Raw genomic sequence first — 72089 nt, 5'->3', positions numbered from 1 at the left:
TAATATGTCCAGAGACGTCAAGGAACAAGTTTGGTCCTGTCAGATGTGCCAATACCGGAAATCGTCCACGCGAATAACCAAGCCACCGACGCAGGCTTTTTCGCCGCCGAGTTCACATTTCGAACTTGTTGGACTGGACCATTGGGGCCCACTCCCGAAGACGCCCGCCGGAAACAGGTATGTTCTGGTTGCAATCGACTACTTTTCCAAGTGGGTCTAAACACTGCCCGTTCCAGACACATCTTCCGCTAATGCCGTTTTGTTTGCGGAACAGCATCTCGTTCTTCGGCATGGTGTGCCCCGACGCCTCATCACGGACCGTGGGAGCTGCTTTATGTCCCATGAATTTAAGCGAGCCCTCCGCTCCTTCGGCATTGCGCATTCCACTACATCCGTCAATCATCCCCAGTGCGATGGCCTGGTGGAGCGCGTTAACCGCACCCTCACGGATATACTCGCCTCCTTGATGGCTCCGTCCCACAGAAACTGGGATCGTTTTGTTTCTGCGGCAGCTTTTGCGCTCAACACTTCGAGGCACGTCACGCCGTTCTCAATCGTCTATGGCAGAACACCCTCCATCCCTCTCGACGCGCAGTTGGGCCTTCCCCATCAGACTGCGTCACCAACTGACTCCCCCCAACGACTTCGTTACGCCCGCCTCGACGCTCAGCGCTACGTTCTCACGGCTCATGCGCGTGTGCAAGTGGCCAATGCGGCAGCACCACTTTATGGTCCGGTGACGGGGTCCTCGTTCGCCGCACCATCCGCGCGACTGGCCGTGCCACGACGCTCATGCCCCTATACCGCGGCCCTTACCGTGTCGTTGAACGGCTCGGCCCCGTGACATACCGCCTCGAAGACCTCCCCGAGCATCGACCATGCGGTGTACACCACATTTTCCCGGAGCATGTGTGAAACATGAAGCGATATGTCAGCGGCGCTAGCATTGACTCCGACTTAGATACCGGGTCATCACCACTACTGTCGTCGACTGCAACCTCATCGCCTTCCCCACGAAATGCCACCCCGTAAGTGGATCGGCTGTAGCAGCTCACCGACACTTTCTGTCTCTCCCCCCCCCTCTCTCCCGGTGGAAAGATGTTACGGCGCGCGCCGAGGAGCGCTGCGCCAGAAAAAGAAGAGGCGCGGGATGAGCGCGAGACGAGCGCGCGGCTCCAGCGCGAGGGTTAGAGAACAAAAGAAGAGCGCCGGGGCAAGTGGTGTGTGCCTGGTGTCCTCCGTCCTCCTGTGTCTATCTCTAGGCTGGCACAGCGCCCCACAACAATATACGCACCCACAAGTGTACACGTGAGATTGCGCTTCTTCACAGTCAGGCAAACGTACTGGTTATCGTTGCTGGGAGTACCCGGATGGAATACATATGTGAGTTCTCGCCGAATATAAATGATGACCTTGCTGTTTCCCTGGTCTATTAGAGATTCAAATGCCTCCTAACCTGACAGTCATAAGATCTATGGTACATTCGGCTCACAAATAAGAAGGATGGGGATGGATTTGCATGAACCTATTGTCGAATATCTGCAATTCGGGACAGAAGCCCATGGGCATTCCATTGAAAAATAGAGGCGTCCTTGAGTGTCTTTGAAGATGTTAATCTGGGGGAGCCATTGTGTCTGCTACTGTAGAGCCGCTAGAACTAATGTTAGCCCGTCCATAACCTGTAGCGCATTCTGTGTTGCTGGCGTGTGCAGACTAGATAGCACAGAGCGGATTGCATTTTTCATGGATGTGAGAATAGCAATTACCACTAGGTCTTGGCCATGTCCCACATACTGACTTTTCTCTAGTTCGGCAGTAGGTGCAGGACATTCGGTTCGCGGCTAGTTTCCTGGCCCAGCGGACGTTTAAGGTTTTGGTAGCGGTGGCCAGTTAACATCTGAAGCAGCACCTCCAAATTCACCGCCCGTCGAGGTAACTTGATTTATAGCTACAGGCATAGGAGTAGGACAAGATGCAGGAGTGCTCGAGGCCTTGCTATCAAAAAACTGCTTTCCCTAATGATCTTCGGCGACCCGAATGACACCGTCGCACCTTAGCAGCGGCTTCTCTGTGTGTAGATTGATCACGCACCATTTGCTTCAGCACTGCCCGTTCTTTCTTTAAGCGGGGGCAGTACTTTGAGGAGGAGTAATGAGGGCCATGGCAGTTGGCGCACTTCAGCGCAATAGCGCTGCAAATGTCGCCGCTATGCGACTCGGAGCATATAGGACACACGATAGAATTTATGCAGACCGCACTTACGTGCCCGATCTTCATACACTTTGCATTAAAGTGGCTTGGGCACGAAAGGCCAGACCGGGTGTCGGAAATGTCCAACCTTCACATGCGATGGTATGCAGTCTCCCTTGAAAGTGAGCTTGATGTATTTCGATCTCCCGAGGCGCTGCACTTGCAGTATAGAGATGCTATTTGATGCTGGTTTGATTAGGACTGGTAGATCGGTGTCAGCGATGGCCTCGTCAACATTGTAGATGATGCCGGCCATAGTGTCACTGTCCTGAATAATATGGTAGCGCACACTGATGTCGCCGAGTTTGTTGATGGCGATCAATCTCTCCAATGCGCTCCGCTCCATGACATCAATGGCAATTATGTTTTTTGTAAGGATTCACTCTAACGTTTTTAATCTTTCCGGGGACGAGGCTTTCAAGGAACATAGACGTGACCTGCCTGTTGAGTTGGTTCAGATTGTCTGTTGGCGCCTCTGGCACAAGCAAGACAGTGTATGTCAGAGGGCCTCGCGTAGTGATGACCGTGGACGTGCTTGATGAGGACGAATCTTGTCGTCGGTGTAGTCTTCGCTTTGCTATCTTGCTAACACCGGCACGAACCCATCGTCGTCGGCCGAAGAGTCATCATGAGCAGGCGAGTACAGCACGGTGGCCTGGCTGCTTGTGTAACTCGAGTTGTAGAGGCGCTTCCTCTGGGCGACCGCTGCCGACGCACCGTGTTCCACAGGAGGCCCATGAGTGTCCACTTGCATCGCCGTGCGAAAAAGGGAGCGGCACCTCCCGGTTATTTCACAAATTTCAAAAAACAATGGAGACGGGAACGCAGCGTTCTGGTAAAGAACAACTTCTTTCTCCTCCTGACAATAGGAAAAACATTCTGCATAAAGACCTCGAGAGGCCAACCTCCGGAAACAGTGGGTACAGCTCATCGGATAGCCAGCATCGGTGAAGAAAGCGTTTATCTACGTTTGTGGACGGCATTTCTCTCCCGATGTGTATAATGTTTACCTGTATGTGTTCCGCAATTTGGGGATACCAACAAGCTGCGTCTCCGTGTAGAAGCGGTACCAACGCTGTTTCTTCCAACACAGCCGGTTAGTGTAAAATGAAAAGATTATAATAATATTAGCTTTAGACGCGTTATCACAGTACAGTGTGGATTTTGTTTACTCAGGCAATCTTGTTCGGCGTTGTGGCGTGCATAAGCGAGATTTGTCATGATCACTGTGAATTAAACTGCTCCAAATAAACCAGTGGCGAGCTTACGATGGGATCTTGATATTTTTTTTAATGTTACGTTAGTCGACCCCACGCACCAATGCCCCCATATAAGCTTTATACTATCGTCGTTGGAGTTCAGCACCGGATTCTTCAACGGCGTATACTTATGAGGGTCGAGTCCCATCTGGGCACTCATTTGCGGAAGTCGCTTTTCGGGCTCGGGGTCCATAATATCCGTACCAAACGATTGTATGAGATGTTAGCGAAAGACTAGAAATTCAGAATCGAGATCGCAGAGAGCGGTCTTTCGGGCGTTGCGGAGGGAAACTCTCTCGTGCACCTTGCTCGAGCCTTGAAACCATCGTGTTGAAGCTCCTCTTGCGTTTGACTATACGATGCCCCTTCGTGAAAAGTAAAGATCGATTCTAAAGAAAAAGAAAAGCGGAAGGGGATGAGGAAAGGTACTGCGTAGTTGTGCTCTGTGGTGTAGTTTGCCGCGGTTCGGCGTCAGCTGACTGCGGGAAAACGGCGAACGCGCGCGCCGACAGGAAGTAAACTCTGTTCGATGCCCGATTATTACCGCAGCATGAGTCCCGCCCTGCAGCTTTTTTTTTACACCGTGTAATGTTTGTACAGTGCGCACTCTGAAATGTCACGCGGATGGAGGCGCGTCCAAGGCGCGTCCGAGGCGGCCAGGAAAGAAACGCGTGAAAACCGAGCGGGGCGGTTGATAAAAGAACGAAGAAGAAAAAAGCAGGGACACTGTCAGGAATGAAGAGATGGAAACAGAAAAAAAAAAGTGCCAAGAGGCTTTACCCTTCAGCAGGAGAGGGGGGGGGGGGAAGAATGAAGCGTTATCACTCGCGTGAACTGGCTTAGTCGCTCAAAGTTGTGCCTCTTTATTCCCTAAGCGATCAGCAGCCGATCGGAATTGGAAGTGTTGGTTGACAGGAGCATAGACAGGAATCATACACAAGTAGAGGTTTGCTGCGGAAAGGGGGAGGGGAGATAAACCGTAACAAGGGAAGAGGACCTCACCAAATGGCTCCCCGACAACAATAAGAGCAGTATCTTTCTCCGGTTCCTGACGGAAATAATTTGCACGGGTTTTTATATTATGCCTTATGGCAATCTTGTGTAATAAAACAAAACAGCGCGCGCATGCAGCAATGGAACGATCGAGTGACACAGTTTGGGGCAGTGTTGCAAGTGGCTCACAAATGCACATTTATTTGCGTCCCAGCTTCTTCCAGGAACAGCGGGTGCAGATCATCAGCCAGCTGGATGTAATGGAAGTGGACCTCGCAGGAGATAGACGTTGCGACTCCCCGGGCTACAGCGACAAGTACTGCACGTACAGAGTTGTTGTCATTCAGACTGACCATATCCTATATTGCGAATAGGTAAGAATAGGAAAGGTAAGGCAATGCTACGATACAAAAATTGGCAAGCTTGAATTCATTTTAACTGTGGGAAGTCAGCTGCAGTGCCCAATAGCGCGAGCATGGGGCCTGGCCTCAACGAGTCTCAGTGCAATCTTTAACAAAAGGTGGCAATTGCTGCATATAATTAAGAGAAATTATTTTAAACCTCACCAAGAGTGCCGTTGGCAATTTCTGCTTGCATGTTTATGCATAAAAAGAATCGAATTATTCATTATATAATACAAACAATTGAATTACAGAATGTTTCATCTATCTACACACCGCCACCCAGCTATCCAGACACATTGCAAGTGCAGGAAATCGCCCATAGAGCCCTACTTTGATGAATGGCACATTACGTAAGATGCGTGTAGTTGCTTGATTTAATAATTAGGGCGAACACATGTTCATAATATTATTCTGCACTAGATTTAAGAAGTTGAAAGCTGTGAGCAGGTCAAAGGACTGTGAAGCAATAGAGCCATGGATCCAGACAATCACAGGTAATTATTACTATGTTGCTGCCCTGGGCCAGGGTGATGGTGACCTGATCATCATCATGTGGTGCAGCCTGTTGAGCCACATATACGATAAGCATGATGGCTATGATGGACCATACAGCAAATGCCTGCATGAGCTCCTGGCAAACAGGCAATGGATGAGCAGAGGTAATCTGTTTTGTATAGGTGTTTTTTTGTAAAGTTTTCACTTTGATTTTGTTGGCAGGTGGACGGCTCACATTTATGACATTTGTCAACCAATGATAAATTTAAGGTATAGGTAATGTAAATAGAACTCCACGGAAAAAAACTTTCTACACATCCGCACATAACAGCAAGTTCGTATATGACATAGCCGAGAGAAAAACCCATAATGAAGTGAGGAAACAAAATAATGTAAATGTGAGTGCTGAGAATGCAAGATATTTAATACTTAGGCAGCTTGGTTATACATGCCAGTATGGAACACAAATACAATGGGATTTTCTATACTGCACTATACCGACAATTTTAAAGACAAAGTGCAGCATGTTTGCTCGACAACATCTCTTACATTTCGTTTCACGGTAATATAGTAGTACAAGACCTGGGGCCTCTTTATGAATATAATGCTAAAACTGTTTTCAGCTGCGATGCAGCAGCTGTAAGCAGGTTCAGCATCTACGATTGACTAGAATCCAAACCAACACTGCAACTCATCAGTCAAATATTATATATATATATTTTTAACAGATTCATGTACTTTCAAAAAGCTGAATACCATTATGAAGAACTGGCAGTTTTTGAAGGACATTCAACAACTATCTCTCAAAGCCCAAACATCGTCCCTTGAATCTTTTCAGAACATTGTCATCAGGTTTGCTCCCAAATTAATTGCATACTCGGATCGTGGGATGCAAGTAAGGTAAGTTGAATAAAAGAGAATACAAGACATTATTTTTCACTCCAGTGTGACTATGAATTCCAACTTTTCTGGATGGCATGTGCAAGCAATAAATTCTTGCATGAACCTTTTAATGTATATACATAATCTTGTCCTTATAAAATAATCAGAGGCCAAATGAAATAGAACACAGTGCGAAAAAGAAAAACAGAAGTTCATCTATGAAAGCTTGTTCTTCATTTGCTTCATTTCCTTTTGCTCCTTTTGATTCTTGAACTTGCTAAGCAGCCCAATGGAACTTGCAACTAAGCAGATCGCTTTTAGTTCATGCTATGGAATAGCCATGGAGGGCTGAACAATTGCTTTGTGACCAATTTCAAGAACCTAAAAGCAGTCTTTCTCATGGTGTAGGGCTGAGGTTTAGCGAAAAAGAGAAAACGAGTTCAAGTGTGTGTTTTTTTAATGTGAGGAGAGAGCAGCTGCTGTCTTACTGGATGCATTGGGCGCCTTCTTTTTATGGAAGTTGGGCTTGACTTCAGTCTCCTTGGTGCAGTGCTTGATCTGGAGCTCTTATGCTATCAGGCCAGGTAAAACGAGACCCTGCAATTGCGACCCACAGGAGTCGACCCTGACATCTGTCAAAAAAAAGTGCCCACCACGTAACTCAATCCCAACTTCTGCATAAAGTTGGCACACAATTAGCCAGTGGCCACAATCCTTCCATCGTGCTAGTAAATACACTGCTGTAAAATTAGCTGAACTAATCTTGTGTCTTTCTTTTCGAAACTTGGAACACTGCCATGTCAAAGGTGGTTATTATACATTTGGAGGAGACTGCGGTGCACACTTCTGACATTCAAGGATGCTTCGTATAATATGGTAAAAACATATTTGGTTGGATGGTAGAATTAGCCATTCTGTAATCCCCTTTCATAGAAAAAGTGAGACAGGAGGCTATAGACGTACTGCACAGGCCACCCAAGGTTCCTCATTGAAAGTCATTGCTGTTATATTACAATAGGCAGATGGGATGAGATAAAGAACAGCGCACCAGGAATACATACAGACAGAAAAGACAAGAACTGAGACACTGCAATGGCACAAAGTTGAGGGCAAGCATGGAGGGCTGACTGGAGAAACACCTCGTCTCTCTATTTCGCTCTTCATCTTAGTGCAGTCCCAAAACAAAGGTAGTTTTTAAAGAACTGGAAGTTATCAGCGCAGGTTTCTGAGCCCTCCAGAACCTTCTCAAATGTCCCAAACATACTGCATTGGAACTGAAAGAATGCTCAAGGTTCACTTGATCACATGGATTAATGATGATCGCTAGAATACAACAGCAGGGAGAACACGGGTGATTCACGATATGATGTTGTATAGCTCATGTCATACATACATTTTGCTGCTTGAAGATCATTGCATCACATTCTTAATTTGATATATAGACGCTGGATGTAGAAGCTAAAGCAGAAGCAATCTCTGCTGCAGTGATGTGAATATAATGCATAATAACTCCTTATGGTAGCCTCTACTTGGAATAATTTTTCTAGTAGGCAACAAGACACACATTTTTTTTACAGAGTATGAGAAATTCATTCATAATTACCTTCTTTTTAGGTCACATCTGGCTCTTATTCACTTCAATGAAAATTCGTCTTAGCTCCAGGCATAGAAAAAAAAAAGGAGAGGACCGCTGGAAGTGAAAATGGCGAAATCAAGAAAAGGACACTTCAGCGCCGCTCCAGTGATAATGGAGCCTACTTTTTGCAAATTAAAACTTTGTTGTACCTACAATATTACACACAAAACTAAGTGAACTGTTGTAATCACGATGACTATTTCACGCAGCGTACATCCAGAAGCTCCTCCAGGGTGCAGAGAAATGGTCTCAGGGCTCTTCACACAGAGAGACAGCTGCAAGCATAGCTTCAAAGCGCCACCTTATGACTGATGCCTATGAAAGACCGTCAAAAGAAGAACTAATTGCTGCACACAGCCACAGATTTGTGCTTCATCATGACTATTCAAATGCACAGTACAACTGTCTGTATACGTAACCCAAATGCTCAACAGACTGGCATCAGCGCCGCAAAGCATTGGTTGCTGGAGCCGAAACAATTGTTTCAATATGTTTGCTGCAACTACAAATAGAGGAGCGCAGTTTCATATGACTTTTTCTGTCGGCGTGAGTGCAATCTTGTTGTACCCATGTTTCTGTGTTTCGCTTCTGGCTGCGGCCAAGCAAAAGTGCACAGAAAATATGTTGCTGTTTGCTTATCGCGGCAACTCCACATTGTGTGCGGCCGCTCGCAAGCCTTTCAAGTATTGCATCAAAGCTGCCACTTTAAAAAAAAAAGTAGGAAACGCAGAGCTACTGTGTGTTCAGAGTGTGTGTAGAGCTAGATTGCGATTAATTATGCCGTTCAGAGTTATTCAGCTTCTTGAGGCCAAGCTGGAAGTAACTGGAAGTAATTAAAGTTAGCCGACTTCACAAGTTACCATGTCACATCTCTCTTTTCACGGGCTCGCTGTTCCCCATCCGTCAAGCTACACATTTTACACAACAACAGTGTAATTGCGCTCATAATTTTTATGTGTTGAAATAATACTGTGTTGTTAGCGGTAATTTATACTGCTGAGCGACTAAGAAAGCACAGCGCTTCGCCGCGGAGAAAAATTTTGTTTTATTAACGTTATTTGTTTGCTGCCTCGGACATAATGGAATATTCTCTACTTATCTAGAGAAATTCTGTATGCCTTCTCTCGAAATAAAGTTGTTTTCTTTGTTTCTTCTGTGCCTCCTCATCACTGCATGCCATGTGAAACCTTGCAAGTGGCAGATACAGCATGCGAATTCTAATATATGTTTACCGCGGCGGCGTCTTGTATCTCTCCGGCTCAACTGCTCAATCGTTAATGCTGAAGCTGCACACAGAGCTTTTATATTGCGGTAACTTTTATTTGCTCGTAGTAGGTCAGGTAATGGTGCTTAATTCGTTGCTGCTGCGTACAATGCGAACCCGCAACCTGCGCCAGTATCAGGGGCCGAAAGCTGCCAACGCCGGCACACGATACCATGGGTTCGCGCATCGCGCACGGCCGAGCCAGGTAGGTACAGTTGTTTTAGCTAATTTACTGTAACACAGAAATTTATACGCTATGAACCTACTACGTGACAAAACGAGTTTGACGCAATCAAGTCAACAGCTCAGACAGTAGGATTTTAAAAGCCGCCACAGTAATGATCACATCACAACAATGACCTTCTTATTGCACCGATGAAACCGTTGTTTGTGCGCTATATTCAGGCTAGTAAACACATCACTTACCAGCGTATTTTATCGCCTTGACTCAATCCGAGGTGCGTATTTTGGTTTGGTGGACACGGGAAAGGAGCGGTTGCCTCCGAAATTTTGGTGCACTACGTACGGCGCGGTGCACTGGGGCACGGTAAGGTAAGCTGATTTCGAAGTCCATTTCGCATGGGAGACACAAGAAATGAGAACATACACAGGCGGAAAGCGCCCCGCAGCGAATTGAAACGAGATCACCACGTACGACCGCGCCGTGGTTACTGTGGTTACCGCAGTGCCCGCTCGAGACCGGAAGTGCAAGAAAAAAACCTTTCAAAAATGTGTCTGTCTACAAAACATTCTAATTTTCTTTCCTGATAACTAACAGTTAAGCGTATTTAGATTATTTTGGCATAAGTGGTGGTTTAACGGATGCGTGACGTCGCAAAGAAGCAGACAAATAGTCCTTCAAAAACGACATACGTAGAAGCGCTGCACAGATAAGGGGGAGCGCAAACGTCGCAGGAAAGAGAGCACCAACTTTCGAATAGCATTGCGAGACCTGTGCTGCGCATAGACGTGTTTTATTTCGTTCAGATGTGTATCGCAGCATAATCTAGCGACAGAGATAGTTTGCGAGCAATGCTCGGGAGATGTTTGTGGGCCCCTTTAAATAAAGCCTCTCTTGCAAATCGAGTACACTGTCACAATTTTCGTTCGTCGTATAATTCAGATGTCCCTTGATTACGCGAATTCCAAAATAAAACTACACAAGATCTACTACACATTGTTTATGAAAATGATAATTAAGATCTCGCGCCCGATTGCGACATGTACAAGCACATGAATGTTTTCCTGGCTGCGTAAGGACTAAAGCTTGAGGACGAAAATTTCCAAAGGATGCGATACCAAAATTAGGGCATCTTGTTTCCAAGCGCCATGTTGTTGTGTGGATGCCGCCTGTTGTTTGCTTCAAGGCTTCATCAGTGTTACATAATGCTCTTTTCTCCTCCGGCCATACTGCAAATCAAATTATTATGTTTTAAAGAAGTACTGTAGCTTTTTGTGTTAAGCTATAGAGCAAACCTTCTTATGAAATAAGTTTCTATTTCGTAGACAAAATATGCACAGTGTTTTTTCGCTAAGCTCCGGATAGCATTACATCTCCATTACTCCACTTCATAGGTGTAAAGAGGAAGGACATTCGCTTTTCATTCAACAGTAAGGCCCTGTCGTCGTGATAATGGTTCACCTCTACAAACCATCGTAGTTTACTCAGTATAATCTTTGTCGTCACTGACATGTATATAGGTATTTCATTGATGTCTATAAATTTTAGGAGAATGAGGGTTTCTCTCTGAAATATAGATCTTCTCCCAACAAAAATTTTTGCTTTGAAATTACTGGAAGAATATATTAATACGGTTAGAGTATAATGGCCACCTCGAGCGGACCCGCGTCTCGATTGACGTTCGTTTAGTCGGCGCCATAAACAGAACGGCTGTATCCATGTGGCTAAACAACTGCAGGTAGCTGTGAAATGCGCGAGTTATGCTACTTTAGAATTACGTTGCCGTTTCAACAATTGTTACAGAAGAAGTCGCTTGTGTAACAGTTTTCTAGCAGTCGATGTACAGCTTGGAGTTCAGCAGAGAGTCATTTTTGTACCTTACCTCGCTGCTATATCGGGATGCAATGGTTTGAAATGGCGACGCTCATGTTTGCGCAAACGCGTTATACATAGATAGTGGCCGCACAGTAGCCTACGCATGTGATAAACGCCTTTGAGATTTGGTTGTCTCGATTAGTGTCACCACAACAGATATAAACGCTCTCGCGGACCGCTTCCGTGGATGTCAGAATCGGCAAATAGTTCTGGCGTTTCAGTGTTGTGGCAGATATCCTAGAGAACAACTCCATTAAATTCAAAGAACTGGGTCTCTAGAGAGAAATGATCTCGCAATTCTCCCAGTGGGCGATAGCATACTTGAAAGAGTGTATGTATTTTCGTAAGCTCATTAGTCACTTGTTTATCTGTGTTTCTTCAGTCGGCCTCAGGTATGTAATGAAATCATGTTTATTGATTTGCGCTTTGCGTTTCCGTGTCTGAACTTGCCCTTATAGGGTGCCGCGTGTCTCATGACAGCGTTTTCTTGTGTCCGTTGCTTCATGTAAACACGCAGCAAAAATTTAACATATCCATATACAAGCTGCTGCTTTTGTGCGTGCTCTTGGATAAAAGTATGTCTACTTGAATGACCTTGGTTCAATTGCCAATTCAGCGGCTCACCGCAGCATCGCTAGTGCCATCTGGAGTCTCGGTATGGTTGCTCTCAGGAATTTTATTCGGAGCAGCATTGCTGCCAACAGAAGTGTTCCAAGAACAGATAGCGTAAAGTATATTACCGTACTGACACGTCTGCTTTAGTCAGGAATCGCACAGAATTTCGCACCATGCCTCAAGTTCCAGCAGTACATCCGTTTAAATCTACGAGGTACTTATTTTGGTGGATGTATTGAACATATATAGGATCGGATATAAAACGAGATAGGAAACTATTAGCTCATAATTATGCTCGCTCGTAAATGCAGCAGTTCAAGTCGTTCTAGTGGGTGTTAGAAAGCACGAAGATTTAAACGGTCGCCTTCATACCGGTGATTGCCTGTGACACAAAACTGAAGGAGTGCGATCGCGTCGGTGTATATTCGAAAGGGTGATGTGTTTAAGAGCGGGTGTTTGCTTCAGTGAACTACACGGAAACTAATCTGCCTCAACACTAAGTGATCCTACCAGGAGAGTCTTACTAATTTTTTTGTATTCTTAGGCGTTGTTGAACAAGAGCTTCGTTACGTCTGCTCATTACTACAGTTAGCGCAAATATTCGCAGGCAATAGTCTCATAGAGCTGTTTCTTATTGCGCTTCATTTCTGTTATTTGTGAAATATAAAGTCATTCTTAAAACGACTACCTTCGCGATCCTTATATACAGAACAGTCTGGCAGTTTGTGTAACTGGCGTAATTATAGGCACAATGCATTCGCCAGCAGTCACCACCACCGGTTGGTGTGGAGCGCAGATGTATAGCTGCCTTAACAACATCAGGTGAACAGTGCAGTTGACGATGCATCGCTAAGTGGAAATCACAGTGATCCTGCTGTAGTTCCTGGGGACTTAGCGGACGTCAAAAAAGCTTACGTTTACTCGTTATTGTGTACACACTTATCACCGAATCAAGTTCTTGCTATTTTCGTGTTTTTGAAAGTGCTACTTTAGAATTGTTTTTACTGGAGTTATCTCTCCGGTATGTCCGTTTCATATTTAGCGGTAATGTTATTGAGGTCAAAGAAAGCCGGTGAAACAGTGTTCCTGCTAATTAAGAAACTTTTCGATGAAAAATGTGTCCACGAAAAAATACGCATGATTTCAACGCAGATCAAGCTAAAAAAGGCGGCTTGAAGACAGCCGTGCTTGATGAAACAGTGGTGTTTTCGCAGCGAGTGCCACGAGTGACGCCCGCCTTTCCAATTGTGTAGAAAACTCAGTCGTACTGTGGTTTTTGCCTTGCATTCAAGGCTACACGCGTAACTGACCCACATGAACAGTAAAAGTAAACCCGAATAAAATAAACTGCATTGTTGCTCCGCTGTTTAAACTTCTTGCCGTCGAACTTATAATCAGTAGGTTGCAACTTGCTGAAAGTAATTCGGACAAGATCGCGAGAAGACATTGGGCTTTTTGAATAACTTTTACTTCTATGGTACCACTCCCAAGTGTTGAGCTATTATTCTTGGCGCAAAGCCTAGTGAATCCAAAAGACGGCAGGCTGATTTGTGATAAAATAAAACATTTTTATAAATAACTATGCCTAACAACCAGTTTAGAGGGAAGCTGTTGTGATTGTTTTCTGTCATGAAGTATATATGTTATATTTAAGTGCTTGTGAAAGGCACAGACTTTGGTCACTGTTTACTGACTTTTGGACATCGGGTGTCCTTTCAATAACATACGCATAAAGAAATTAGTTGCCAAACGAGCTCGCCATGCTCCTACTTACTCTGAAGGAGCCATAGACATTTTTCACTGCGGACATATGATTATGTTGAGTGGCAATAGTTAACAAAATTGCAGAAGGTTAGTTTTTAGATGGCGCAATTCCATGTACACTTCCATGTAATTTCTCTGTAGCCGTACTGCGCATTATATCTCAATTAAAAATGGAGCTTTTTGTCAACAATTATTTTGTGTGATCCAAAATTAACTTTTGGCTAGCAGGGAGGGTCGTTTAAAAACATCAAACTCATGGAAGCGGGAAGGTTTTCGAAATAGATGTGATACTCGAGAATTACTTAGCGATCACGCGAAAGGATAGGAAAGGAGAGACGATAGATCAGAAGCGAAACTTCCAACTTGGGTAACAGAAAATGGATTGATACAGGCGGGCTTTTATATTCGCTTAGGCCGGGAATAAGGTTACATGTCAGTGCATGAACCACGCACTGACATAGTTTTCACGCGATATCGTTAAGGGCCCCGTGTCGCAGAAAAGTCGGTGTCGTCGTCGGTGCCCGCCGTCCCGCGTCGTCCGGCGTTGGCCGTGAGCGAAAAATTCCAGAAGCATTAATAAATAAAAACGAGTATGAAAAATCGCCTACATGAGGAATCAAACGTAGGCCCACGGGGTTCGAGACGAGCATGCTAACTATTCCCCCACGCCAGCTAGATGGTTTGAAATTGACAAAGGTGCGTCTATTGATTGCTGTGTTGTCTCAGAAATGTCCCTTAGATAAGTTTATTGTGGCGTAGAAAATAATAATTATGAGCATGTAAATTACAGATTTATAGAACACGCAGTTAAGCGAGTAGCAAATTACTTTTCCTCTGTATTTCCTCTTTGCTTGAAGTGCACGTAGCGCTATCATGCGTGTGGCGCACGGAAAAGACAGACAGAGCGTGGCCTCCGAGATCTTCATCGCGCCGGCTCGGATTGGCAACGATGTTGTCGACGAACTGCTACTGCACATAGAGGCCCATGCGTTTCAGCAAGGTGGCTGGCAGCGCTTCTACGTCCCGGAAGGATTATTAAATAAAAATAAGTATAGCAAAAAGCGCGACAGGCAAATGAGTAGACCGTGCGAGCGGGGCGCGATAACGCTATCGCGTTCCATTCTTAAAGGCGAAGCTTAAGCGTCCTCCATTTTTTTTAAACATGCACCTTAGCAAACTTTAAAACAGTTACAGCTTAAATTCCAGCGTAGGGGAGAAATTGATTAAAAAAGAGAAAACTTTTTCAAATGATGGTCCCCAGCGACACTTGTTTTCGAAGAAACATTTTCCATGCACTCATGGGCGCCTACACACCTGCTTGAGAGTGCGTTTATTCGTGCGTTTGCATATACGACATATGCAAAATGAAGAAGATGAGCCATTCGGCTGCCCTGCAAAAGACAAACACCCTTAAGAGATTTTTCGGTGTCTATAACACGAACCCTTGCACCCGGCCCACAAAAGAAGAAGAGAATGACACGAGCATTGACTTTCAACAATTTTACTTTGATGAGCACACATGCATATATATAGGTTTGTGGTGTTTAACTTTCCAAAGCGACTAAGACTATGAGAGACGCCGTAGTTGAGGACTCCGGAAATTTCGGCCACCTGGGGTCTTTAACGTGCACTGACATCGCACAGCACACGGGCGCGTTGCTTTTCGCCTCCATCGAAAAGCGGCCGCCGAGGCCAAGATTCGATCCCGCGTCCTTGGGAACAGTAGTCGAGCGCCGTAACCACTGCGCCACTCCGGCGGGTACATGCATATATATATAGCATCACGGGTGCCACAAACATGTCACTTCTGCCCTCCGCGATACATATGCTGCCGCGCACTCTAGATAATTGCTATAAGTTTAACAGATCAGAAATTTTTTTGATAGCTGCAAGGACGAAAAAGTTTGGAGGCAGGGCGGGTGTAAAAGTGCTCACTGTCTTGAAAAATCGAAAGAGCCTCTGCCGACACGAAATGCTTTAGAGATGGTAGAGCAGCAAATGTGCAATATAAACCACCAGATTCGGTTTCTAGAATACACAGAAGGCGTTGTGTATTTAATATCTCTTAACTGCGGCGGTGGTTAGTTCGAAACCCAACGCCGGACACCCCTACTGAAAAATCCTGTATAAAGTTCGTACAGGAAATCGTATACAGGTTTACTGTACAGGATCTGGGATACAGGATTGGGGGCTATTTCAGCAAATTCCTGTAGTGCCCTGGAAAGTCCGGAATGAAACCGCGCGGAGCTCTGATACGGGAATGGCCTGTATGGTTGATGGCCCTCGTTTCCGGAAAAAAACGCGTCGCCAGGGTGGAAAAAGCATGCAACAATATAAAATAAAACGACTACATTTAAAATAATATATAAAAAAAAAGAAAACAATTTTGCTACCGATTGTGGGATCGAACCTCGTCCTTACGGTTTCCAGACGGGCACCTTAAACACTACTCTACGGCGGCTTATGGTTACAGCGGTTATTATTCAGTGTATGTAGCTACTTTTGCTTTTTCGTACTTGTATATTTTCCTTGGCAGTAGAATTTGTGGCCGTAATTCACCGATCGCCTTTTAAACAAGCTGAATATCTTTGCAGGCTATCACGAGGGTTCACAAATGTGGCGTATCTTTATAATGCATCGCTTTATTGAAGGCAAACCTCGAGATATCATTCCAATACACTATAGCGCAGCAAAAGACGAGGACACAAGAGCGAGAGACGAACACCACGAGCGCTAACTTCCAACAAATTTTATTCTCCTGAAGCATCATATATACACGCCAGAAAAACATGAATCACATGTGCAAACAGTATCAATTCCTTAGAAAGACAAGCTCTTTATCTGAGAGGAGAATGGAAGGTGTGCTTACACACGCGCATCCTGAACTATTTATCTTTTCGGCTTCAATGATTTCGCGCGTTACTCTTTCTCTGCTTTTTCCTATTACAACACTTTTATCAAAGAAAGACTTACAGGTTTTTGAGTTGCATTCGAGAATGTGGTCAACTAGCGATCCGCCTTGCCGGCCGTTTCTAACGTTGCGAGCGTGTTCCATTAGGCGCTCGTTCAGACATCTCCCCGTCTGGCCGATATAGTGTTTCCCGCATGACAAGGGAATTTTATATACAACACCTTCATCGCACGAGACGTACGGCTTCTGGTGCTTAATTGTGCATCCGCCTGCTTTTTTGGTGTTGGTTTCTTTCAGCTTGCACAACGTAGAAAGTTTCTTCGGCGCCGAGAACACTACGGTCGCATTCGCTCGTTGACCAATTCTTTTCAAATTGTGAGATATCTTGTGCAGATATGGTAAAACAACAAGGTTTTTCCGATCCAGAGGAACCGGATTTGGGTGGCATTGATTTTCTGGTTTCATGTTCTTAAGAAGTTTTTCGGCAACAGAAACTTGAACATGGGCGGGATAACCAGCATTAGTCAGCCTCCTGGACTGCTCTTGAAAACTATCGCTCATCATGTGTGGACAAGATTTCCGGAGAGCATTTTGAAAACATAAATTGATAATACCTCTTTTCACAAGTTTAGAATGAGCGGAGTGATATGGCAGCATCGGCTTGTCGCTACGCGGCTGATAGGCCCAGCATATGTGATGAGCGTGAAAGGTGAAGTTAATATCTAAAAATCTAATGGAGTTATTAATGGGCAATTCGCATGTTAGAACAAGCGGTTTAAAATGCTCTTTCATGATAGTTACAATGCTTCGAGCCTTTGGCTCAAGAGAGCCATGGTCACACTTAACAAGAACAAAAAAATCATCAACAAATCTAAAGACCTTGATTACGTCCAAGCTTTCAAGGTGGCTGGAAACAGCCTTGTCAAGTTTGGATAAAAACAGATTACTCAGAATCGGCGCTATGCACGACCCGATGCATATCCCTTCTTTCTGAAGGTGGGGTTTTCCTTCCCAGTAAATAAACGTTGAATGCAAGTAAATAGCTAAAATTTCTAAAAAACTGCTCGCCGACACACCCGCCGAGTTCTGGAAAGCAACACACCCGAACTCATCTATGTACTCCTCTACACAGCACAGCACCTTGTCGTTCGGCAGCGAGTAATAAAGATCCTTAACATCCACAGAAAATGCAACAATGCTGTCATTAGAGCGCGACCGAACGAAGTCTAAAATTTCGTCAGATTTCTTAACCATAAAAGGATCGTCAAGCGGCAAAAGGTTAAGTTTGCTTTGTAAGTACATTGAAACAGTTTTTTGCCATGTGCCAGTTTCAGAAATGATCACTCTGAATGGTTTTTCCGGTTTATGGGTTTTTGCACTGAAAAACACGTCTAAGAAATCTTTCCGTGATTCGCCTATTTCTTTAGCCAGCTTGGTAAGGTTTAGCTTGTTGCATAGCTTCTTCGCTTTAGCTTTAACTTTTGACATCATTATTTCATTGCGGCAGTTAAATACAGAAGACACGGCTTCGCCCGCCTTGGACTTGTAAAGTTCACAGGATAGAATAGCAAAACCACCTTCTTTGTCAGCCGGCAGCACGACCAGGTCCTGTTCCTTGATGTAGGACTCGACGCGCTTGAGGGGTAGCTTGGAAGATCCTGGCTTTGAGCATTGCAAAATGTCGACTCCTTCTGAAATGCAGCGGTAGTGTTCCAGTTGCGTTGCACGCTGCGATACTTGGCGTACCATCGCAAGTAGTTGTGCAGCTGACGGCTTGGGCTCCACAGCAAACTTTGGTCCCAACGATAGAACTCTTGACACGTCATCTGGAAGATCCAGGGCCTCCAGGGTGTGGACTGTGCTTCGGGCTGCCTTCGTCTTGCTCGAAAGGTCGGCCCGTAGTTGTAGCAGGTGTTGAGCCCACAAGCATTCGGTAGCTTGAGCAGTGATATGCTGGTATTCACGAAGAGTTCGCCAGGCTGTCTGACTTCCGCCTATCGAGATAAGTTGAGCCTCGAGGCACTGCCTGTAAAGCCGGGCTTGCCTGTACCACTCTGACTTTGCAAGCTTGCACGCCCTCATGCCGTGACCAGCCGATGGGACGAATCCTCCAAACAACCGCCTCACGTCTTCAGGCAGCAACTTGTTGCGAATGCAGAACGTCATAGTGCGTGCACGACATGTCGCAAGCGCTATGAGGGAAACTGTAGCACAGGGATTCTGGCGAACATTAAAAAGCGGGCCCGTTGTACTAGAAATATAGTTCAGTAGCGTGGTTTTTTGGGCTTGTTGGTACATGATTCCAATACACTATAGCGCAGCAAAAGACGAGGACACAAGAGCGAGAGACGAACACCACGAGCGCTAACTTCCAACAAATTTTATTCTCCTGAAGCATCATATATACACGCCAGAAAAACATGAATCACATGTGCAAACAGTATCAATTCCTTAGAAAGACAAGCTCTTTATCTGAGAGGAGAATGGAAGGTGTGCTTACACACGCGCATCCTGAACTATTTATCTTTTCGGCTTCAATGATTTCGCGCGTTACTCTTTCTCTGCTTTTTCCTATTACAATACTTTTATCAAAGAAAGGCTTACAGGTTTTTGAGTTGCATTCGAGAATGTGGTCAACTAGCGATCCGCCTTGCCGGCCGTTTCTTTCTGCAAGCTGAAAGAAACCAACACCAAAAAAGCAGGCGGATGCACAATTAAGCACCAGAAGCCGTACGTCTCGTGCGATGAAGGTGTTGTATATAAAATTCCCTTGTCATGCGGGAAACACTATATCGGCCAGACGGGGAGATGTCTGAACGAGCGCCTAATGGAACACGCTCGCAACGTTAGAAACGGCCGGCAAGGCGGATCGCTAGTTGACCACATTCTCGAATGCAACTCAAAAACCTGTAAGCCTTTCTTTGATAAAAGTGTTGTAATAGGAAAAAGCAGAGAAAGAGTAACGCGCGAAATCATTGAAGCCGAAAAGATAAATAGTTCAGGATGCGCGTGTGTAAGCACACCTTCCATTCTCCTCTCAGATAAAGAGCTTGTCTTTCTAAGGAATTGATACTGTTTGCACATGTGATTCATGTTTTTCTGGCGTGTATATATGATGCTTCAGGAGAATAAAATTTGTTGGAAGTTAGCGCTCGTGGTGTTCGTCTCTCGCTCTTGTGTCCTCGTCTTTTGCTGCGCTATAGTGTATTGGAATCATGTACCAACAAGCCCAAAAAACCACGCTACCGATATATCATAATTTGCTAGTGCTGATGTGTTTTTCATCGTCTACGAACGCTTGTAGGTTTTCCTACATAGAGATATCCGCTGCACTAATACTTGTAATACTGGGCGTTTTAGCTTCACGTGCTACCAATGGAGCATCGATGCCAATGAATACACTTCCGACTGATCGGTTTCAATATGTAAACATTCGAGAACGCGTCGCGCGGTGTGCGGCTATCTGCGCATCTTTCGATGGTCAGCGATGTTTGTTTATTTTTTCGCGAACAGTTTTTTGTCATCGCTAGCGAAACGATACGTTCGTGCTTCTACTTTCGTGTTGTAGGCGGCAGATCTTCAGTCGCAGATATGAAGACGCACCGCAAGATCGTACGAGCTGCAGCGACTGCTGTACGCGCAAAAGCGACGCGACGCGCGTATAAGCTTGCTAGCGCGCACTTCGACGGCTTCGCATTTTCGAAGTATTTGGGAAACGAAGTGCGCCCTTTATATACAGAACAGTTGTATAACATGTTTGGTATCATGCTTATTTAGTGCGCTGGCGTGTCCGTCATGGTCATTCTGGTTGAGCTTCATCGATCGGCCCGGTTTCTGTTCGGAAGCGGAATACTCTGCCCGGTATCAGTTCCAGAAATGAGGCGTTCGTCCGGTTTCTGGTTAATTGATACAGGCTGAATAATACATAACACTACTACATTTGAAAAAGAAAAAAAAGAAAAGAAAAAAAGAAAAACAAACAAAAAGAAAATAGAAAAGGAAAAACAAATTGCATGTGATGCGAACTTCGGTCTTTTAGGCCGGCAAGCACGCACTTTAACCACTACACCAAAGCAGGACACGGTGATGGTGGTTATATATCTACTTATGTAGTCGAGATTGCTCTTTTGTAGTTTATTTTTGTAGGGTGTAGAATTTGTGGTCGTAATTGAACGATCGCCCTTTAAACACGCTGCATCTTTTTCCTGGCTATCACGAAGGGTTATCCGCGTCCCGCATCTTTACAATGTATCGCTTTCTTGCAGACAAACCTCCGAATGTCACAATTTACTAGTGCTTATGGGTTTTGTCATCGTCTTCGAACGCATGCAATTTTTGCTACATATAGATATATGCGGTGCACCAACACTTGTAATACTGCTTGTTTTAGCTTCACCTGCTGCCAGCGGAGCCGCGTCGTCAATGAATTTTCTTCTGACCAAGTGTTTTGCATGCGTAAACACTCGAGGAAGCGATTCCCGATATTCGGCTGACCTGTGCATGTTTCGATGGTCAGCGATGTTTCATTTATCCTCGAGCGTATTTTATCCGCGCTAACGAAACGCTACGTTCTTGCTTGCACTTTCGCGTTGAAGGTGGCAGATCTTCAGTCGCAGACTATGAAGATGCACCGCAAGATCGTACAAGCTGCAGCAACTGTTGCACACACAAAAACAAAACGCGATGCATGTATATACTTGCTAGCGCACACATCCACGCCTTCATATCTTCTAGGTATGTACGAAACAACGCGTACTCCACATATACAGAAAAGTTTTAACGTATATTATGTACGGTTTCATGCTTATTTAGCGTGAAGGCACATTCCGACGTGGTCATCCTGGCTGAGCTTCACGATCCGCCCGAGTTGTACTGAGAAGCGGAAATACTCTGTCCCGTATGTTTCATTCATATCGGATTTGTCCGGTTTCTGTTAAACCGGACATGACCTGTCCTGTATATGAGCTCAATACAGGACTGGTCCGCCCTATTTCATATCCATACCGGACTGGGATGTCGTGTATAAGATGCATACGAGAAATGGTCTGCCCTTTGTTAACTCGATACCGGACTGGATCGTCCGGATTGAGATTCGTACCGGACATGACCTGTCCGCTATAAACCCGTTTAAGCTTCATACAGGTCTGGTCCGCCCTGTTTCACATCAATACCGGATTGGGATGTCATGTATAAGCTGCATACCGGAAATGGTCTGCCCTGAATTAACTCTATACCGGACTGGACCGTCCGATTTGAGATTCATACCGGACATGACCTGTCCGAAATAAACCCGTTTAAGCTTCATACAGGACTGGTCACATTGGTATCAAATTTATACGGGATAATACAGGACCGGTTCACACCCGTTTGTCGCGATACGGGATTTTTCACTAGGGACCCACCGGTAAAAATGGGTACAAGAGTCCCCCGGCCTGGCGCTCGGCTTTTTCAGGGGTGTGCGTTTGGGAGAAGCTCCGTAAACCCCGCTGCGCGCCCCTCCTCCGCAGTGGGCCCAAACCCAGTTTCGAACCTCGCAGCCTGCAAAGGTGATTCTGTTTGTCTTGCAAAGGTACTTCCTTTGAGCCTCACCTGAAGTGCTCCCTTAGAGCCTCAGCTGCAGCAGTCCTGCAGCTGATGATAGACCGAACATTTCATCATCATTATCATCATCATCAGCCTGACTATACCCACTGCAGGGCGAAGGCCTCTCCCATATTTCTCCACTCAACCCGGTTCTGTGCTAGCTGCATCCACTTGACCCCTGCGAACTTCTTAACCTCATCCGCCCACCTAACTTTCTGCCGCCCCCTGCTACGCTTTCCTTCCCTTGGAATCCAGTTTGTTACCCTCAGCCACCATCGGTTATCCTCTCTTCGCACTACATGTCCTGCCCATGTCCATTTCTTCTTCTTAATTTCTACTAGAATGTCGGTAACTTGAGTTATTTCTCTGACCCACTCTGCACGCTTCATATCTCTTAATGTTACTCCTACCATTTTTCGTTCCATAGCCTTCTGGGTTGTTCTCAACTTAAGTAGAACTCTCTTGGTTAGCCTCCATGTTTCAGCCCCATAGGTGAGTACAGGTAAGATGCAGCTGTTATATACTTTCCTCTTTAGCGATACTGGCAAGCTGCTAGTCATAATCTGTGAGAAGTAGCTACAGCTGTGTGAGTGTCGATGAAATTGCATAAACAGGTTTGGGGCGCGACCTGATGCCGGTGAACACCTCCGGCAACGCACTCCCTCACCAGAACAGGAGTTGGCCACCCTGGTGCAGCAACTGGCCGCAACCTCCTATGATAAGACCGAACATTTGAGAGAGCTAAAAAATAACATAGGTTAAAAGTATAAGCACCCCGAAATTCGTGTCAGAGATTGCCCAACAAAACCTTCCAACGCAGGACACTGCAAAGTGCTTGAAAAACTATCAACAGCTAGTGTGGGAGATAATCAGCTAAGATAGCTAGAATACAGGGACAGTGCAGTAGCAAAACTTCCTGCCCGTTATCAAAAAAAGAATTTCACGTGTTAATTGTATAGCATAATTCTGAAGTGTGAAGAAGCGTGTGTATCGCGGGGAGCAGAGGTGACGTGTAACACGTCACCTCTGCAATATGCATTTGTGCTCGGTCAAAGTACATATTGTTGAAAGTCAGCACTTGTGTCTTTTCCTTTTTGGGTAAAAACGTCCTGGATTCGCCAGTACTCATTCGAAGCCGCAGTATAGCAGGTTTGCCACATTTATTGCCTCAAGAGTTTCTTTCGATGTCTAACACCCAAGAGAAGCAGGCTCAGGAACAGCGAGCTGAAGACGAGACAGCCTTGCTCCATTAGCAAAAGCCGCCTACATTTCACGGTGAACCCGAAGATAACGTTGCAGAATGGCTCCAACATTATGAAAGTTGAAGCAAGTTCAAAAGATGGAGCTCCACTTCTCGCCTGTACAACGTTCTTTTCTTCCTTGCGTGCATGACTTTGACTTAGTTTGAGAACCACGAGGAAACCCACAAGAACTGGAATCAGCATGTTGAAGAGATCACGAAGTTCTTTAAGGTAACCTTGCAAATAGGAACGTCCTGAGCATTAACTTTCGCAGAGAGCCCAGCTGCCCGGTGAGACATGCAGATAATACATCGAGGAAGTATTGAAACTGCCTCAATGTCAATCGACAGATGTTAGAAGAAGACAAGGTAGGGCACCTTCTCAAGCCGATTAGTGGTAACGTGAATAATTTTCTTATTACAAGAGATGACCTGGATAAGTTTGCAGATGTTATCAAGCAGTGCCGTGCTTTTGAGGCGCTCAAAGCACTCCTGATAGCGCCCAAATTCGGCCCGCCTTTCCAATGTTACAGCCGTTGCCAGCATTGATAACCTAGAGGCCGAAGGCATCGTGGCCATGATCAAGAGGATTGTACGTTGCATGCCATCATGGGAGCAGCGCACGCCATCGACCGCACCAAGAAGCAACGAACCGTTTTGGCGATTATTATACTGAGCGGACCCAGCAGTCGAAGTCGCACCTTATTTCCAGCAGCTTCCATCACATCCGAATGCAATGCCTCGTGATGCGCCTCGTCGCTGGTTTGTCGCCTACTCTCGATCTCCAAGGTTTCCTGTTGTCAGCCCTCAGAGCTGTCAGAACAGACATGTTAGGGCTGTGGGGGCAGCGGACACACCTCCCGCATTTGCCCGCGTCACCAAATTTATCGACCCCCTGTACGAACACCATGCTTCAGGAATGACTCCCAGTGGGAGCAGCCCCCCGCTACCCTTCTTCCCCCAACTCGATGCACGCAAATACTCTCCTGTGTCAGATCGCAACATCAGTCCTGCACCGCAGCGAAAAGGTCGTTTATCATAACGTCGCCGCTTTGTTTCTTCACCACTGGGAAACTAGGTGGTGGGACCGATGGAGGTACGGTTGCCGGACGGTCAATTTAACGAATATCTCTGCCTATTGTCATGCTAAAGAAACAAAAAAACAAAGTGTCTGCGTGTGTAGACAATGCCTAAACGGCTTTCGTTGACTCTGGTACCGCTTTTTCAGTTATGAGCCTTTCATTTAATTTCCGCCTTTGACAGAAACTTATGTTTGTGTGGAAATAAAACGGTGCGTTTTATAGAGGTGCGGGTGAAACTAGTTAAGGTTGGTTTGTGCTCGGCTTCAGTTATCCTTGGCGACCAGTGCTATAAAACAGAATAAGGATTATTGAGACGTTCCATGCATTTCGTGATTTTGAGTTTGATGTCTTGTGCGAGTGTGGTGAAACCCTTGATTTCAGCCGCGGTGAAATTTTTTTTCAGCCGAACATTACCCCCGCACTAGTAGAAAAAATCTCCCCGAGTCGTTGAGGGCTTCTCTCCCTGAAGAAGACGAGCTGCCGCCTGTGTTGACGGCAGCATTTCTGCCCGTAAACATATCTGAACATTTCGAGAGAAACACTCAATAGTCTACGTGCCAGATATCCCGAACGGAGTGAACTAAATATTTTCGTGCCACGCGCCGGCCTTGGACGCAGTGGTTGGTCGCGCACACATCTAAACTGTGAACGTGTCGCAAAAGCCTGCTCGTCTTCCTTATTCTTTAGCACTCGCGAGATTTGAGAACGATGTCACGCAAACCGTTCGAACTATTTCTGATGGCAGAGGAGCCGCGACAGGAATGTTGGTACGTTATGCTGAGCTTGAGCGCAAAATCAACAAATCGTTCCCGTCAGTGACCGCCGTACGCAGCAAGACATTTTGACTGTTCATTCCGAAGTGTTCGACTTTGCCTCTAACGGATCGCGTAGCCATTTTCCAGCCTCTCAACTGTAGCACAAATTTATACAGGAAACGTACCACATATTCACCAATAACATTACAGAGCAACCACGGCAGAGCGCAGATAAATCACGAACAGATCGACCGAATGCTGCTGAAAGGAGTCGTGCAAGAATCATCCAGTCCATGGGCCTCACCTAGTGCGAAAAAAGACAATTATGGTCGATTCTGCGTAGAATACAGTCGTTTAAATGCGGCCACAAAAAAGGCCTATAACCTTTACCTCGTATTGATGACGAAGTTGATTTTTCGGATTCGAAGTCATATTTTTCCTCCGTTGATTTGCGGTCTGGCTATTGCAAATTACTCTGCATCCATCCGACATTGAGAAGGTTGCTTTCGTAACACCAGATGGTTTGTACGAATTTAACGTGTTGCCGTTAGGAGTATGCAACGCTCCCGCGACGTTAGAATAATTTATGGACATTATTCTCCGATGTCTAAAATGGTAAATATGTATATGTTACTTGGAAGATGTCATCATTTTCGGCAACACATTCCAAGACCGCAATGAGCGGCTTCATAATGTTCTTGAGTGCATCGGCAAAACGGGAATCATTTTGGACAAAAGGTGCAATTTTGGAGACCGAAGAACTATAGTTCTTGGCTTCCTCGTCAACAGGGATGATATCAGGCCGGATCCGCAGAAGATTTCTGCTGTACTAGACTTAAAAACTCTACCTACCCTAAAAACACTTCGGAGGTTTTTCGGACTCACTGCATATTTTTGTCTATGTCGCTGGTTTTGGGCCAAATGCCCAATCCCTCACTTCTCTCCTGCATAAGGATTCGCAATTTGCTTGGAGCCGCGAGTGCAAATCAATTTACTCAAGTCTTCTTTATCTTGAGCACCACTCCGCTCCACATTGACCCTTCAGCTGTGACAAAGACAGAGACTAACGCCAGTAGCGTTGGTCTTTGGGAGGTGCTGGCCGGCTTCATGGTGGGGATGAGCACGATATTGCCTACGCAAGCCACAGGTTAACAAAATGTGAGCGTAAGTACACAGTCACTGAATTGAAGTATGTCGCAGTTGTGTTCGCCAAGCACAAATTCCGACCGAACTATATAGTCGCCACTTTACTATCGTGACCGACTATCATTCTCTATGCTGGTGTATTGGACATCGCCATCCGTTTGGTCTCTGGCGCGCTGGGAATTATCCCTACAAGAATATAGGTTTGGTGTCGAGCACATACGTGGATACATAAGTGATGGAAGCAACTTATCACGCACCCATTGCCAACTTTAGGCAATGAAGAAGACGGTTTTGGAGGGTGCTTGGCCTCGCTTGCGCCGTCGTTTTTCCGCACGGGGACATTTAGGCGAGAGCAACGCAGCGACCTCTCAATGCAGTTTCTGATAGAAGAGGCAGAAGGCAAGCCAGATTCAACGCCATTTTCTACGAAACATGGTGTATTGTTCAAGAAGACCTATTTAGTCGACGGCACTGCCCGGCTTCTTGTCGTCACGAAACACTCCGCGCGCACTTTTTGCACGCTATGCACAATTACATCTTATCCGGACATCTAGGCTTCTCGCATACCCAGTACTTTCAACAAATGTGGCGGATGGAATGGCTTTAATACAGTGAAGGCTTGGTGAATGAAATGCGGTCACAGCGGCCCAGGGTCAGACTCCGCGCATCTGACTCTTTTTCTTTCTCTTTCTTCTTAAATATGCTGCGACGCACCGCAAAAATATAAAGCATGAATTTTTCTTGCAGGTAATACCGTACTAAATGAAAATAACGCCAAAATTAGAAAGGCTTTGCATGACTGCTGTTTCCCGACTGCATGACTTCTGCAGAACGAGAGTAGTCTGCCTGTTCAACTTTAGCGGTGAGCCTTAAATTATTAAGGCATTGATTTTGCTTGCAGGAAATAAAATCAGGTACAGTAATACAATAGATTTGGTCGCAAATCCTTCTTGCGGGACAATGCGTTCAGAAATATTTGCTTCACACAGAATAAGCTCTTTACTAAGCTCCTTATACAGGTGAAAATATGTTACAAAGTAACAGAGCTGAATATGGCAGCACTGCATCAATTTTGCGGAAAAGCAGTTTCGCACTCTTCTTCACATTCTTCTAAATTCTCGAAGCTGTTGCATGACTCATCGTCGCCAACGTATTCTTGGCAAGCTTGGTTGGAGTGGTTGAAGAATGCAAGTCGTAATCTAATATGATTGGGTGGTCCAGGCTCAGGACATGCGCATCCTACAAAAAAAGTAACAGAAGTTAATTACATCCCAGAATTCATTACACAGAGTGTTCGTACTGTTATCATTGAACAATTTTGTCTGAAGTTTTGAACCTCATGATTACGTATTGAGTGTCATCCAAGATTGGTGATAATAAAAATAATGCACGAACATTTACCCTATTCATTTGGTTGACTAAGGAAGTCCGAGTCTGAGGGCTCTAATTATTGCGAACAATACGCATTTTTTGTTACAAAGGCAGGACTGCTACGTATCCTCCCCCCCACCCCCCCTAAATTGTGGCATTTGTAAGGTACCCTACGGGGAAACCAGGAACTGCAACCCTAAGCCAATTAAAGCGCTCCCCGAATAGCCGCCCCTAGAGTATTTGCTCCAATCTTAACTCCATTCACTGGGTTATTTTTTATTTCTAGTCTTTAAGTAGCTCCTGCCTGCGTATGAAATTTCATACTGTTACGTGGTGGCATGACAAGCGATGGAACACGGCGACACAACAGAAACAAAACGACGTGATGACATGATGAAATATGCTTTAATGGCCAGCGGGCCTGGCGCGAGCGCTCCGCCCCGCGCCACTGCCCGCTTCGTCATCTTCGTAGCACTACCCGGGGCCACCGAGCGATCGTCCCGATCGATTGCTAGCAATCCATTGCATGAAGTGACGATGAATACAGACACAGGTTTAGGACATGAAACGCTGGACATCACAATGAATGCGAAGATTTGATGAATGGTTGCACCGTGGAGCATCAGGTCCGATCTTCACCGTTTGCCGGAGGCCAAGGCTCATGGACACGTCGAAGGGCTTGGGCGGGGGTGCTGTTTTCGCTCGAGTGGTCGTGAAGTCGCTTCGTCATAGGGTCTGCCGGGTCGGCTTTGGGCTCTTAATCGCCGTCATGTGTTGTGGTCAAGGCTGGGGACGGGGCTGGAGTGAACGGCTGGTCGGGTCTGAGCACAAAGGGCTGGGGTAAAGCTGTGCGGCGACCTCCACGGGTTCTCGACCGATGACCCGGCATACGGTTGGCTTCGACGGGGCAAGGCGAGGACGGGGATGAACCGCACCTCCAACCATAGCGCACAAAAAGACCTCGCATCTCGTGCCCAGACTTCCACTGAATCATATTTGTCTTATATTCAAGATATTCTAGCCTTATGCCGAAAAGTGGACCGCGCCATGTCCGAGTCAGACAAAGTGGGCCACATATTAAAGGGGTTTTGCAAATGATGTTTACAATCTGCTGCTTTGCAAAGACTGTCCGACGGTCAACTCAGTCATCCAAGTTTGCCGGCAGTTTGAGCAAGCAAAACACCGTCGCATTACTCCCCGCTTCGATCGCTTGCCAAACACAGCTGCTACGTCTTCGTGCGAAGACAGTCCAACACTGCAGCAGCCATCTCATCCCTCCAACTTGACCAGGATTGTTCGCCGAGAGATAGAAGCTATGGCACCCGTTGCGTTCGCTCCTCAGCCGGCAGATGCTACTATAGCCTTAATACAATCTGTCGTTCGGCAGGAGCTCGCAAATGTGGGCCTCAACGAGAGCATGGGCTTCAACTCTGGCCAGTCTTCCGCACAACCCTCGTTCCAACCTAACGCACAGCTATCTGTCCAACCCACCGTTCCGGTGGTAATAGCTGAGGCTCCAACTGCGCCCTTGCCGACGCGATACCGCTACCGCTACCGCAACCCGGACGAATGGCGAACCTCGGATGACCGACCCATCTGCTTCAACTGTTCACGTGTCGGCCATATTTCTCGTCATTGCCGCAGCCGTTTTATTCCGCCACCTCGACCGCGCTACTTTCCTGATAGCAGCGCCGAATATCCACACCCGAACCATTTCCGGGATACGCGCTCTCGTGACTTTAACTCGCCAGCCCCGCGCATGTCCAGCCGCTCACCGTCGCCTCAGACCCGGAGATCCCGCTTGCCCCTACCTCACCGTCTATCATCTCCTCACTGCTCTGGCTCTCTTCCGGAAAACTAACCAATGCAGCTCCCGGAGATGATGCTGCATTGACGACCCGGCCCGAAAATCCTCTGCTGACCCTCGCTCATCGCCGCAACCTTCTAGACATCTGTGTGGATGGCGCCCCTGTTACTGCCCTCATTGACACTGGTGCCCTAATTTCAGTCCTCAGCTCATCCTTTCGCCACCGTCTCAAAAATGTTGTCACACCCGCCGCTTCATCCGTCCTTCGTGTCGCCGATGGAAGCGTCGTTGCCGTCGTGGGACTGTGCACTGCGCGCGTCAGTATTTCCGGTCGCACTACCCCTGTCCCCTTCATTGTTATCGACCGCTGCCCTCACGACGCGATCCTCGGCGTCGACTTTTTAACGGACCATTCTGCCTTGATTGATTGCTCAACTGGCCTTCTTCGCTTAGATCTGCCCTACTGCCCCGAAAACGCCGATGTCAAGCCCCGCCTCCGATCCACCAAATTTGTTCGTCTACCACCCGAAGCTGCTATTCATGTTCCACTGGCCCCGTTCCCCGCAGTTCCTGACGGCACATACGTCACTTGCCCAATTACCGATGTTGTTCTGCGTCGCAACATCATACTCCCTCATACCGTTGTCACTGTCACTGCTAACCGCACCTCCACCAAATGTTACGTGGTGGCATGACAAGCGATGGAACACGGCGACACAACAGAAACAAAACGACGTGATGACATGATGAAATAGGCTTTAATGGCCAGCGGGCCTGGCGCGAGCGCTCCGCCCCGCGCCACTGCTCGCTTCGTCATCTTCGTAACAATACCATTATGGAATGCCTCTAATTTCCCTAGTGCGGCCCGACAGGCCTCAATGAACGGAATTCCACGCAGGACTTAACCAATATAGTTACGGGAGGTTTAACATTTGAAGTCAAAATGTGAATAACTAACGATACGCTAGCGCGTTTGTTTCAGGTCTCACGCACATATTGACCATACTTTCACAATCTACAACATAATGTAAAAAAAATGCGATATAGACACAAAGCCTCACTTAAGCGTATTCTACCGAATGATGCAAGCCATACAAGTTGTAAAAAGCTTCGAGCAATGTGGAAAGCAAGTGACATGCTTGGCCTACGAATCCATCCTAGACAGAAAAAAAGGAGCAGTTATCATTCATGCGTTGTGCGCAGACATGTTTCTCATGATTTTCTTTCTCATTCAAATCATCTTGACACCAGGTAATGGCACTCCTCGCCACAAGTTTTTCTGGAGAAAAGTCGGAGTTGTGTTTCGACGGGCATCACGAGAGACCTGGTCGGGAATTAAAAGAAAATAAGCGCCTTCCAGATTAACGCTAACTTATACATCTATCCCTCAAAGCTCCAGACAGAAGGCAATCACAGTTCCCACTAGGGCAAAATTTTACACAGTGAGGACGAAACAGCGCGTAAGCAGTTGCACACAAAAACTGAATACAATTCCTAAACTTTGCCACATGCCGTCCATCAGTATGCAAAATACGCAGCATCCCAGGGCTAACTCTCTCCTATCATAAATGATAGACTCATCGTGGCACCAGTCACCAATCGCACATTACCTTTCCCCAGGGAGAGGCCCAACTTAAAAGCGCATGATTCGCAATGTTTTCCGTGAACTGCGCAGCAAATCGCCAGCTGCAGGCTGTTTCGTTACGCAAAGGCAATGAAGACAAAACGCAAAATAAAAATTCGTTGCAAGCACTTATATGTCTCCTAACAGCTGTGTGGAGAAATCTCCTCCCGTGATTCTGCATTCATTCTCTTTTTCACTAAAATGATCTTATATTGCTCTTTTTTCTCCCTTTTTCTTTACCTTTCTCTTTTTCCACAATTTTACCTATTCAGTGCAATAACTTTTTTCTTTCTTTTACTAACCTTTCCTTTTTTTACTGTTCATGGAGTATCTTCGATGTAATGCAACGAAGTTTGACATTCAAGCTCTACATTGTTTTTCACGTTTCCCAGACATTTTAGATGTTACTTGCACAATTTCAGTGTTCATAGCTATGCTCTATTTCCGTAACAGATTATTTCACGTCAACAAAATTTCGCAAAACACTTTTCACCCTATTGCTCATACAACCAATCGTGTACTCATAAATGACGTCATTCATGGACAGGGACGTCGTGATACCCTCTGCGAAAGGGCACTTTATTCGCACACCCATGAGCCTATAAAAGCTGTCGCCTTAGTATTGATTGAATAAAGATTATTCCTTCTAAGCTCCAATTTATGGAGTTGCTCGGCCATACATTGCCCTTCTTGACTCGTTGAAAACAATGTTCTATCGAGAGAAAATTTCTATCCGCTGCAATACAACTCTCTTAGAATCAAAATGGTTAGGTACAGTAAGAGTATAGGTTCAGGTATTTATGTATATGTTTGGCTGCATTATTAAAACTGCAAGCTGACACTGGTGGCGGTTTCGTAACCTATAATAAAGCCTTTAGAGTGCATGAGGAACATCGATAAAGCAGATTTACGTAGTGCAAAATACTGCAGCGTTCAGATGCGAAATAAATCGCCAACAGGCCCAACAAAAGTGTTACAAAAAATATTGTCTAATGATACGTTTGTAATTCATTATTGTTGCGTTTTATGTAAGAACTTGCTATTTTATGAGTGTCTACTCTTCATATTATTAGCATAAGAAGCTACAGATAACCTGTCGTGTCATATACATCCACATTCCCTTTAAAAATTAGATGTCTATAGCGTGAAACTCTGAGGGTGATGCTACGGGCACCACTGATTACGATTCGTTTTCGAGGACGCTACGATGTTGACATTCACGTCGACAAGAACAAAAGCCCCCTAGGACACCTTCGTCATGTTTGAAAACCTCGTCTTGATAGTTGTAGGTTATACAGTCTCTTTATTTTTAATTTTAAATGCTTCTTTGCGAGTGAGCCAAATGTTTCGGTTTCATGTGCAAACAAAAAAGAAAAAACAACGACCACCGTACGAGACATCATTTGTAGACACTGCCGACGTAGATGTCTGCATCCTTCAGCAAATTTCGCTTACTAATAGCGGCTCCGCCAGTTAGAGAGACCTAAATAAGACAAAAAAAAAAAACGAAAATCAACGGGAAAGAACCAGTGAAGAAAGACTGACGTGAACATAGCACGTTCTGAATCTAACTTTATTTTTATTTTATTTATAATTGAGTGTCTCCTTTTAAAATTGTCCTATCAACATCAAAAGCACTAACCCAATAATTTTTGAGGAGCCGAAAATGAGAGATATTTAAGCAATAAATGCCATTTGATTTCGACTTCGATATGCCTATTTTAAATTGCAGCCAATTGTGTCCATAAAACATTGGTTAAAATGTTTGCGTTGGTCCCCTTCTTTCTCAGTACTATACAAAGACGCTTGCTCCCACACACACCGAGCAAATAAATGCTTTTGTGTTCATCAGTATGAAAGAATAATGCCATCATAGAAGTGTAATAGAATACCTTTAACAGGGCGGTACGCCGTCAACAGTCAATGGAACATTCGACGATCAGTGATAGAACTGGTGTCAGCACACGCACGAGCGTCGGAGCGAGCTTCGTCGTCGTCGTTCTCTTCAGCAGCAGGTGCTGAACATATAGCCGAATACCTGTTTTACAACTTCCACCGGGCGAAAAGGCGCCATCCTTGCGGCTTATGGCGATGTGACCATGGCATTCTTCAGCGTAAGTTGCAGCTTGTGAAACAGTCGTGAATTTGGAAGAATCCGGTCGGTAAGGGATAATGGTGTCCATGGTACAAAAGGGCGCACGACCGTGCAGGAGCAAGTATGGCGAGAATCCGGTGGTTGCTTGAGTGGCAGAGTTATAAGCGAATGTGACAAATGGAAGAACGTCGTCCCAGTTGGAGTGGTCGAAAGCGACATACATTGCCAGCATGTCGCCCATGGTGCGGTTAAATCGCTCAATCATTCAATTTGTTTGCGGATGGTACGCGGAGGTGGCGCGATGAATGATTTTGCATTCTCTAAGAACAGCTTCGACAACTTCAGAAAGAAAGGCGGGACCTCTGTCACTCAGCAATTATTTGGGAGCCCCGTGGAGAAGGATGATGTGATGGAGGATGAAGCAGGCAATGTCTTGTGCTGTAGCAGACGGCAAAGGCGCCTTTTCGGCGTAGCGTGTGAGATGATCATTTGCAACGATGATACAGCGATTGCCTGTTGACGTGCTAGGACGCGGGCCGTACAGGTCGATTCCAACGCGCTCAAAGGGCTAAGCTGGGCAGGTCAGCGGCTGCAGAGAAGCGGCGTGCAGGCGAGGTGGGTGTTTTCGGCGCTGACACTCTTGGCAGGACTGGACGAGCCGACGAACATGACGGTACATCCCCCGCCAGTAGTACCGCTGTCGCAGGCGACTGAAGGTTTTCAATATGCCGGCGTGGGCACACTGGGGATCTTCGTGGTAATGGGAGCAAATCACACAGCGCAGATGGGTCGGAATTACAAGCAGCCACTTTCTGCCATCCGGAAGGTAATTCCTACTGTTGAGGAGCTCGTCTCTGATGCCGAAATGGTGAGATTGGCGACGGAGAGCGCGGCAAGGAGGTCGTGACGCGGTGCAAGATACAAAATCCAGGAGTGAAGCGATCCATGCGTATTTGCGTTGCTTGGAAGTCATATTGTTGGGCATGTCGGTAGGATGTAGAACGGATATAGCAGGCGCGGCTTCAGACGGCACGGGAGAACGGGAGGGAGCATCAGCATCGGCATGTTTACGGCCAGAGCGGCAGATGATGTTAATGGCGTATTCTTGGAGCCTCACAGCCCAACGGGCCAGTCGACCAGAAGGATCTTTCAAAGAAGACAGCCAGCAGAGAGAGTGATGATCGGTAACGGCATCAAAAGAATGGCCATACAAGTAGGGGCGAAATTTTGCTATTGCCCAGATGATAGCGAGACACTCTTTCTCAGAAGATACTCAGAAAAATGTCCCGTTTATTGTTTATGCACAACCTCTTTACACACAAATTAAACATACCTCGCCCTGAAATTCTTAAACAATTGTCGCGCAGGACACATCATTCAAGAAGTAACCTGCTCGAACCCATTTTTGCAAGGACTGACTCTTTCAAGCACAGCTTTTTTCTACGGACCATTTCCGACTGGAACTGTCTTCCTGAGGCCATTCTCCAGTCTTCCAATTTCATTAAAGCTCTAGAGTTACATTTTTTTTGAATGATACAGTGTTGTATTTTGTTGACTTGTTCATTTACTCTAATCCCGTGTTTTGATTTTTATTTTTATTTGTTGCTTTTTTGCCTTGTATATCCACTCCTGCCTGGGCCAAAATATTGGCCTGAAGTATTTTGAAATCAAATAAATAAATAAATAAATAGTTTGCTTTAGCTTTTGTTAGGGTCCGAATTGCGTAAGCGACAACATCAAAGCCAGACTTCTGCTGCGCGAGTACTGCGCCGAGGCCGACGCCGCTGGCATCAGTGTGGATTTCCGTGGGAGAAGAAGGGTCGAAATGACGCAGGATTGGCGGAGTCGTCAGAAGGTGGCGGAGTGTCGCGAAGGCATCATCACAGTGCGGAAACCAGGCTGAAAGATCGTGGCTGGACAGAAGCTTGGTGAGAGGGTCGATGATTGTAGCGAAATTGCTAACGTAAGCGGCGGAAGTAAGAGCAGAGGCCGACGAAGCTGCGGAGTTTTTTCGAATTAGTGGGCTAGGGAAATTCTGCCACCGCGTGCAATTTTGCCGGATGGGGAAAAACGCCATCCTTGGAGACGACATGTCCGAGAATGGTTAACTGCCGTGCTCCGAAATGGCATTTTTAAAAAGGCTTCGCAGAACTGTCTCAAGTTGCTGGAGGTGAGATGGAAGATCCCGGGAAAAGATGACAGCGTCGTCCAGGTAACAAAGGTAAGTGTGCCATTTGAGCCTTCTGAGTAGATTGTCCATCATGTGTTCGAATGTGGCAGGGGCATTGCACAGTCGGAATAGCATGACATTAAACTCATAGAGCCCATCGGGTGTGACGAAAGCGGTTTTGGGGTGATTGGCCTTTGACATCGGCACCTGCCAGAAGCCGGAACGCAGGTCTATTGAAGCAAAGAACTCAGCTCCCTGCAGGCAGTCAAGGACGTCGTCGATACGATTCAGCGGATATACATCCTTGAGCGTGATCTTGTTCCGTCGGCGGTAGTCTATACAGAATCGGATGGAACCGTCGTTTTTCTTGCCCAGAACGATCGGAGACGCCGAAGGGCTGTGCGATGGTTGGAGCACGTTGCGAAGGAGCATGTCGGTCACCTGTTCGTCAATAATGCGGCACTCAGCGGCTGAAACACGGTACGGGCGCTGGCGCAAAGGGGTATGGGTGCCGGTATCAGTAAGGTGAGTAATGGTAGTTGTGCGTCCCCATGAAGGTTCCTTGGAGTCGAACGAAGCCGCGAAACGTTGGAGGATGGCGACAAGCTGGGCTCGTTGTAAGGGCGTCAGGCCAGCATCGATGGACGGTGGAAAACTTCAAGGGAAGTTGGAGAGGCGACAGGAAGAGGCGTTATGACGCTGATGTGAAGGCCGGCGGTGGTATCGACGAAGGGATAGGTGGGAGTGGAATCGAGCAAAGCAACGCTACCCAGTTGGAGCAAAGTGGTAGGGCAGTGGCCATGGAGCAAAGTGGTAGGGCAGGGGCACGGGTTACAAATAAAAATAGCAGTTGAGCTGCGAAACATTGTCAGCACAGCATGAAGCAGCAACACGGAGTTTTGGCCCGCGCATCGTAACGAGTGTGTGTAGATAACAGTGGCGTCGGAAAGGGCAGCACAATAAAGAGGCACAAACACTGAGGAGAACGGTGGAACGTCGGTGTCCTCTGCAACGTGCACGGTAGCGGCAGCAGCACCGGATGCGTCGAAAGAAGTGCCATTGAGGAGTGATAACTCAAGTTGAACATGGGCGCAGTCTATTATGGCGTTATGATTGGAGAGGAAGTCCCAATCAAGGATGACGTGTTATGAGCGGGCGAGAATGAGAAATTCTATTGTGTATTGAACGTCGTCGATGACAAGGCGGGCGGTGCAGGCGGCTAATGGTCGAATGTCCTGAGCGCTGGCAGTGCGAAGAGAAACGGCAGGATGCGGCGGCATTTTCTTTTTGAGTTTTCGACAGAGGGCGTAATTAAGAACTGAAACGGCTGAGCCAGTGTGTACAAGTGCTTCGATAGTAACTCACTCAATGAATACGGTAATAATGTTGGCTGGTACGGAAACAGGTCTTCATTTAGTCCCTGATGGCGCAGTTCCTGCCTCCGGAACTGCGGTCGTTAGTTTTCTGTGTGAACGGCTGGTTGGGGGCGGAGCATTGGAGAACGGGAACGACGGCCAAGAAAAGACGAGCGGTGGGAGCGGCAATCGTAACTTGAAGGGGACTGCGGAGGAGGCTAAGGGAAGACGGGCGAGGGGGACGGGGGAAGATTGTACGTCGGATCACGTGTATAGTCAAAGAGACGAGGGCCACGATTGCAGCACAAACGAGCAACATGGACGGCGACTCCACAGGCGTAGCAAATAGGTTAGTTGTCTTGTGTGCGCCAGGGGTTGGAAGGCTGTGGCTGTGGTCGACGGCGGAGAACCGGACGATAAGCGGGGATCGCAGGTTGCTGAGTTTGCTGAGGTCCTTGAGGTGTGTATAGGAGGGGAGGCCGGCTGTACACAGGGGCGACAGGGGGTGGTGGCCCGCTCCAAAACATCAGCGTACGTGAGAGGAGCCACCCCCACAAGCTGCTGAGGAGGTGAAGGCAAAACCTCAGCGACCTGCTCTTGTATGACACGCTGAAGAGTGGGAGTGAGCGGCGGGGGAGGCGCAGGCGCTGGCAGGCAGGTAGACAAGGAAAGCTGACCGTGCGACTTCCTTACTAATAAACTGTTGAATATGATTAATGATCGACTGCTGGTCCAGGGCACCATCCCCGGAGAGAGCCAAACTGGAAAGGGTGGCCTGCTGAAGGCCAGCCCGTCGTGTGGAAAGCTGCCATTTTGAAAGCCGTCATGTGGAAAGCGCCGTATTCTTATCGAAGCTTTGGCAGAAGCTGATAACATCGGACACAGTTGGGGGGTTTTGGGCGACGAGCATCTGGAAGGCGTCATCGTAAGTGCCTTGCATAATGTGCCCGATCTTATCGGCGTCGCTCATGGTAGGGTTTACGCGCTTGCAGAGGTCGACGAGATCTTCTATGAAACTGGTGAAGTTTTCTCCGATTTGTTGTGGCCGACTTTGCAAACGTTGATCGGCGCGAAGCTTACGTATAGCGGGACGGCCAAACCTTCGGTCAGGCTGGTCTTGAGAGCCGTCCAGGTAGAGAAGTCACTCTCATGGTTCCGAAACGATATATGTGAAACGCCGCTCAAATAACAAATGACGTTTGTGAGCTCACGGTGTCGTCCCACTTGTTGTACGCGCTTACGCGTTCATACGACGCCAACTGTTCTTCCACATCCGTGTCATCAGTGCCGCTGAAGATGGCTTGGTCCCGCTGACACGATGCGCCGGGACATATGACAGGCGATGGGGTTGGCGGTCTCAGGCATCGCGGAAGTGGTAGGCAGCGCTCGGCTGCGAAGCTCCAGGTTGAGGGGATTGCTGTCACCTCAACCGCTTGTAATAGAAGACATTGAACAGGGCGCTACGCCGTCAACAGTCAATAGAACGTTCAGCGATCAGTCGTAGAACTTGTGTCAGCAAATTCCTTACCGTCACGCGTTGAACATGGTTGTCGTTATTCTCTTCCGCACCAGGCACTGAACTACCATAGCCGAATACCAGCTTTACAGAAGGATTGTATGAAAAACGACCAGAAAATCTATTACAGCAATGTTTTAAACTTTTCATATCGTTTTAGGTTTCACATTACTTTAATGGAGACGAGGGGGTAACGCCGAAATTGCAGCTATAGAATCGTCAATGTCAAGTGCTCTACATTTGGAGTCACTGAATACCGTCGGCCACCCGGACTGCTTTGGCGACTCTGATAAATAACGTGCGTTCTGTAATGACAAGAATTGTTGTGACTGATGAGCATAGCCAGTTCCCATTTGTCCGTTCTGTATGAGAGAGTTAGTTTCATGGTTCAGGAAAGCAGTGTTTTCTGGGGAAACAAATGATGTAAATATATTGTAGAAAAGAAACATAATTTTCTGGTTAATTGAGGGCACCTCACAATTGCGGTAATTGATTTGCTGACTTATTTTTAGAAAAATACGTTAAGAAATTCTACAAAAGCTTCCAGGAATCAGTTTTTAATAGGCATGACGTCCGAGCCCCGACGGGAAGAAATTATCAATGAATACTTACTCATTCCTTCCTCACAATCTTCTCCTTCCTTTTTTTGACACCCTGAAAGAAAGGAGCAGTTTAATAAAATATTTCTTCTGAAATATATACATGCATTGTGCAAAAACCCCATACGAAACGCGCTACAACTACCCATTTCGAAACTTCCGTCCCGGTCCCTCTTGAGATACGAACTTAGGACACCTTATTTATTGATTTCATGCGAGTCCTTTATGCAGGAACACCTTGTGTACGTGTGCTGTGCAGTCGAGGAATCGAGTCAGCCAGCCACTTGAGCAGTGAATAGCAAACTGCGCGTTTGTAAGACGAGTGCGTATACGGGCTTCTCGGACATATACCGATGAGAGCGAGGCTGGACTTTATTGCTGATTTATAAAGGTATGCAGGCGATGCAAAAGGCGACAAAGGTGGCCGCCGCTATCTAACTCAAAAAAACGTTTGATGTACATGATTTCATCTGGACTCTTCCTAAAGTGTCCTCGAATCTTTCTAGCAAATGTATGCATGACTAAAGTAGTTTATTCCAGGGCTTTGTTTTCACACCGCTGTGCACAATTGGGTTGCGTTTAATCTTCAAGAACATTATTTAACATAACAATAAGTTACTTAACACAGACTATTTGCTATATATATATATAACAGATAACCTCATAGGTGAATATTTATGAAAGAGTGAACAGATCCAGGCGATCACTTGGATTTCCAGTATATTAGAGAAAAACTACGTTCTCTTACGCCTTTCATATAATGGATTATTTAGTCATTTAATCATAGAAATCCACATACGTTCTTCGATCTTCCCGGTTTCAGCAAGAATGAGTCCACTGCAGACGACAACAAAGCAAATCAAAGAAGCCATCCTGCTCATCTTGCTGGTCTCCTTAAGACACATGCGGGTTTTCGTACCTTTAACAGTGCATATATAGCAGAACTTTCTAACCGTGAGGATGGGATGGAAAAGTTTGCAAATAGAAGATCAAATTGAAATGAAAGAATAAAAACTACGTCACCCATTATTATAATGTACATTCATACGTGAGCCAAATGTTGACATTCTCTTTTTGACGTTTACCGTAAAAATAAAAAGTTAACATAGTCCCTCCGCCTCTGAAGATAATTTACACGTTTTATGTGTGATATTTCATTTTCTTCACTCTGCTTGCTTGTTCGTATCATAAATACAATTATTAAATTTTGCACTCGCCCGACGCAGCCTCTGAAAAAAACAGTTGCAAATAACTAGAACGAACATTCGGGTAGTCATATGTGAAGGTGAGGTATGAAAGGCAGTGTATGTTCAAAGTAACATTTGTTTTAGAAACTTTTTAGACACTTATTCTTTGGATGTGCATCTGCATAAAGACAAATGAGGGTTTTTATTTTAATTGCGATTTCAACATCACGGCTGGGTGAAGCGACATTAGTGGAAAAATACATTTCTCCCAAAATATTCATGAATCTTTTTGTATATTCATTTATTATTCGTGTAAAAGAATGGTACTAGCCCCGCCGGGGTGGTACAGTAATGAGCTTATTATTTAATTTCCACGTCTCCCATGAAAACTGATTGCCTAGCTTTTTTGTCCCAATCCCTCACTCCACTAAACAATGATCAGAAAATGAAATCGGTACTACATTGTAACTACTGCATTTTGATATGACGTCTGTAGACACATAAATGCGATCCTGCCGCGCGTGGCTTGACCGCTGGAAATGTGTAAACTTCACACAACGCGATCCTTCTAAACATTCCGCCACGTCGTCAAGGTTGCTAGTGTCTATAATTTCTGAGAGAGTCTCAGTACTTCTGTCGCTAAACGCTCTTGTACTGGATTTATCACAGCCTCTCAAGACGCAATTAAAGTCGCCCATGACAATCAGGAATATCGCACAACTGATGTACTTTTGTACGTTTTGAAAAAAGGCTACCCTCTCATCCACAACATTTGGAGCGTACACACTAATAATGGACCAATACTTTTTGTTGTACAGAAAATCAACCCAAACACATCTGACCGACGGACATGCCATATGTGCCTGAACCTCGAGTCCTGGTAATTTCTTAACAAAAATAACACAGCCCGCAGACGGGCCAATTGCGTGGCTCACTACTGCAAAATACCTAGACGTGAAACATCGCACCATGTTACCGGCCTCTTCTTCCCCGTCAACTTTCGTTTCCTGCACGGCCAGGACGTCGATGTCATGCTCAGTTAAAAGGTGGTACACCTGGCCCTGCTTCTTCTTGCTTGCCAGTCCCCTGACATTAAGTGCACCTATTTTTGTCGGAACCGCAGAAGCCATTTTCATACAGAGGAATGAGGCCGGTAACATGGTGCTTACCTCTCGCGTCTAGCGCGTGGCTAGACGACGTCTTGGACACCGGAGCCATCCGGTGCTGGCGGCAGGCCTGACTGCGGTGGCGGTTTGTCGTGGTCTCTCCTCTCCGCCGACACATTAGATCGCGGCCGCAAAGTGGACCGCCGTCCTTGGCTGGTTTTTGCCGGCGGCTCCTCGACGCTGGAAGCTGTCGCCTTATCTCCCTCAGCACTGGTCTGGGCGTGGGGCCGCTTCGATGGGGCAGGAACGCCGGTGGAGCGGGCGGCGTTCTTGTCATGGTTCTGCTCAAACAGAGACCCTGGTTCTCCTTCCTTCTGTGCCGGCCCGCTTACTCCTTCAGTCGGCTCCTTCATCTGGTTTCCCGCAGGTTCTCCCGCTTCAGGTTTCCGCCCGGCATCGCTGCTGGAAGGTCCTGAAGAGTCCGTAGCGTCGGTTTTCTTTTCCTGTTCCTCAATGCCTTTTGCGGATTCTTCGGCCTCCACTACGTCCATCAGGAGCTCCGCCGTGTCGTCTTTTGACGCTGCACCCGTAGCTGCCGCGTAAGTGCGTACACAATCGTTGTCTGCGTGGCCGTACCGCCGACATTTCGTACAGCGGTGGACTTTGCATTCCCGGCGCACGTGACCGGTGCCGGGGCAGCGGAGGCACTGCATCGGGCGTCCAGGCGCCACGACAAGGGCCAACTCTCCGGCGACGCGTACCTGATGTGGCAGGTCGTCCACTTTCAGGTCCGGCTTCAAATTCAGTAGTACAGTCCTTGTCGTAGAACCCTTTTCATTGACGCCTTGTATCCGCCACCGCTCACGGGTGACTTCTTTAGTAGGAAAGTAAGCGAAGAAATTGACAAAATAGAGTCTAGGAGGGAGATGAAAATATGGCAGCAGTGGGAACTTTGCAAAGAGCAAATAAAGATAGCAGCAATCGAACGGTCAAGCTGTACACGACAAGAAGAGAAGCGTGAGGAGGGCAAAATTAAGATCCATGCTGGCTAGACTACTTGAAAAAGAAAGCGAAGAGCCTGGTAAATGGATGGACGATATTAGGAAAATAAAAAACAGGATTGAACTGTTCGAAGAAGAGTGCTATCGTGGTGCGCTTGTGCGGGCGAAGGCGCAAGATATAGCTGCTGGGGAGACACCGTCGAAACGAGCACTAGGGATCGAGAAGACGTGTGCTCAGAGAAATCACATTGAACTGATCGAATGGGGCGGAACCCCAGGCAGCACAACAGCCCGGGCCAATATTGTCAGTGAGTTGGCAGAGATCAGCCCTATGTAGGCCCAGCGCTGCCATCTTATGGCTGGTATTGGTTGTGCCATTCTATAACATGTCCAACACTGGCCCTGAGGATTCCATTGGTAACCAATATTGTTCGTACCTATTTATAATGATAACAACATTGGCCCGTCATATCCGATGCCCACGCAATATCGGTGGTACCATTATACGAGGATGGCAACGATGGGCCTGGATATCCGGCGTATCACCGGTGTTGGCGCTGCCATGAGATAAGGATGGCTATAATGGACAGCATTAGCCATCAGTCCACTGATGTTGGCCAATATTCGACATATGCTGGACAATAATGTGAGCTCTGTTACAATGGCCCGCCAATGTCAGATATACACTGGCATACCTTACATATCAACGGTATTGGCATTGCCCTTTCATAAGGATGGCTATATCGAACAGCGTTAGCCATTACTCCACTGACGTTGGCTATTATATGGCATATGCTGGACAATACTGTTAGTTCTGTTACCATGTCCCGCCAGATGCATTGGCATACACTTTAGTCAACATTGTCTTGTCTATTTCACCTACTGGTCAATATTAGATGCAAATTAGCATGTGGCTGGAAATATTCCGTGGGGAACCGCATTAGCGTGCTTTGCGGTTGGCAGGCTCATTTAATACTTGGAGTCGTTAACTGTGCTGTTATAATCGATGTTTTCAAGTTACCTTTGCAATTTTTAATGCTTCGGAAATCTTGTGTCTAAATAGTTATAGTTCCGCGGTGCTGGTTTCCGTCGTGTTTGCTTTAATTCCACCTAGCTGTTGTTGATGTTGCTTGGGATTACACCATGTTCTTTTACACTAGATCTTCATTGACTTAAGCTGGCACTGTAATCAATCCACATGTATACTGTGACGAATTTGGATGAGACCGACCATCGGTCAACGGCGTCAAATAAGTTCTCCACCGTTTACTGGTCCGTCAGGGCGGCAGCGGCGATAAATAGCTCCACGCCGACAGAGAGATTAGAAAGAATCAAAAGGACATGTCATATATCGTGCATAGGCAATGGTTGCTATTTTTTGTATTATATTCGGCAATAGTCTAGGTTCTTCCATGGCTGCTCCCGTGGCGATTCCTGCTGCTCTGGGTGAAGAGAATTCCAAAAGTTTTAGCAAATTTCTTTGCCCCCGAGTGTATTAGTTTTAACAACAGTGGCTTCTAACAGACGATTACCGCAGGACACGCATGCAGTGCGATGCAAAACATGAGCGATAAGCGTCGGCCTATTAAGGCTCGTACGTGACTCAGATCGACTACGGCGAGCACGCTTCCATCGAAATACACTTTAAAAATACACTAGGCCGTTTAAGCTATACGAATACGAAGCATCGCAGCACATAGTTTCGGTTAAACGATTTAACAATGATGATCTAAATTAAAGCTGGGTTATTGAGCGGTAAATTAAACGTCGGTCCGCATGCATGGACGTTCCCACATATGACAAATCGTATCGACGCTTCCTGCTTCGTTGTCGCTCTAAGAAGTGAAGTATTAAAAAAATGGAGAGAAAACACTGCACGTACAATCTCAGTATGAATAATATTAAGGTTATGCTGAAACAAATAACTGGGTTAAAGTTTAACTTTTTTTTATCGCACTCGTTGGCACATTTGTTTTTTCTCAAGCGTCCGCTGTTCTTGACGACACACCGCGCACTTCTGTTCCAGAACACTGACGGCACTCACTCGCGCCGAAATATGGACGCTCTGTTCGCTGCTTGCTAGGTGCATTGAAAACATCACAAACAAAGGAAGAAAAACATTGAGGCACGGCGCCAGCAACAGCGGCGCCGACTTGCCCGAGTGGATGCGCTCTGCAGGTGGGGTTATCGGGTTACACGCTGCGCGATGCAATCCAAGACGCAGGCCCTGACGCTCCACGTGTGGTTCAAGGTGCACACGGCCGCCGCCCGGGCGGGAATTTACGACGCAGTGCGTCAGCCGCTATACTTTAAGGCTCTATTTCTTTCATATACCTATTTGACATACGTAGAGCTAGCGTAACTGACGTCTTATGCTTTGCAAGAGTAGACCATTCCATACGTGTATAATCAAAAGTACGACTGTAATGACCATGGCGCATTAATCACTGATGGAATATCGCACACATCAGTTCAGTTCAGTCGTTCAGTCGTGTCCGACTCTTCGTGATCCTATTGACCATGTCACGCCACGCTTTCCGGTCTCTCACTATCTTCCTAACATCACATAACTTCATCTGCAGTGCCTCGAGGATGCCATCTAACCATCGCGTTCGCTGCCTACCCCTTCTCCGGCGACCCTCAACCTTTCCCAACGTCAAATCTTTCTCCAGCGACTCCTCCCTTCTCATCAGATGACCAAAGTAGCTGAGCTTTAACTTTAGAATTTGACCCTCCAATGAGCAGTCAGGGTTTATGGTCGACAATATTGACTGATTTGACCTTCTGGCAGTCCAAGGAACTCTCAAGAGTCTTCGTCAGCACCACAATTCAAACGCGTCAATTCTTCGGCGGTCAGCCTTTTTCACAGTCCAACTCTCGCATCCATACATCACAACTGGAAAGACCATAGCACGAGTTATACGGATCTCGGTTGGCAGACTAATGTCTCTGCTCTTTACTAGGCGGTCAAGGCTAACCATTGCTCTCTTTCCCAGAAGCAGGCGTCTCCTAATTTCATGGCTGCAGTCTCCTTCCGAGGTAATCTTGGAGCCCAAGAAGAGAAAATCTGTCACAGCTTCCACTTCTTGTCCCTTGATGCTCCAGGACTTGATAGGGCAAGACGCCATGATCTTTGTCTTTTTAATGTTCAATTTGAGCCCAAACTTCTCACCCTCTTCTTGTACGCGCATCAGAAGTCTCTTGAGTTCCGCTTCACTTTATGCTATTAAAGTGGTATCATCCGCATATCTAAGGTTGTTGATACATTTTCCAGCAATCTTCACTCCAGCTGAAGACTCGTCCAGACCGGCTTTCCTCATGATGCACTCTGCATATAGGTTAAATAGGCAGGGCGACAGTATGCAGCCTTGCCTCACTCCTTTCTCAATCGGAAACCAATCAGTAAGACCATGCCCAGTTCTGACTGTGGCCTCTTGCCCTTCATACAGGTTCCTGAGGAGACAGATGAGGTGAACTGGAACTCCCATCTTTTGGAGAGCTTGCCACAATCTGCTGTGATCTACGCAGTCAAACGCTTTCGCATAATCAATAAAGCAGAAGTAGATGGGTTTCTGGAACTCTCTTGCTTTTTCCATGATCCAGCGAAGGTTGGCAACTTGGTCTCTAGTTCCTCTGCCCTTGCGAAACCCAGCTTGCACGTCCGGAAGCTCCCGATCCACATACTGCTGCAGCCTACCTTGGAGGATTTTCAACATCACCTTGCTAGCATGCGAAATAAGCGCGATCGTGCGGTAGTTGGAACAATCTTTGGCACTGCCTTTCTTTGGAATGGGGATGTAAACTGACCTCCTCCAATCCTGTGGCCACTGCAGGGTTGTCCAAATCTTCTGACATAATGTATGCAGAATGTTAACAGCGTCATGGTTGAGGTTTTGAAGCAACTCAGCTGGAATGCCATCAATTCCGCTAGCTTTGTTCTTAGCAAGGCTGGCTAAGGCCCATTCAACTTCACTCTTCAGGATGCCCGGCTCGAGATCAGTGACCACAATCGTCTTATGTTGGGTTTGCACATTCGGGTCCTTCTTGTACAGTTCTTCAGTGTATTCCTGCCACCTCTTCTTTGTCTCTCCGGCTTCAGTGAGGTCCTTGCCTCGTTTGTCCTTTATCACGCCCAGCTTAGCACAGAAGCTTCCTTTGATATCTTTGATTGTCTTATACAGAGCTCTTGTGTTCCTTAATTGGCTGTTGTCCTCAACTGCTTGGCACTGTATGTTCAGGAAGGCATTCTTATCTCTCCTCGCTATTTTCTGAAAATCCGCATTGAGAACCTTGTATCTTTCTCTTTCCCCCATAACTTTTGCCATCCTCCTTTCCTCGGCTATTTGCAAAGCCTCTTCAGATAACCAGATTGCTTTCTTGCACTTTTGCTTTGGAACTACCTTAGTAGCAACTTCTTGTATTATATCACGAACATCAGTCCACATCTCTTCGGGCTCTTTGTCTTCTAGATCTAATTCTTGAAATCGATTCCTCACGTCCACAGCATATTCTAATGGAACTTGATCCAGATTATAACTGAAAGTCCTTCTAGTTTTCTGCGTTTTCCTCAATCGAAGCTTAATCTTGGCAACAAGAAGCTGATGATCGGTGCCACAATCGGCCCCAGGCCTTGTTTTTACTGATTGTATAGCGCTTCTCCATCTCTGCCGGCAAATAATATAATCGATCTGATTCCTGTACAGACCGTCCGGTATAGTCCATGTATACAGGCGCCTCTTGTGCTGTTGAAAATGAGTATTCGCTATGGTCAGGTTGTTTTCTTGACAAAACTCTACTAGCCTCTGCCCAGCTTCATTTGGCTCACCAAGACCGAACTTGCCTGTAATTCCGGATATTTCTTCACTCCCTACCTTAGCATTCCAGTCTCCTATGAGAAAAACGACGTCTGATGATGGGGTGCGGTCTAAAAGGCATTGTAGGTCCGCATAAAATCTCTCAACGTGAGCTTCTTCAGCAGTAGTGGTCGGTGCATAGACTTGGATAACTGTTATGTTGAAAGGGTGACCTTGGATCCGAAGTGAAATCATTCGGTCGTTTTTGGGGTTGTACCCTAGCACTGCTTTGCCCATTCTTCTGTTTACTATGAGAGCGACCCCATTCCTTCTCTTGGATTCGTGCCCACAATAAAAGACATAATGGTCGCCGGAGTTAAATTCTCCCATTCCGGTCCACTTGAGCTCGCTGATACCCAAGATATCAATGTTCAATCTGTCCATTTCTCGCTTGACGATATCCAGTTTACCTTGCGTCATAGATCTTACATTCCATGTTGCTATGTGATAAATCTCCTTGCAACATCGGACTTTCCGGTCGCTTCCCGACACATCCACAACTGAGCGTCCTTTTGGCTTTAGCCCAGCCGCTTCATTCGTCCTGGAGCTACTAGGAATCGCCCTTTGTTCATCCCCAGCAACATGTGGGACGCCTTCCAACCTGGGGGGCTCATCTTCCGGCGCCATATCATTAATGGTATTGTGTCTGGCCATAGGGTTTTCTTGGCAGGAAATACTGGAGTGGGTTGCCATTACCTTCTCCAGGGAATCACATTTTGTCAGAACTCTCTGCCGTGACCTCTCTATCTTGGGTGGCCCTACACAGCAGAGCTCACGACTTCATCGAGTTTCGCAAGCCCCTCCGCCACGACAAGGCAGTGATCCATGAACGGTACTGGTAAATGCTCTATGATTATCTTGAAACACTCATTCGGCAAACGAGTACGCCAGCTATTTGCTAAACAAGCCGCGAATATTCAAATCACTGCAGTGGCAAAAATGATCGCAGAGCCAGCTATAGAGTCGCCCGCGGCACGGCGGCGGGCCGGCTTCCACATTTCACAAGAACTTGAGACGGGAAATATATCCGCGGGGGGCTTTGTCACACTGAATTTCATAGGAACACAAAATAGCTTCGTGTAGCGGCCAATATACAAGAGCGGCAGCTAAGCAGATAAACTTTGATTCGACGCCATGCCAAGTGCATGGATAGCATAATTTTAGAATTTTTCGTTTATTTGTTCTTTTTTTCACACAAGTGCGAAAAAAAGAAGTCTGTAACGTTTCTCCGCTTTTATTCACACCCCCAATTTCGCGATTCCGTCGTCGTTCACTGCATTACAATGCTTGCGCTACAAATGGCAAGAAGGAATAACTGTAGAGTTCAAAAACTAAATAAAGCAGTCGTTGTTTTACAATTAAGCTTAATTCGGTATCAGAGCTTATTTATTCTCTAACTACCTCCGTGGTGGAACAGTTACAGGCGTGCACGGGGAAGGTAGTTTTTTTTTTTTTTTTACAAATATTGTGTATGGAGAGAAGATACCCACATGTAAACTGACTTGTTAGCATTGGAACGAAAAAAAAAAATGTGAAAGAAAAGACTGGAAACACAAATAAAATACGAAAAGGTACAATGGGTATATTAACAACTGGATTACAATGACACATCTTTGTTTCGCACACGCTCGTTTGCACAGTTTTCCAACGCCTACTCTCCGTGCTGACGCACCGCTCAATCCCGTCCTCGCGCACTTCGCACTCCTGTCGTTCCCCGATCGCTTTCTCTCACCGCATGCGATGCGAGCAAGGTCCGAGGTTGCATGCGCGCCAGTGTTGCCAATTTAGCTACTTTGTAGCTAGATTTAGCTACTTTTGGACTCAACTAGCTACCAAGAAAGTTAGTTTAGCTTCGAGTAGCTGTTTTAGCTCCTTTCTTCAAAATCTAGCTACAAATCTAGCTATTTTGGTTAAATTTAGCTTAAATCTGGCTACATTTTGGAAAATTACTATTTAGGCGTGAAACATTTTCCCGCAGACGCTACACATCATGAAACTGACGTCAGGCACGTACAGCGTCATCAGGTAGTTTTTATACAAGACGCAAACCAGACAAAGATATCATGCGAGAAAGAAGGAAACACTTGAAAAGAGAGAGGAAGAGGATGCAATACAAGGTGCAACTTAGGGGGTGTTGGTATGCCTCCGCCGCCTCTGCCTCCGTGGAGATTCCTCCATGTCTACCTCAGCGGGAAAAAGAAGAAAAAAATAACTCGCAAAGTAAAGAGAGGCGAGGCGATGCGGCTGATGTGGCGGCTCAGCTTCTGACGGGTGTCGTTTATCGCGCAGCTTGGGGAATCCGATGAGCATCGAAGTCGTGCTCGCTGTACACTATTGTGCATGTGTGTACGCATTCCTATTAGTTAAACTCTTAACGCTCCCTGCGAGGCGACCATAAGGCGCCTGGAATCGACTGTCTGATTCGATTCTCTTTGCGGATCATGCACGGTCAGCACCGAGCGGATGAAAGAGGCCTACCGGTCCGAGTTATGCTACAGTTATGCCGAGTCGCGGACTGAAGATATCGCCTGGACTGTCATTAAACCTTTCATTACTCTCCGTTCATAGGACTCTGTGTACGCGCTACAAGTAGATAAAAGTCCATTCTTTACATGTTTACAGAGCAGTGATGCATTCATAGCTAGTCTTTTCTTAGCGCGCAAGTTTTAACGCTTTACGAAAACTACGTCTGCCTAAATTATCGGAATCGAAACCTGAGCACATTTATCATTCGCATAGAGTTACGGAGTTACTACAAAGACTGTATTTGTATTAACTCTATAATCATTCGTTATTCGTTAGTTAGCACTTGTCATGCGTAGTCGCCTGCAGGAAACCGTGTCTTGATAGCTGTGTTTACTTTTTACAATAATAGAGCTGCCCATAAATGCGTTATATATGCAAAATATAAAATAAAAATTCTTGGGAAAACATCTAGCTACTTTTAGCTCCTTGCTAAATTTTTTAGCTACTTTTAGCTACTTTCACGCTGCCATCTAGCTACTTTTGCTCACCGACATTTGGCAACACTGATGCGCGCGTCGAAATCCACGCAGGTGCGCCAAAGCGGTGGACGGGTCGACGCACCACTCAGGGTCCAAGGGGCGGACGGCCGCCGCCCAGGGGAAGGAATTGCGCAGTAATAAAAAGACAAACGCTAACAGACTGGAGACTTCTTTCAAACATTTCCGGGCTCTCACAACAGGTTGCATAGAGAAATGTGCTTTTACCGCATTTTCTTGGCCAATAAAATATACGCAAGAAACTAAACTGAGAAAGAAACAAGCGCCTAATGAATCGGGCCAACAAACGACTAATCGAGCAGATAGAATAATGCTGACGGTGCGGATATATGAGAAAAAATGTAAGCATCGTATGCAACTACCTTATAAAGAGGTGGCAAGTCGTGGTACTGAGATGCTTAGCTCAATAATTTTCAACAAACTTGCTTCAAATCCTCATTTCAGGGTGATTGAAATATTCCACTCGATTGAGCACTATTGTATGAAACCATTTTCGTTGGTAGGCTAAAAGTGAGCAAACTATTCGTAGTAGAACACAGCATTCACAAAATACAACTTGAACAGGTTTGGGTGTTGTAAACAAAACAGCTAGGCGCCTCTCCAGGGCGACGACGCGCTTCGCTGCTGGCACAGAGCCCTACATAGATGAGCAGCAACAGCAGCGCATCGTTCAAGGCTGGTTCAAGTCCTGTCATCTAGGAAACGCTTGCTAAACGGAGGGTACAAAACCGAGACAATCGAGCTGCTGAAAAAGCGATTACTAAAAAGCTCGAAGGACGACGCGACAATCGCTTAGCCGGCATGACGGCGGTAGTTGTATTTTGTTTCAAAGAGGGCGCTCCGTTCTTTCGTCCATCCAACGGCCACTCGTTCGCTCGGTTCGACGTTCGGTGGCACCGCGCACGGAAAATGCTTTTTTCTTCAAGAAATATTCCATGTAAGTTTTCAAATTTTTTCACTCAGGTTTTATGAAGCGTTTGTGTATATTGGAGCAAAATATTAGCCTCTTAGATTGAGCATTTTTTAAATTACAAGCGTTGTCTTACATTTCATTGTTGCTGCAGGCTGTGTAAGCCATGTGCTAGAGTGATTTGTCTTCTTTTAGCATATTTCTTACGTTGTTAACTTTTCAAAAGTGGTTCTCAAGTATGCGCGACTTGATTCCGATCATTTTGCAGCTTATATCAAGTTAAACCGTTGCTGTTTTGCAGAGTACTGATTTCCTAAAGTAAACAACTGCGCAGCATCGTAGCCCTAAAAGCCAACTTCGGATATTCACGGCTTTACAGTGGCTGGAACGGCGTATAGCCGTCACTTGGCTCGGCCGCTCGGGTTCCCTCGGGTGGAGTCGGTGGAGTGCGGGCAAAAGCATATATTTTCGTGTCTGGTGCGATAAAACGCTAACCGCATGAGTCGCGCGGCAGCACTATGAGCAGTGCGCTGAGGACCGCTACGCATTGCCGCTCGGCGCTGTCGCCCAGGTTCTGGGTTTTTAGAAATCGCTCATGATGCTGGAACCAGCTCGCGAGGCAGCCAATCGCAAAAGGCTTTGGGGTACTCACATTCGTTGTTTTTTTTTTTTTTTTTTTTTTTGCATGCAAAGTTTGTTTCCCTTGTCCGGTATGAGCGAAAATCCTGCAGACGCTCATTTCGTCTGATCCGTGCATATATGAGCGCATCGAGACGGTTTAGTAAAAGCTTGGTAGGGTAGTATTGCAAAACAAAAAAGGCTAGTGTGGCTAGATATTGCTAATTTTCGAAAGTTGCAGAAAAACGCCACTGCTTTCAATCATGTCTGCATCGCAGTATAGTAGCACGCCGCTGCGCTGGGACCATTTTTTTTTTTTTGGGGGGGGGTGGGGAAGGGGGGGGGGGGCTCGACGCTTTTCAAGAAATTTTATCAGTGTTGCTGTTTAGTGCAAGAAACTGGATATAGCGTAACTACACTCATTTACTAAACGAAGAGGCGGCGCTAACAAAGCAAGGCTGTAAACGCGTATCTGTCGCTGAGGTCCTTTGCTCTGTGCGATGTGCACTAGCGGCAGCGACAGGCGTTATCGTCGTCGTCGCGCGATGCATCGCAAGGGATTGTGGCCTATTTTTTTATTTCTGTATCGTTGCTTCAGCTGCAATAGATCAGTTGCAAAACCTACACGTCAGCTTCCCGGTGCGGCAGACATTCCTGCACAATGGTGGCATAGACTTTGGAGTAATAGTTGGGCACAGTGCTAGCACATCGCCTGACGGGTAGGGTAATTCCCGCACCTCTTGCCCATTCGTCACAGTATCATTCGCGTGCCCATTGTCGCCCCGCTATTACCCTCTCCGGTTAGTGTCCCTTTTCTAAATTTTCTTTCTTCACCCCTAAGGTGACAGTGCTCCCCCCTTTATTCCAGTGTTAAGAATGCCTGAAAACCTTTCTCTGACAATGGCCTGTGCGTGGGGAACTGCATCCCAAGCAGCGTGGACTGCGGTAGATGCATGTACTGCACCTAACTATTATCCCTGAATCAGGTTCTGTCGCCACTGTGCATGAATTCCTGCCTCATAGGGAAGCGACTTGTAGGTTTTGCAACTGGTCTGTTATAGCATGTCCAGCAGGGCGGGAGCCTTCAGTGTGAACGCTGGGTGGGCTCAGACAATTTCAGTTCCAGGCCGGGTTCGGATTTGTAGCATGAGGCCCGGGTCGGGTTCAGAATTTATGCCCATGCACACCTCTAGTCGCGTCGGTTGTGTAGCACTCGTTTGGCGCCCGTGCATGCTTTTAATTTTGTTCTCCGCACCATGACACTTTGCTCCAGCATCAACACTGCATGAAACATCAGTATGCATTTTCCGGTCGTTATGCTAACTGATCGCCCCACCGCCCTGGCACAGCTATGTTATACCATGTGTAACATAGAGTTGCAATTAGTACTTTTTTTGAGACAGCTTTCAATTGAAATTATAGATTAACTAAACAGAGAAGAGCCGTGGTATGCTTTTATCATGATTTAGAGGCATCGATTTAATGGAGACTTTCTTTCCTTGCATTTAGGGCTCTTTGCTCTATAACGCCCGCAGTCCAGCTGCTCCACTTGTATCATCGCACTGCTTTTGCACAAGCAATCATCTGCCATCAAAGGGGTGCTGCGTGAATGTGAGGCAGACAACATCATCATTTTTGGTGCTGCATAGCCTGTCAACAACTGTGGGAGCCTTGCCATGAAACATGCTGTGTGTAAGGAAGCATTGCCTCGGTAGGTATGACACATTGCCTTTGTTTTGTTTTATATAAAGGCTTTAAAAAAGGCTCTGCTGGCTTTTCGCTATATGATTGCATGCTATATGACTTTTTCTAGCTTTTTAGCTCAAGACTTACTTGTTCAGAAGTCTTGCCCACAGTATGCAGAAAATAATATCCTTCATGTCTCTGGCAGTGCTTTAATAGCTGGTGCTGTATTTAGTTGCTTTATTTCAACAGTATGTGACTATTTCAAGTTGAGGCATGCTTGAGTGAACCTGTGGTGTAATAGCACAATAACAGACATAGCTTGTTGAACTGACGAAGTAGTTGTCATTTGCGTAACACGGGAGTGCAGGTGCTTTAAGTGATGGAATATTTAGCATACTTGATTATGCTTGCATTACAAGAATTTGCAGGAAGCCTGTATTGAGGTTGCAGAGAAGAAAGCCATTCAGTATTGCTCAGGTTATTTGCCTTCCACTCTCCCTTCATTACTGCTGCCTGCACAGTATGTATTTGTTCATACAGACATGCAGTTACTGACTGCTTGTACATTTCTGTTTGCCTACACTGGCTTCAGTCATGTAGATGTAATATTACTTTGATCTAAACCAGGCTATTTACTTTGCTCAAAGTGACAATTATAATTAATTCTCTCCCCAAGCCATTGAGATTTGCCATTAGCTCCCAACTCGCTTTATTCGCAGCTGCAATGAATTTATTCTGTAACCCTAGAGCAAGACATTTGCAGAAAAGAGGTCATCATGAAATACTCGTTCAAATTTTGTAAATTTTAGAGAACATTCTGTTTGTTTTGCATATGCTTCTGTGTTCGGAAAACAGAGCAGACTTGCTTACAGTGCAGGAGGGGTGGGCTGCAAGACAAAAGGAAATTATTAGTGCAGCTGCTCATTCAGGCGTGCATTCCTTGTGCATTTATTGCTCTTATATATGTGCACCTTTGCCTGCATGCTTGCCAGGGCTTTCCCCATAATGGGTGGCAGTGATCTTGCCGCCTACCTCTCAGGGGGACTGCCCTTTACCAACTACTAGCTCACAACCAACTCACCTCCTGGGCTTCAAATTTGTCATACTCAAGGACGATTTTCTGTGTTTGATGTTACCAGTGACGTCACTTAAGATACGCAGTGTGCATCATTGGTCCATTAGTTTCATTTCGGGATGTTGTCACCCCTTATATTCCCTACTCATATTTCTGTTTCTACATCCCCTTGCAACTGCCAATCGGGATGTTGTCACCCCTTATATTCCCTACTCATATTTCTTTTTCTACATCCCCTTGCAATTGCCAAACGAAATAAGACGTATAAAACTGCCAAATTCCCGCAGTCTCTGAATGCTATGTCAACAACCAGAAAGCTTTTGCATGTCTTAATAAAAGTAGAAATGATCCCCCGATTAATTTTTTTATTGTCATGTCTAGTCAGATGGTTTAGTGAACTGCCACATGACCAAGCAAATTGCAACTGTAAGTGCACTGAGGAGTCATGCGTTAGAGCAAGCATATGGATCTTGTGTTGCTTAGCTGCTTAACTCCAAATATCCTCCTTTGTCAGACAAGATATTTTTTTAGGAAACTGGATGGGGAGCCAGAAGAAAGCAGATTGGATTCTTAGCAGCATTGCTACTTGTTACACGTGCGTTCCACCCCTGTATACATGAACTCGGCAGTATTGGGTCGAGTACGTCTGTCGAGTGAAAAATCAGTTGTGGGGTTCATGTATACACAGTCGGGTCGAGTAAAATAGGCGGCGAAGCGGGTCGCGTTAACTCCTTGCAGGGGGTAGGTTAATTCGCTTGACCCGCTTATCTAAAGGCGTGTAGAGGCTGTCCAGTCAGGGAGTCTAGTTATGGGGAACTCGGGGATATGAAAAAGCCTCTGGAGCGGCGACGAGCGTCACTTGAAATGAATGCTTTTTAGCGCTCATCAACGATAAAAAATAATCGAAGCTCTTGATAGTAAAAGGCAATGGGATCAAATACGAGTAAGAACTTGCACAATAACTTCGAATCTCGATGCAACGCTCTGCTACGATACTTACTAGAAAGCGAGTTCATGTAGACATCAGCCGGGTCGAGAATGTTGACCTTGCTTACTCAACGCCGATTCAACCCGGTGCTGTCGAGTCCATGTAAACAGGGCTATTGTACTTGTAATTTTAGGTGAACTCTCATTTTGTGTATTGCACATTAAATTTGAGTGATATTGGTGCTTTCTTGCGCATGGGCTGTTTTGTTTTGCAAACAATACTATTTCTCCAGACACAATCTTATTTTTAATTTGAGTGCAAATTATTGTCCATTTTTGAAAAAAAAAACATAATTTGTGAGTCTGTTAAGAAATTTTGATTTTGAAATATATTCACAAAATAGCAACATTTTATAGATACTGAAATATAAAATGTGTGCGAAACAACTTTTCAGCTCAGGATTAAACTGGTTTTTCAAGGAACGTATTGTGATAGGGTGAAAGTGAAAAATCACTGTCATGCTAGATGTATCGATTTTTTATGATCCCATAGTCACATCAAGCATTGTATTTTATGGTGTGCTTAAGCAATAAAAATAATATTTGGCCTCAGATATTCAGGCAGATTGCTATTCTCTATACCAACAACTACTATGAATTGGTTTTAAGAAATCAGATGCCCGAGCACCACACCTGTTACCTGGACATAAAATCACCCATGTATGCCTAACTGAATATAATCTTGCACGTGGAAGTTTGCCGATGGTATGGCCATATGATTAGCTGTGATGAGGGAAAATGCATACCTGGTAGGCTGCTAGCTGATAAGGAAGTACAATATCATTGTACTCAGATCTAGCATAACATTTTCCTGCCTATGCAAAGTAAATTTCTAGTACTTGCTCAATTGCTCATTGCAGGCTGACTGTAATAATTTTAGCTGAACAAGCATGCACTGTATGATTACTGGAACTTCTTGTTGGGCTTGTTCGTGTTTATTTATTATAAACTGAAGGCGCCAAAACAATGCACGCACACAAGAAAAGAACGGGACAGAGTTCCACTCACAACTGATTTATTGTGCAGAACAGAGTACATATATATCTCACTGCAGGCACATGCCCAAGGAACACATTCAGCTACATCACATTCAGCATCATGTAGTTTAACATAAGCTATGTTCAAGAAATGCTTTCTCAGAGAAAGAGGCTGTGGTATGAGGCATGACTTCTTGAACATATCTTAAAATACATGATGCTGAATGGGTTCTTTGCGCATATGCCGGCAGTGAGATATATATGTACTTTATTCTGCACAATAAATCAGTTGTGAATGGCGCTCTGTCCCGTTCTTCTTTTCTTCTTTGTGTGCATGTTGTTCTGGTATCTTTAATTTATAATGAGCACTGTATGAAAACTATTCCTTGGTACATTACAATTAAGGCAATTGTTTATAGTAGAATGCAGCAAGCAATAAAGTTGTGAAAACTAAAAAGCTGGAACTTGAAATGGTACGGTTATCTTGAGAATATTATATGCATACACAGCCTTGAGAATATCTGCGATCTACACATCTCCCTCAGTTAGCTGATTGAAGATAGCTTGACTGATTCTGTCAGGGCAATTATTTCTTTATTCTGGCCGCAGTAATGTATGCGTGCCTGTAACTGGTGTACTGCAGAAAAATATTCTTTAATGTGTTCTTTAATATCATCCAGTCTTGCATGCTTAGTAATCCATATTGTCTATTGCAGGAATGTTAAAGAATTTTTTAAAAATAGAAAGTTCTGGAGCCTGAACCGTCAGATTTTCAGGAACTGTAATTCTATATGAACACTAAGCATCTACCTGAAGTTATCGGTTTGCCGGAAGCAGGTTTTTACTTCCAAATATCTTTCTTTTGTATCTGGAATGGATATTATTTTGCATATAGGTTTATCATCCCTACGTCATAAGATGCTGCATGCCTTTGCAGGCCCAGAAACCTGTCGCAAAGTGCTCTAAAAGAAGAATGTGTGGCAATAGGCCTTCAATATATACAGTAGAACCCCTTTATAGTAAAGCCACTGAGGCCAGCGAAAATATTTACTATATCATGGCCTTTACTGTATCAGTGGTCTGTGATGGCATGGTCCTGAAAGTGCTATCTAGTAGTTGAATAGGCACTTACTGAACACGACTTGTTGCTTAATGAAAAAAAAACCTAAATACTTTCCATCTCGCTTTTATCATCTCTTTGTGGAATTTTTTCATAATAAAATTTCTCTACATCTTGTGGAAGTACCTCTGAAGCATGAAGACGTGATTACGAATGCAACCAAGTTCGATTTAATCTAAAAACTAAAGCCTTGCATGAACATAGTGTCTCTTTTTGCTCTTTCTGTCTTTTAAAAGGCAATAAATGATAAATTCGCATGGCACTCAAGTGCTGTAAGACCTTACTCGCTGCACCTCCACTTTCTGCCACCACTGCCTCATGATTTGTACTGCACATTGCAGTGTATGTTGACCCATTTCTTTCCCTTCCCAATTTCTTGCTGTAAGTTTACTCCTTTACTTTCTGAATGGAACACGCTGCCTCCTTGCTATGTTTGTAGACAGCCTTACTTTTTTCTTCTTCGCGCTGCGCGCTTTCCCTCACGGCTCCAAGGCTTCTGTAAAGTAGGCTTCATCTGACTGCTGCTACGGCTAGTAGTAAAGCCACCTAAACGAACACTCGGGGTTATTGTTCTGTTTTCAAATACAAAAAGTCTTGGCTTCGCGACTCTAGGTAGTGCGCGGGAGTCGTCGCCAGGGTCAGAAGCACTTTAACCGATTTTTACCAAAAACATCTTTACTATAAAGGGGGAAAATGTACAGTTTTGCCTATGGAAGATGAACTGGGACTTCAGTTTCACTTTACTATATCAGAGGTTTTACTGTAGCAGGGTTCTGTATTTTGTACTCAATCGTATAGAGCACCCAGACTTCAAATATGTGTTTGGATAAGTGTTGAGAAGGTGAGTTTAGATCTTATGGTGATATATGCTTGTCTTCTGTGCAGATGTCATTTGTAAGACCCACGGACCAATCTCCTCAACAAACTGTTCCTGAATGGTTGTTTCCTGCGGGGTGCCCAGCTTACTACCTGGGCCATGTGCTTCCCCCGCCCCCTCAACCTCATCACTTGATCCATTGACCCTTCAGTGCCAACTATCATGCTCAACACAGTCCACTGCCATTTTCCATCCATGGTGGACACTGCCCTGGAATGCACCCATGCTCAGCCTCCTATTCCTGCAACACCTCTCGCACTACAAGGCTATAGTGCATCAACCCTGCTCAACATGTCCAGCCCCTTCCATCATGACCAATGCACACTGCACCCAATCACCTCTATCTGCACTACCTGGTCATGTGCTGCTTAGTGCCCTGTTTCCAATTACACCTACTAGCCTCTCCCATATTAACCCTGTATCCAATGCCCCCTGCACTGCATTTTGGCCCTCTGATGTCCTTGTGGCATTTAGATGTATATGAGCTCTCAATAAAATGTTTTCGGAAAATATTTTGCTTGCCTCATTTAATTGCATGGTTTTTATGGCTCCTTAGGGAGATGACATGCAAGGTGGTATTGGGAAATGACTGCATAAGAAAACCACAATTGTCAGAGTGACAGTTAAGCAAATGGCAGCAGTAAGGGCAAGGGTGAAATAACTGCATGGCTAAAGGTGGCTTAACAGTGGCAGGCCACGTGTGCCGATGAATACTTGTTGCATGCCAATAAATACCAATATATAATACTAGCGGCACGGCCGGTTTATTGCCAATGTCAGATGTGCCAATGAATACTAGTGGCATGCCAATACGTGACACAAGGGGCACGGCCAGCTGATAGCCTAAGTTGGCAGTGCCAAGACAGGTGCAATGTTGGCATATAAGCCGGACCATTATATAAAAATGTAGTAATTTCTCAAAAAGCCAGTGTTACGCCAATGTTGGTACCAATTTTTGTCGACGTTGGGCCGGGATTGGTGCGATGTTGGTGTGCTGCCTGGGACGTTATCTGGAGAAAGTGGTCATATCTAGCAGGCGTTTCTTGAATATTATCGAACGCTGTTTACAAACCAAGACGTGGAAGTAAACGCATTCAAAGGAAAGTTTCTGGGCGCTTTACCGCGATTAGATGATGAGCAGAAAGATAGGCTGGAGTTGTCAATAACCGCGTCGGAGGTCGAGCTTGCCATAGAAAAATTGAACCCGGGAAAATCTCCCAGCCCCGACGGGTTAAGCGCGGCGTTCTACAAAGCATAGAAACATGAAATAGTGCCGGTACTGACAGCCGTGTACAACAAGTCCTACAACGTAAATGTATTGCCCCCGTCTTATGGCAAATCCCACACAGTCTTGATTCCTAAATACAATGAAGCAGATAAGTTACAACAGGTTACATTATATCGCCCTATCGCACTCACGAATGTAGACTACAAAGTGTTTATGAAAATTCTAGCCCGTAGACTACAGTCAGTAATTCAACAGTTAGTTGGAACACACCAGACGTGTGGGATCAAAGGTCGATCCATTGTTTCCAATGTGCATAAAGTTAGGAGTGTGCTTGAGTGCTGTGATCACACAAACAGTTGTGTAGCCATCCTTCAGTTGGATCTGGAGAAAGCATTTGATTGTGTCTCACATGAAATCCTGTTCTGCATACTCGACCAAGTGAATGTAGGGTCCGTCATTCGCGAGGGAGTGGCCATGGCGTACCGAAGCTGCACAACAAGATTGATAATAAATAAGAGTTTGGGGGCCCCCATAAACGTGCAGCGATCGGTGCGCAGGGTTGTCCCCTCAGCCCTCTGCTATTCTGCATTTATATCGAGACACTGTGTTTAAATATCATAGAAAACGACAAATTTCGTGGCTTCCAATTGCAAGCTGCAGAGGTTAAGCTGCTGGCATATGCGGATGATGTGGCTGTATTCGCAGTGAATCGCGAAGGGGTTATCGAGGCCGTATCGCCTGTAAACGAATTCACAAAGGTTTCCGGCAGTAAAGTTTATTGGTCAAAGTCCCTGGGGCTTTGGCACGGAGAATGGCCAACGGCGCCCGAGAAGTTCGCAAACATGTCCTGGGTGACAACACCAGTAAAGTACTTGGGAGTCCCACTAGATAGTTATCGCGATAGCGAATCGTACTGTAGGGCACAGACTCAAGCCATGCGGGAAAAGGTGGAGGGGTGGAACGGGCAACAATTGTCAGTTTTCGCCAGGGCCACAGTGTGCAATATGTTTTTTATGTCGAAGCTGTCGTACGTGATGCAAGTGTTGCATTGTGCAAGGATGAACGTACGGAGACTGCACCGGATATTTGCCCTTTTTGTGTGGGCAGCAGAATGGGAATGATGTAGCCGGACAAGTTTGTTTAGGCGGGTGCAGGACGGTGGACTGGGTTTGGGGCATTTGTTTCTACGACAGATTGTCAGCAGATTTCTTTTTGTTCGCGATGTAAAATATCCATTTTTGCGTAGTTCAGTTCAGGCGTTCAGTCGTGTCCGACTCTTCGTGACCCTATGGACCATGTCACGCCCGCTTTCCGGTCTCTCACTATCTTCTTAACATCACATAGCTTCATCTGCAATGCCTCGAGGATGCCATCTAACCATCGCGTTCGCTGCCTACCCCTTCTCCGGCGACCCTCAACCTTTCCCAACATCAAATCTTTCTCCAGCGACTCCTCTCTTCTCCTCAGATGACCAAAGTAGAATTTGACCCTCCAATGAGCAGTCAGGGTTTATGGTCGACAATATCGACTGATTTGATCTTCTGACAGTCCAAGAAACTCTCAAGAGTCTTCGCCAGCACCACAATTCAAACGCGTCAATTCTTCGGCGGTCAGCCTTTTTCACAGTCCAACTCTCGCATCCATACATCACAACTGGAAAGACCATAGCACGAGTTATACGGATCTTGGTTGGCAGACTAATGTCTCTGCTCTTTACTAGGCGGTCAAGGCTAACCATTGCTCTCTTTCGCAGAAGCAGGCGTCTCCTAATTTCATGGCTGCAGTCTCCTTCCGAGGTAATCTTGGCGCCCAAGAACAGAAAATCTGTCACAGCTTCCACTTCTTGTCCATTGATGCTCCAGGACTTGATAGGGCAAGACGCCATGATCTTCGTCTTTTTAATGTTCAGTTTAAGCCCAAACTTCTCACTCTCTTCTTGTACGCGCATCAGAAGTCTCTTGAGTTCCGCTTCACTTTCTGCCATTAAAGTGGTATCATCCGCATTTCTAAGGTTGTTGATACGTTTTCCAGCAATCTTCACTCCAGCTGAAGACTCGTCCAATCCGGCCTTCCTCATGATGCACTCTGCATATAGGTTAAATAGGCAGGGCGACAGTATGCAGCCTTGCCTCACCCCTTTCTCAATCGGAAACCAATCAGTAAGACCATGCCCAGTTCTGACTGTGGCCTCTTGCCCTTCATACAGGTTCCTGAGGAGACAGATGAGGTGAATTGGAACTCTCATCTCTTGGAGAGCTTGCCACAATCTGCTGTGATCTACGCAGTCAAACGCTTTCGCATAATCAATAAAGCAGAAGTAAATGGGTTTCTGGAACTCTCTTGCTTTTTCCATGATCCAGCGAAGGTTGGCAACTTGGTCTCTAGTTCCTCTGCCCTTGCGAAACCCAGCTTGCACGTCCGGAAGCTCCCGATCCACATACTGCTGCAGCCTACCTTGCAGGATTTTTAACATCACCTTGCTAGCATGCGAAATAAGCGCGATCGTGCGGTAGTTGGAACAATCTTTGGCACTGCCTTTCTTTGGAATGGGGATGTAAACTGACCTCCTCCAATCTTGTGGCCACTGCAGGGTTGTCCAAATCTTCTGACATAATGTATGCAGTGTGTTAACAGCGTCGTGGTTGAGGTTTTGAAGCAACTCAGCTGGAATACCATCAATTCCGCTAGCTTTGTTCTTAGCAAGGCTGGCTAAGGCCCATTCAACTTCACTCTTCAGGATGCCCGGCTCGAGATCAGTAATCACAACCGTCTTATGTTGGGTTTGCACATCCGGGTCCTTCTTGTACAGTTCTTCTGTGTATTCCTGCCACCTCTTCTTTATCTCTGAGGCTTCAGTGAGGTCCTTGCCTCGTTTGTCCTTTATCACGCCCAGCTTAGCACAGAAGCTTCCTTTGATATCTCTGATTGTCTTATACAAAGCTCTTGTGTTCCTTAATTGGCTGTTGTCCTCAACTGCTTGGCACTGTATGTTCAGGAAGGCATTTTTATCTCTCCTTGCTATTTTCTGAAAATTCGCATTGAGAACCTTGTATCTTTCTCTTTCCCCCATACCTTTTGCCATCCTCCTTTCCTCAGCTATTTGCAAAGCCTCTTCAGATAACCAGTTTGGTTTTTTGCATTTCTTTTGCTTTGGAACTACCTTAGTACTGTGTGCCAAATTAAGGCTCGGAAATGCACTGCCGGACTTTGTTGTCTTGACCGAAAGTGTATCGGGACGCATTTTTGGTTATTTTAGAGAAGTTGTCGCTAGTGTGCGATTCCTGTCTGTTCGATTTTCTTATGAATATTTATCTTGTGTTAGCAGGAAGAAGCTGTACAAGGATTTGTGCGACGTAGTTCTACCCATACCAATGTACAGGGCCTTATACAGTGGAGGACCAGGACGCGACGTACTTAAGCGGGTGAAGGCGATGCAGGAATGCAAAAACTTTTTTCATTAAGTTACACACGGAAACACTGCCAGTAAAGAAGTTCTTGGAAAGGAAGAATTTATTTTTACCTTAGGGTTCGCATTGCTTAATTTGTAAACAGCCAGAAACTATAGACCACGTTTTAGTACATTGTTGGGAAGGGGTATACTTTTGGGATATTTTTACAAAGGACTTTAAAAAAGGAATTTTCATTAGACTCGCATGGTATTAGGTACTTGCCAGTAGAGAATGAGGATGGGGTGCCATTTGACCTAATTATGCTAATGGCCCTCCACTGTATTTGGCGCTCGAGAATGGCAGGATACCATTGCGATCCTGACGCACGGCCAGCACGGATCTATTTTCGGGAAGGCATGAATAGATATATTGAAATTCAGAAACTTGCTCCTAAAGCTCCCGAGTGGCTCGGAAGATTAGAGCCATTAGTGACCCTAAGAGAATTTTAGAACGACGACGCCACAACCCAACTGGCTGATTGTTGATTGTGCCCTGTAAGTGGTTTTGTGTATTGTGCTGAAGTCAGGGAATAAAGAAAAAAAAAGCCGGGGTGGTACAGTGGTAAGACGCCCGACTACTGTCCGTAGTACCCGGGTTCGAACCCGACCTCGGCGGCTGCGTTTCGATGGAGGCGAAACGAAGAGGCGTCCGTGTGCTGTGCGATGTCAGCGCACGTCAAAGATCCCCAGGTGGTCGAAATTACTCCGTAGCCCTCCACTACGGCTCCTCTTCCTTTCTTTATACTTTCACTCCCACCTTCCTTCCTTCCCTTACGGCGCCGTTCAGGTGTCCACAGACACAAGTTTGACAGATACTGAGCCTTTCCCTTCCTGTGAACCAATTATGGTTATTATTATTATTAATAACAAATACATACAGATTATGTTGCCCACCGTTGTACTTAGTTTCCATTACCCGTCACAGCTAACCTAATATTCATGCTTATATACGTTCGATGTTTAGTGTACAGGGTGTGCTGGCTTGTATTGTATCGTCCTCACCTGCTTCAAGATTCTATGTGAGTTGCCAGTGATTAAGTGCGTATAAAAGAAGTCAGAGTCGAGTCTCGTCATTAGCCACAACACAGCACCCTTACAACCTTAATTCTAATATTTAGCAATCTGGTGATTTCCTCTCTTCGCATGAATAGTAAGTTACCTGTGACGGGTAATGGAAAGCAAGTAAAACAGAGTGCAAAATAATTGGAATGTATTTATTATTATCGTAAGCACCATTGTTTTAAACGGGTAATAAACGAATATACAAAATAGAGTAATGAATATTTTGTGGGAAATGCAATCTTCCACGAATGTCGCTTCGTGGATATTTCAAGCCGTGATGTTGCAATCGCAATTATAATAAGACACTTATTAGTCTTTATGCACATGCACCTCCAAAGAATCAGTGTCCAAAAGGTTTCTTACAACAAATGTTATTGTGAATATACTCTGCATTTCATACCTCGGAGCCACGTTGCTCGTTCCAGTAATTTGCAACTGTTATATTCAGAAGCTCCTTAGGACAGGTGCAAAGTTTCAAAGGTCTAATTATGATAAGAACAATTAGGGATAGTGAAGAAAATAAAAGTTCACACACAAAAAAACGTTTAAAATATCTTCAGAGGCGGAGGGATCATATTAACATTTCCTTGGGGTAAACATCAAAAATGGAATGTCAATATTTGACGCAGATACGAAAGTACGTTGTAATAATAGTTTATATCCTTTCATATCAATTTGATCTACTATTAGCATTCCTTTCCATCCCGTCGTCACGGCTAGATAGGTCTGCTATATATGCACCGGTAAAAGTAGGAAAAGCCGCATTGTCTTGAGGAGACGGGTAAGATGAGCAGGATGGCTTCTTTGATTTGCATTGCTGTCGTCTGCGGTGGATTCCTTCTTGTTGAAACCAGGAAGATCGAAGAACGTATGAACATTTCTATTATTAAATGACACAAATATTCAATATATGAAAAACGTAAGAAAACGCAGTTCTTCTTAAATAAACTGGAAATCCATGTGATCGCCTGGATCTGCTCACTCATTTAATAAATATTTTCCTCGTTCCTAAATATTCACCTTTGAGGTTATCTGTTTTATATATATAGCAAATATTCTATGTTAAGTAACTTATTGTTATCTTAAATACATTTCTTGAAGAGTAAAAGCAGCACAATTGTGCACAGCGGTGCGAAAACAAAGCATTGGAATAAACTTCTTTAGTCATGTATACATTTGCCACCAAGATTTCACGACACTTTAGGAAGCGTCCAGATTAAATTATGTACGTCAAACATTTTTTCAAGTTACATAGCGGCGGCCACTTTTGTCGCCTTTTCCATCGCCGGTAGCTTTTAAAAGCAGCTGTAAAGTCCAGCCCCGCTTTCATGGTATAATATCAGAGAAGCCCGTATACGCAGTCGTCTTACAAACGTACAGTTTGCTATTCACTGCTCAAGTGGCTGGCTGACTCGCTTCCTCGACTACAGAGCCCAAGTACACAAGGTGTTCCTGCATAAAGGACTCGCATGAAATTAATAAATAAGATGCCCTAGGTTTGTTGCTGAAGAGGGACCGGAACGGAAGTTTCGAAATGGGTAGTTGTAGCGCGTTTCGTATGGGGTTTTTGCACGATGCAGATATATGTTTCAGTAGAAATATTTTATGGCACTGTTCCTACTTTTCAGGTTGTCAGAAAAAGGAAGGAAAGGATTGTGAGCAAGGAATGAGTGAGTATTCCCTTATAATGGTTTCCCGTCGAGTATGAGGAGCTCTAACGTCGTGCTTAATAAAAACTACGATTCCTAGAACTGTTTTTGGAATTTCTTAGTGTATTCTTCTAAACTTAAGTCAGCAAATCAATCCACGCAATTGTGAGGTGTTCTCAGTTAATGACAAAATTACGCTCCCTTTCTGTAATATTTGGACATCATTTATTTCCCCAGAAAACACTTCTTTCTTGAGCCATGAGACGATCTCGCAACTGTTGAACGGACAACTGGAAACTAGCTATGTTCATCAGTCACAACAATGCCTGTGATTAAAGAACGCAAGTTATTCACCAGTGTCGCCAAAGCGGCTCGGGTTGCCGACTGTATCCAATGACGGCGGATTTAAAGCACTTGACATTGACGATTCGAGAGCGGTATTTTTGGAGTCGTTACCCACTCGTCTCCACTACAGCAAGGTGGGGTACTCAAAAAATGTAAAAAATTTAAACCTTTACTGTTATAGATTTTCTTGTCATTCTTCAGCAAATACTTTTATCATGGCATTATTTCTGTATGAGAAAGCGTCTTTGTATAGGACTGAGAAATAAGGGGACCAACGCATTTTAAAGGACGTTTTATAGACACAAATGGCTGCAATTTTAAATAGGCATTTGAAAGGCAAAATCAAATGTCATTTATTACTTATTATTTGTCATTTACGTCTCTTTAAAAATTATTGTGTTAGTGCTTATGATGTTGATAGGGCCAATTTAAAAGGAGAAACTCAGTTGTATATAATAGAAAAAAAAGATTCAGAACGGACTCCGTTCGTGCCTGTCTTCCTTTACTGTGTCTTTCGTGTTGAGTTTCTGTAGTTTTTTTAGGTTTGTCTGGTCCGTCCAACAAGTGAAGCCACTAAAATATTAGGCGAAATTTGCTCAAGGATGCAGACATCTATCTCGCGAGTGTCTACACATTATGTCTCGTACTGTGGCGTTGTTTGTTTTCTTTGCATATGAAATCAAAACATCTGGCTCGTTTGCAAAAAAGCATTTATATTTCCCAAATAAAAGACTGTATAGCCTACAACTATCAAGACCAGGATTCCAAGCCTGACCAAGGTGTCCTAGTGGGCTGGTGTTCTTGTGGGCGTGTATGTCCACATAGTAGCGTACTCGAACGCATATCTCATAATCAGTGGTGACCGTAGCCTCACCCGCAGAGTTTTACGCTATAGGAATCTCTTACTTTTAAAAATGAAGGTTGATGTATATGATAGGTTATCTGAAACTTCTTATGCTCATAATATGAAAATTAGACACTGATAAAATAGCAAGTTCTTGCCTAAAACGCCACAATTGCCAATTACAGCCGTATGAATTGACAGTGTTTTTTCGTAGCGCTTTTGTGGGGCCTGTTGGCGATTTATTTCGTATCTGAACGCTGCAGTATTTTGCCCTTCATAAATCTGCTGTATGGATGTTCCTCATGCATTCTAAAGGCTTTATTACAGGATACGAAACAGCCACCAGTGTCAGCTTGCCGTTTTCATAATGCAGCCAAACATATACATCAATACCTGAACCCATACTATTACTCTACCTAACCATTTTGATTCTAAGAGAGTTGTACTGCTGCGGATAGAAATTTTCTCTCGATAGAACATCGTTTTCAACGCGCCAAGGAGGGTAATGTATGGCCGAGCAACTCCATAAATTGGAGCTTAGCAGGAATAATCTTTGTTTATTCAATACTAAGGCGACAGCTTTTATAGGCTCATGGGTGTGCGAATAAAGTGCCCTTTCGCAGAGGGTATCACGGCGTCTCTGTCCATGAATGACGTCATTTATGAGTACACGATTGGTTGTATTAGCAAGAGTGTGAAAAGTGCTTTGCGATATTTTGTTGACGTGAAATAATTTGTTAATAAAATAGAGCATAGCTATGGACATTGAAATTGTGCAAAAAACATCTAAGATGTCCGGGAAACGTGCAAAACCATGCAAAGCTTGAATGTCAGACGTTGTCATTGCATTACATCGAAGATACTCCATAAACAGTAAACAAGGAAAGGTTAGTAAAAGAAAGAAGAAGTTAATGCACTAAATAGGTAAAATTGGAGAAAACAGAGAAAGATAAAGAAAAAAGGAGAAAAAAGAGCAAAATAAGATCATTTTAGTGAAAAAGAGAGTGAATGCAGAATCACGGGAGGAGATTTCTCCACACAGCCGTTAGGAGACATATAAGTGCTTGCAACGAATTTTTCTTTTGTGTTTTGTCTTCATTGCCTTTGCGTAACGAAACAGCCTCCAGCTGGCGATCTGCTGCGCAGTTCACGAACAACATTGCGAATCATGCGCTTTTAAGTTGGGCCTCTTCCTGGGGAAAAGTAATGTGCTATTGGTGACTGGTGCCATGATGAGTCGATCATTTATGATAGGAGAGAGTTAGCCCTGGGATGCTGCGTATTTTGCATACTGATGGACGTCATGCGGCAAAGTTTAGGAATTGTATTAAATTTTTGTGTACAACTGCTTGCGCGTTGTTTCGTCCTCACTGTGTAAAAGTTTGCCCGACTGGGAACTGTGATTGCCTTCTGTCTGGAGCTTTCAGTGATAGGAGTATATGTTAGCATTGATTTGGAAGGCGCTTGTTTTCTATTAATTCCCGAGAAGGTCTCCCGTGGGGCCCGTCGAACCACAACTCTGGCGCTTCTCTAGAAGAGCTCGTTGCGAGGAGTTCCATTGCTTGGTGTCAACATCATTTGAATGAAAAAAAAAATCATAAGAAACATTTCTGCGCACAACGCATGAATGATAACTGCTCCTTCTTTTCGGTCTAGGACGGATTCGTAGTCCAAGCATTCCACTTTTTCCCAACATTAGTGGATTTGAAGCTTTTTACTAATTAGATAGTTTGCATCGTTCGGTAGAATATGCTTAAGTGAGGCTTTGCGTCTATATCGCATTATCTTTCACTATATGTGGTAGATTGTGAAAGTATGGTTAATATGTGCGTGATACCTGAAACCAACGTGCTAGCGTATGTTTAGTTACTGATCATTTTGACTTCACGTGGTAAATCTCCCGTAAATATATTGGTCAAGCCCTACGTGAAATTCCGTTCAGTGGGGCCTGTCGGGTAGCACTGGGTGAATTAGAGGCATTCCATAACGGTATGAAATTTCATACGCAGGCAGGTGCTACTTAAAGACTAGAAATAAAAAATAACCCAGTGAATGAAGTTAAGATTGGAGCAAATACTCTAGGGGCGGCTATTCGGGGGGCGCTTTAATTGGCCTAGGGTTGCAGTTCCTGGTTTCCCCGTAGGGTACCTTACAAATGCCACAATTTAGGGGGGATGGGGGGGGGGGGGGGGAGGATACGTAGCGGTCCTGCCTTTGTAACAAAAAAATGCGTATTGTTCGCAATAATTAGAGCCCTCAAACTCGGACTTCCTTAGTCAACCAAATGAATAGTGTAAATGTTCGTGCATTATTTTTATTATCACCAATCTTGGATGACACTCAATACGTAATCATGAATTAATCGTGATAATCATGAGGTTCAAAACTTCAGACAAAATTTTTCAATGATAACAGTACGAACACTCTGTGTAATGAATTCTGGGTTGTAATTAACTTCTGTTACTTTTTTGTAGGATGCGCATGTCCTGAGCCTGGACCACCCAATCATATTAGATTACGACTTGCATTTTTCAACCACTCCAAGCAAGCTTGAAAAGAATACGTTGGCGACGATGAGTCATGCAACAGCTTCGAGAATTTAGAAGAATGTGAAGAAGAGTGTGAAACTGCTTTTCCGCAAAATTGATGCAATGCTGCCATATTCAGTTCTGTTACTTTGTAACATATTTTCACCTGTATAAGGAGCTTAGTAAAGAGCTTATTCTGTGTGAAGCAAATATTTCTGAACGCATTGTCCCGCAAGAAGGATTTGCGACCAAATCTATTGTATTACTGTACCTGATTTTATTTCCTGCAAGAAAAATCAATGCCTTATTAATTTAAGGCTCACCGTTAAAGTTGAACAGGCAGACTACTCTCGTTCTGCAGAAGTCATGCAGTGGGGAAACAGCAGTCATGCAAAGCCTTTCTAATTTTGGCGTTATTTTCATTTAGTAACGTATTACCTGCGAAAAACATTCATGCTTTATATTTTTACGGTGCGTCGCAGCATATTTAAGAAGAAAGAGAAAGAAAAAGAGTCAGATGCGCGGAGACTGATTCTGACCCTGGGCCGCTGTGACCGCATTTCATTCACCAAGCCTTCACTGTATTAAAGCCATTCCATCCGCCACATTTGTTGAAAGTACTGGGTACGAGAGAAGCCTAGATGTCCGGATGTGATGTAATTGTGCATAGCGTGCAAAAAGTGCGCGCGGAGTTTTTTGTGACGACCTGAAGCCAGGCAGTTCCGTCGACTAAATAGGCCTTCTTGAACAAAATACCACGTTTTATAGCAAATGGCGTTGAATCTGGTTTACCGTTTGCCTGTTCTATTAGAGACAGTATTGAGAGGTCGCTGCACTGCTCTCGCTTACATATTTCGGTACTGAAAACCGACGGCGTAAGCGAGACCAAGCACCTTTAAAACCCGCCTTCTCCATTGCCAAAGCGGTCATGTGAGGCGTTACAAGTAGTCTGCATCTCTGTGATGTAGCCCATTATTCGGCGCGACACCAAAATTATATTCTTAGCGACGTAATTCCCAGCGCGCCAAAGACAAGATGGATCCCAAAGTCTGATAACCTAGCATAGAGAATGATGGTCGGTCACGATAGTGAAGTGGCGTCCACATAGGTACGGTCAAAACTTTTGCTTAGCGAACACAACTGCGAGATAATTCAATTCGTTTACTGTGTACTAAAGCTCACGTTTTGTTGACGTGCGGCTGGCGTAGGCAACAACGTACTCAGCCCCAACATGAAGCTGGACAAGCACTGCCCTAAGACCGACCCCACTGGTATCAGTGTGAATCTCAGTCACAGTTGAAGGGTTGAAGTGGCGCAGAATTAGTGCTGGAGTTTGAGAAGACTTGGGTAGATTGGAAGATTATTCGCACTCGAGGCTACGCACAAATTGCGAATCCTTATGCAGGAGAGAAGTGAGGGTTGGGCAATTTGCCCAAACCTAGTGACGTAGCGACGAAACTAAGCACAGTTTCCAAGAGCTCCGAAGGAGGTTTAGGGCGCGTGGAGGTTTTAAATCGCGTACTCGAGAAATATTCTGCGCATCCGACCTGATACCATCCTTGTTGACGAGGAAGCCAAGAACTATAGTTTGTCGGTCTGCAAAATGGAACATTGAGTTTAAAATAAGTCCCGTTTGCCGATACACTCAAGAATAATATGGAGCCTCTCATTGCGCACTTGGAAAGTCTTGCCGAAAAGGATGAGAGCATCCAAGTAACGCATACATATTTCCCATTTGAGACCTCGGAGGTTAAATCCATAAATCACTCTAACGTCGCGGGAGCCTTTAATATTCCGCACTTCATCACGTTAAATTCCTACAAACCATCTAGTGTTACGAAAGTCTTCTCACGGTCAGATGGATAGAGAGGATTTTGCCAGTAGCCAGACCGCAAGTCAATGGAGGAAAATTATGACTCCTAATGCGAACAATCGACTGCGTAATCAATACGAGGTAGAGGGTATGCGGCTTTATGGGATCGCATTTAAACGACTGTAGTCTAAGCAGAATCGACGGTAATTCAATATTTTCGCGCTAGGATCACAGGGGAGGCCCATGGACTGAAAGATTCTCGCACGACTCCTTTCGGTAGCAGTCCGTCCGGCTGTTCGTGATTTATCTTGCGTTCCGCCGTGGAGACTGTGTAAGGTGTTTGGCGAATAGATGTGTTTCATGTGTTAATTTTCTTCTGCAACCGAGGTGCTGGGGAATGGCTACACGATACGGTAGAGGCAAAGTCGAACACTTCGGCATGAATAGTCAAAATCTCTTCCTCCGTACGACGGCCACTGACCGGAACGATTTATTGATTCTGCGCTCAAGCTGAGCATAACGTTGCGGCTTTTCTGTTGCTGCTCGTCTGCCATCAGAGATAATTCCAGTGGTTTGGGTAACACGTTCTCAAATCAAGATAGTGCTAAAGCATAAGGAAGAGGAACAGGCTCTGCTGACACGTTCACAGTACAGATGTATGGCCGACCATCCTGTGCGTCCATGACGGCGCATGGCACGAAAACATGTTTTCGTTCGGGCTACCTGACTGTATGAGTGCTAAGTCTTTGCCCCCAAAATGTTCAGATAAATTTACGGGCAGAAATGTTGCCGTCCTCGCTGGCAGCAGCACATCTTGCTTCAGAGAGATAACTCCTTCACGAATCGGGGAAATTTTCTCCACTAATGGGTGGATAATGTT

At 45.3% G+C, this 72089-nt stretch overlaps 2 long non-coding RNA genes across 2 annotated transcripts; one reads left to right on the top strand and one right to left on the bottom strand.

Annotated features, from left to right (window-relative positions):
* Positions 1–27402: 27402 nt before the first annotated feature.
* On the bottom strand, positions 27403–39766 carry LOC146174984 (uncharacterized). Its single transcript, XR_014701740.1, has 3 exons — positions 39672–39766; positions 38886–38927; positions 27403–27574 (listed from the first exon to the last, which is right to left on the bottom strand). It is a non-coding gene; the product is annotated as an uncharacterized LOC146174984 (long non-coding RNA).
* Positions 39767–64810: 25044 nt separating this feature from the next.
* On the top strand, positions 64811–69578 carry LOC146174983 (uncharacterized). The gene is made up of 3 exons (XR_014701844.1): positions 64811–64898; positions 65659–65700; positions 69343–69578. It is a non-coding gene; the product is annotated as an uncharacterized LOC146174983 (long non-coding RNA).
* Positions 69579–72089: the final 2511 nt, after the last annotated feature.

Source organism: Amblyomma maculatum, chromosome 11, assembly GCF_055883805.1.
Source record: "Amblyomma maculatum isolate TAMU_Amacu chromosome 11, ASM5588380v1, whole genome shotgun sequence".
Taxonomy (NCBI): Eukaryota; Metazoa; Arthropoda; class Arachnida; order Ixodida; family Ixodidae; genus Amblyomma; species Amblyomma maculatum.
The sequence above is the reverse complement of the archived record's forward strand: the minus strand, read 5'-3'. Positions and strand labels throughout refer to the sequence as shown.